This window comes from Chiloscyllium punctatum, chromosome 6 (genome assembly GCF_047496795.1).
Source record: "Chiloscyllium punctatum isolate Juve2018m chromosome 6, sChiPun1.3, whole genome shotgun sequence".
NCBI classification, from domain to species: domain Eukaryota; kingdom Metazoa; phylum Chordata; class Chondrichthyes; order Orectolobiformes; family Hemiscylliidae; genus Chiloscyllium; species Chiloscyllium punctatum.
This window is the reverse complement of record NC_092744.1, coordinates 73,956,339-74,014,955: the sequence shown is the minus strand read 5'-3', so window position 1 is coordinate 74,014,955 and position 58,617 is coordinate 73,956,339. Positions and strand designations below refer to the sequence as shown.

Sequence of the window (58,617 nt, the reverse complement as noted above, 5' to 3'; positions counted from 1 at the left end):
GGACGGAGTGAAATGCTGCTTCACCTGGAAAGACTGTTTAGGCATCTGAATGGTAAGCAGGGAGGGGTGAAGGGGTGGGTGTTGCACATTCTCTGGTTACAGGGGAAGGTGCCATGGGAAGGAGGAGTGTATTGGTGGTTGAGGATTGGACTAATGTGTCCCGGAGGGAATGATCCCTGCAAATGCAGATTGGGGAGATGTTTGGTGGTGATGTTCTGCTGGAATTGTCACAAATGGCAGACGATGATCCTTTGAATGCAGAGGCTGCATGGTGAAAACACGGGGACCCAATCACGCTGTGGTGAGTAATGGGAAGGGGTGAAGGTGGAAGCACGGGTGATAGGTTGGATGCGGTTGAGGTCCTTGTCAACCACTGTGGATGGGAAGTCATGATTATAGAAGAAGCAAGCCGTGTCAACAACGCTGTTTTGGAAGGTGGCATCATTGAAACAGATATAACGTAGGTGAAGGAACTGGGAGAAATGGGATGAAGTCTTTGCAGGACATGGGGTGGGAAGAGCTATAGTGAAGGTACCTATGGGAGTCAGTAGCTTTGTAATGCATGGCAGTGAACAGTTTATTCCCTGAAATGGAGATGGAGAGGTCAAAGAAAAGAAGGGAAATGTCAGAAATGGTATGGTATATATGAATAAACCTACAAAGTAATACATGTTGGGATGTTAAGCAAGTGTAAGGTCTGGGTTACGTGCTTGAGTCAACCTTGCGTGACTGCAGCCTGTCAGGTAACTAAAGTAGAACAAAGATTACCGCGGCACAATGTGAGGGTCTGTAGCAATCAAAGACAATTGTGGCAGAGTCTGATTGGTTAAGGGGATATAATATAGGCTTAGTGCAATTGGTTATGCTAATGTAATGGGGATAGGGCATGGCTTTTAGAACAATCTAACTTTAGAGTACTCTTGTTGTTCGGGGGCTTTCAGGTTTGACTGCTCTGATGGCCCCAGCTTTTGTTTGCAAATAAAGGCTTATCATCCCGAGGAATTCTCTGTGTCCCATGGTCATTCCTAAATTCCTACAAAGGTGCTCTCAACCACAACAATGGATGATATAAAAGTTATAGAGAGATGGAAATTGGAGGCAAAACGAACAAATTTTTCAAGGATTTTCAAGAACTTGGCACATTATTCAATGATTTGCTGTATTGCTACAGCACAACAAAAACTGCACTTGTGTGGTAATTCATGAGTTGAAGTCAGTCCTAGTGTGAACCCGGATAAATTGGCATACAAATATTCCAAATTAAACAGCTAACTACATATAGAACCTACCAGAAAGAAAGCACTCAGAAGAATAGCACAAACAAATGATGGATTTCGTTCAGCTTTTTTGTTACTGAACCACTGGGGTCCTCCTCTCTGCTATAAACCTAGGGTATTCCAAAGACTTTCAGTCCATGTAAATGCTTTTGATCATTTCATTATGCAACAGAATTAGAACAAATGGCCCTGAGGTTAGAAAACAGTGAAGGAACCCAATTGTTTCCCTAATTGATCTTTCTCGGAATTTGACTGCTATATCGCTAATCCAATGGATAGACCATAAGATATATCAACACGTAACACCAAGAAGTAGTGCTCAATACAGACACTGTCTCTGAACAAGTTTCTCAGTACAATATTTAGCTTTCTGTTTCTAACAGCAAATAAGCACAATTCAATCAAAAATGAAAGTGACTGTAAACCAGTTTATTGCTGCATGAAGATGGGTGGACACAGGCATGCATTTCATACAAACTGAAATTTTCTTCACAAATAGTTGGAATCTGCCTCAATTTCAGATTGATCATTGCATCTAATAGATCCACTTTTGGCATATCTCAAGACATATATGAAGAGACCACACTTTACCTGAAACAGTAACATGACCAGCACTACATTAACTGTAAGAAAGAGAAACATCTTTAAGCCCCCATCAAAATCTAAGTTAGGGTCATGACGTGATCAACACTTGCATTTAATGATCATTTGCTGAATTGTAAATTTATTCTTAAGTAATTATAGATTTGACAAAGTACAAAATTTTCAGAAGAGATTAATACACGCCAATAAATGTTCACTGCATTGCTGAAGATGGAAATGAACTCTTCTGAAGTAAATTGGAACTTGAGGTAGGTTTTGGTCCTATATGAGCAATATGAAGGATTTAATATGGGTAACACTCCTAAGATAAGGACTTAAGACTTTAGCATAGAGATAAGGAGAAATTGCTTCACTTTGATAGTTACGAGCTGTACTTTAGTTCTCCAATTTCTTAATTTTCCTGAAATTCTATTCTATTAGAAGAAATTGCAATTTTCATGTTAATGCTACAGCACCTCCAAAAGGTAGATCATCAGAAATTTATGTAACTGATTCAACAAAAGTACAATGTCAAGAGTGATGTGGGGTGAGTGGTGGAGTTAGGGACAAATTTTCTGAGCCACGAATACAGTGCAGAAATCTGGCCACATGCAGCATACATTGGCAGTTCTAACATCCGCTTTGGTTAGAGCTTTGTAGGATTGAATTTCCCATAGATTCACCTACTGGGCAAGATTCTGCTTGGATAACACCATGTAAAATTCTACATATTATGTGGCTAAATAAATCCAAATGCAAGCCTAAAGAAATTACACTACCCTTTTCATGCTTGCTCAACAAAAGATGGTTAAATCTTTCTCCAGATAGATCTAAAAGCAAGACAGTTAAATATAACTAGTTCTCAAGAATAAAAAGCATAGCATTTTCATATAATCATTAAATGGCTACACTACAGAAAAAGACCATTAAACTCATTTGTCCATATTGGCTTTTTTGCCTGCTTTTCCCCAACAGACAAGCATTTGTTTTTCTTCAGATATTTATTCAATTTTGTTTGAAAATCATAGCTGACACCAGCTTATCTTCTGCCACAGATTCCATCAATTCAATGCATATTTCATTTTTCTCTCATTTTTCTCCCATGTCACAATTACCTCTTTTAACAATGATCATAAAGATCGAATAGTTGGAATCTGCTTCAAACTCAGATTGATCATTGCATCTAATAGATCCACTTTTGGCATGTGTCAAGCTATATATGAGGAGACCACACTTTACCTGAAACAGAATCATGACCTGCACTACATTAACTGTAAGTACCATAAAGAGAGAAGGCGGAGAGAAGCAAGGGCTGCCAGGAAGTTTTAAGTGGGTGCGATCTAAACCTGAGACCCTACACCGTAATGCCTCCCTCCCACCCACCTCCTCTAACCTTAACAAGAGTCTGTAAACTCGCTGTGTTTTCAGGTTTTCTCTTTTTTTCTTCTTTTCCTTGTTTAGTCCTGTGTGGACTTTCAGGTTAGCGAGGTATGGCTGAAAACGCATTTGCTTGTTCCTCCTACAGAATGTGGCAGGTGACAGACACGACGCATGTCACTGCTGACCGCATCTGCGTGAAGCGCACCCAACTTCAGCTCCTCAAAAACTGAGTTGGGGAACTGGAGCTGGATGAACTGTGGATCATCCGGGAGGCTGAGGGAGAAATTGAGAGGATGTACAGGGAGGTGGTCACTCCTCAGACATAGGATAAGGACAGCTGGGCTATAGTCAAGGGGAGGAAAGGGAACCAACAGATAGAGCAGGCTTCACCTGTGGCCATTCCCCTCAACAAGAAGCATATAGTTCTGGATACTGCAGGTGGGGATGGCCTACCAGGGGAAAGCCATAGTTGTCAGGTCTGGCACTGAGGCTCAGAAGGGAAGGGGAAGAATAGAAATGCGCTATTGGTAGGAGATTCAATAGTTAGACGGATTGACAGGAGATTTTGTGGTCAGGAACGGGATTCCCAGAAGGTATGTTGCCTTTCTGGTACCAGGGTCGGGCATGTCACTGATCAGGTTTACAGGATTCTGAAAGGGGAGGGTGAGTTGCCAGAAATCGTGGCACATATTAACACCAATGATATAGCCAGGAAAGGGATTGAGGAGCTGAAAAGTGATGACAGAGAACTAGGTTGGAAATTGAACAGCAGGACGAGTAGAGTAGTGATCTGAGGTTTGCTACCAGTGCCACGAGATAGTGAGGTGAGGAACAGTCAGCAAGTGCAGCTTAACACGTGGCTATGAGGCTGGTGCAGGAGGGAGGGCTTCAGATACTTAGACCATTGGGATTCCTTCTGGGGAAGGTGGGAACTGTACATAAAGGATAGATTGCACCTGAATTGGCGGGGTACAAATGTGGGAGATTTACTTGTGTGGTTCGGGAGGATTTAAACTAGTTTGGCAAGGGGGTGAGAACTAGAGCTACATATCTGAGAGGGGGTTAGTTGTAGATGGGGCAGTGACAGGATGTAGTGAATCTATTGGGAAAGTTTTTCATGTGATGAAACAAAGGAATTTGTTAAAGTGGTCTGCTTTTGAAGAAGTAACAAAGAAGATTGATGAGGGTAGAGCAGCAGATGTGATCTATATGGACTTCAGTAAGGTGTTCAACAAGATTCCCCATGGGAGACTGATCAGCAAGGTTAGATCTCATGGAATACAGGGAGAACTAGCCATTTGGATACAGAACTGGCTCAAAGGTAGAAGACAGAGGGTGGTGGTGGAGGGTTGTTTTTCAGACTGGAGACCTGTGACCAGTGGAGTGCCACAAGGATCAGTGCTGGGCACTCTAAGTTTTGTCATTTACATAAATGATTTGGATGCGAGCATAAGAGGTACAGTTAGTAAGTTTGCAGATGACACCAAATTTGGAGGTGTAGTGGACAGCGAAGAGGGTTACCTCAGATTACAACAGGATCTGGACCAGATGGGCCCAATGGGCTGAGAAGTGGCAGATGGAGTTTAATTCAGATAAATGAGAGGTGCTGCATTTTGGGAAAGCAAATCTTAGCAGGACTTATACACTTAATGGTAAGGTCCTAAGGAGTGTTGCTGAACAAAGAGACCTTGGAGTGCAGGTTCATAGCTCCTTGAAAGTGGAATCGCAGGTTGATAGGATAGTGAAGAAGGTGTTTGGTATGCTTTCCTTTATTAGTCAAAGTATTAAGTACAGGAGTTGGGAGGTCATGTTGCGGCTGTACAGGACATTGGTTGGGCCACTTTTGGAATATTGCATGCAATCCTGGTCTCCTTCCTATTGGAAAGATGTCATGAAACTTGAAAGGGTTCAGAAAAGATTTACAAGGATGTTGCCAGGGTTGGAGGATTTGAACTATAGGGAAAGGTTCATTAGGCTAGGGCTGTTTTCCCTGGAGCGTCGAAGGCTGAGGGGTGACCTTATAGAGGTTTACAAAATGATGAGGGGCATGGATAGGATAAATAGACAAAGTCTTTTCCCTGGGGTTGGGGAGTCCAGAACTAGAGGGCATAGGTTTAGGGTGAGAGGGGAAAGATATAAAAGAGACCTAAGGGGCAATGTTTTCACGCAGAGGGTGGTACGTGTATGGAATGAGCTGCTAGAGGATGTGGTGGAGGCTGGTATGATTGCAACATTTAAGAGGCATTTGGATGGGTATATGAATAGGAAGGGTTTGGAGGGATATGGGCCGGGTGCTGGAAGGTGGGACTAGATTGGGTTGGGATGTCTGGTCAGCATGGACGGGTTGGACCGAAGGGTCTGTTTCCATGCTGTACATATGTATGACTCTATAAGGAGTGTCAGAAATAAGAGTGACGAACTTAGAGAATGGATCAGTTCTTGGGACTATGATGTTGTGGCCATAACCAAGACATGGGTTTCACAGAGGCAGGAATAGTTGCTAGATGTTCCAGGTTTAGAACATTTAAAAAGAATAGGGTGGGTGGGAAAAGAGGAGGGGGTGTAGCATTGCTAATCAGAGAGTGCATCACAGCTACAGAAATGAAGACTGTGAGGAAGGTTTGTCTACTATGTCAGTATGGGTGGAAGTTAGGAACAGCAAGGGAGCAGCCACCTCATTGGGGGTTTTCTACAGACCCCCTAATAGCAGTAGAGAGATTGAAGAACTCATAGGCCAGCAGATTTTGGAAAAATGCGCATGTAGCAGGGTTGTTGTTATGGGTGACTTCAACTTTCCCAATATTGACTGGAACCTCCTTAGTGCAGATGGTTTGGATGGAGCAGTTTTTGTCAGGTGTGTTCAGGAGGGTTTCCTTACTCAGTATGTAGACAGACCGACAAGGGGAGAGGCCATTTTGGATTTGGTGCTTGGCGACGAGCCAGGACAGGTGTCAGATGTTGCGGTGGGAGAACATTTTGGCGACAGTGACCACGTTTACCATAGCCTTGAAGAAGGAAAGGCCCAGTTACCAAGGGAAGACATTTAATTGGGGAAAAGGAAATTGTGATGCTATCAGACAGGAGTTGCAAAGTACAGATTGGGGGCAATTGTTCCACAGAAAGGGCACAATGCACAAGAGACTGTTTAAGGAGCAGTTGTTGCGACTAATGCACAAATTTGTTCCTCTGAGACATGTAAGAAGGGGCAAGATTAAGGAACCTTGAATGACGAGAACAGAGGAGCTTCTCGTCAAAAGGAAGAAGGCAGCTTATGTAAGGTGAAGGAAGCAAGGATCAAGCACAGCTTTAGAGGATTACAGGCTAGCTAGAAAGGAGCTCAGAAATGGACTGAAGAGAGCTAGGAGGGACCACGAGAAAGGCTTGGTAGGAAGGATTAGGGAGAACGTGAGGAATAAGAGAATGATCAGGGAGAAGGTGGTGCCGGTCAGTGATAGCGTAGGGAACTTGTGTGTGGAGTCTGAGCAGATAGGGGAAGCTGTAAATACGTTTTTGCTTCAGTTTTCACTAAGGAAAGGGACCTTGTTGTGAATGAGAATTTTGATGAGCTGGGAAACAGGCTTGAATAGATTAAGATTGATGAAATTGATGTGCTGGAAATTTTGAAAAAAACATTAAGATTGATAAGTCCCCTGGGCCAGACCAGATTTATCCTAGGTTGCTCCGGGAAGCAAGAAAGGAGGTTGCTGGCGAAGATCTTTGCTTCCTCACTCTCCATGGGAGTCATACCAGAGGATTGGAAGGAGGCGAATGTTGTTCCTCTTTTCAAGAAGGGTAATAGGGAAATCCCTGGCAATTACAGACAGGTCAGTCTTACACCTGTGGTCAGCAAGATTTTGGAAATAATTCTGAGGGATAGGATTTATGACTATTTGGAAAAGCATAGCATGATTAAAAGTAGTCAGCGTGGGTTTGTGAGGGGCAAGTTAAACCTCACAAATCTTATTGAGTTCTTTGAGGAGGTGACGAAGGTCAAGTAGTGGATGTGGTGTATATGGGCTTCAGTAAGGCATTTGATAAGGTTCCCCATGGTAGGCTTATTCATAAAGTCAGAAGGTATAGGATACAGGGAGATTTGGTTATCTGGATTCAGAATAGGCTGGCTTACAGAGGCAGAGAGTGTTTGTAGATGGAAAGTATCCTGCCTGGAGGTCAGTGGTGAGTGGTGTTCTGCAGGGTTCTGTTCTTGGGCATCTGCTTTTTGCAGTTCTTATAAATGACTTGGATGAGGAAATTGAGGGGTGGGTTAGTAAATTTGCCGACGACACAAAGGTTGGAGATGCTGTTGATAGTATTGGGGTCTATTGCAGACTGCAGCATGACATAGACAGGTTGCAGAGCTGGCCTGAGAAATGGCAGATAGAGTTCAAACTCGATAAATGCAAAGTGATGAATTTTGGAAGGTTGAACTTGAATGCTGAATATAGGATTAAAGACAGGATTCTTGGCAGTGTGGAGGAATAGAGGGATCTTGGTGTTCAAGTGCACAGATCCCTCAAAGTTGCCACCCAAGTGGATAGGATTATTAAGAAAGCATAAGGTGTTTTGGCTTTCATTAACAGGGGGATCAAGTTTAAGAACCGGGAGGTTTTGCTGCAGCTCTACAAGACCCTGGTGAGACCACACTTGGAATATTGTACACACATCTCCAGATCCCTCAGCTTCTACACACACTTTAAGATTGCATTCTTTGCTTTATGTTGCTTTTCCTCATTCCTACTTTTGGATGTATCATTTCAGGCTTTCCTATATTATGCATCTGCCACTTCCTCTATTCAACCATCTTGGCTATGTCTTGCTCAGGTCCATGACTATCCTCTTCATGATTCACAATGCTTCCAAGTTTAATGTCATCTGCAAATTTTGAAATGTTGCTGTCCACATCCAGTCCAGGTTAGCAATATATATCATGCAGAACACTAGACTGTGGGCTGTCAACAACAGCTGAATTGTACTCCAACACAAATCGCAATCTCATGGCCTGGCATATCCCCCACGTAACCATATCTGTCAAGCCAGGGAATCAACACTGGCTTAATGGAGTGTGCAGAATGGCATGCCAGGCATAGCTATAAATGACGTGTCTCCTGGTGAATCTACCAAACAGGCCTATTTGCATGCCAAACAGCATTAGCAGCAAATGATAGTCAGACCTCAACGATCCCACAATAAACAGATGAAATCTAAGCTCTGAAGTCCTGCCATACAGTTGTGTATGGGGATGGACAATTAAACAACTCACTGGAGGGGGACTCTCAATAAATATCCCCATACACAATGATGGAAGAACCCAATGTTTATTGCAAAATATAAGGTTAAAGCTTTCAGAACAATCTTCAGCCAGAATTGCCGAGTGGATGATCCAGCTTAGCCTCCACCAGTGGTCATCAGCATCAGAGATGCTGTGCTTTTCCAGTGCCACACTTTTTGACATTGATCTCCAACGTCTGCAGTATTCACTCTCTCCCAGCAGAGATACCAGACCTCAGCCAATTTGATTCACTCTATATGACATCAAGATAGGGTTGGAGACACAGGATATTGCAAAGGCTATGGGCCCTGTCAACATTCCAGCAATAGTACTGAAGACTAATGTTTCAGAACTTGCCCCTACCCTAGCCAAGTTGTTCCAATACTATTACAACACTGGCATCTATCCGACAATGTGGAAAATTGCCCAGAGATGTCCTGTACATAAAAAGCAGGACAGAACCAACCCGGTTGATTACTGGCCCATCAATGTACTCTCAATCATCAGTAAACTGTTGGAAGGTGTCATCAACAGTGCTGTCACGCAGCACCTATTCCTTCTTTACTAATTCTCATCTCTCTCCATCACCATCATCACAATTCTATCTCATTCAGAGTAAACTTTGAAATCTTATTCCTAGTGAATCATTTAATTACAACAACAAGGCCGAAGGGAAAGGCTGTTCAGTGCATCCTGAACAGATTAGCATTTAATAATACATGGCCAGAAAACTGATGGCATTACTCAGCAGTAATACTTGGTTTAGAGAAAAAAATTAACAAGAAGTATATTACATAATGTTCTTGCTTTTTGATTAGATTACTTACAGTGTGGAAACAGGCCCTTCGGCCCAACAAGTCCACACTGACCCGCTGAAGCACAACCCACCCAGACCCATTCCCCTATATGTAACACTGTGGGCAATTTAGCATGGCCAATTCACCTAACCTGCACATTTTTTGGACTGTGGGAGGAAACCGGAGCAAACCCCTGCAGACACAGGGAGAATGTGCAAACTCCACACAGCCAGTCGCCTGAGGCAGGAATTGAACCCAGGTCTTCTGGCGCTGTGAAGTAGTAGTGCTAACCACTGTGCCACTGTGCCACCCCACCATCCCACTCTTCACATCCAGCTGTTAAGTGTGATGAACAAGTAGCTGATGGTGTCACCACGGCCCACTAGCTCACATTTCCATCCATTCCTTTACTCTGACCTTTCTCTTCTGAGTTCCTGATTTCAGATACTCAGGAACTACCTCCTGAGCAACAACAACTGCCGAAGGAGGAGAGAGAACATCTGCATAACATTTATCAAGAGGTTTAACAGATTGATCTGACTCATACAGCCAACAGCACAGCCACTGGTACTTCACACAGCTTAGAGATGGGAATAGAGTTGAGTTTGGCTTGTCTGGCAGCCTCCTTTCACTGCTAATAGAAGTGAATATGGAAGCATAATACATAAAGTTAGTTTAATGTTAATATTTTTATTGCTGTTTTATTGATACTTAAACTGATTAAAAATAGAAAAGGGAAAAGCAATGAGGCACTGCTGGAAAATCAGATGGAGCAACGTTTCATGAGAGATGGCAGTAATGTTAAAGCCAAGCCAACGTGTATTATGTTAAATCTGTGTGCTGTTTTCTGTAAATTGAAATTTTTGTGAAGTCAGAAAACAAAGTGCAACATTCTCTAAGACACCATGTGGTTTACAATCATCATTCAGTCATCTGAAACCCTTAGTTATTTATGTTACCAATTTAGAATTATCTTCCCCAAAATGTGTTAATAACAAAGAAACAATATTAGAGAAGCAAGGTGGGGCATGAAAGTATCTTAATGTCAGCCTTGGGAGGTCTACAGGGTTAGATTGAATTCCCCATGTACAGTATACCAATTTAAAATTATTCCTTTAGACAGAGTAATATATCCTACCAGTCAAAAACCTGATGGGATTGGATGCAATGTTGTTTTGATACCTCATCCAAATTTACTCTTTATGGAGTCAGCAAATAATATTAAGTGAGAAGGTTTGCATTTCACTTAAACTAAAGGTTTCCCATTTCTTTGTTTTGGTTAAAATTGCACCTTACAGATTCAAGTAAATTTTAACAATGCTTCAAATATGAAGAACTCCGGAAAATTAGCAAACACCACTCTCAGGGTTTGTGACATCATTGGAACCTCACCATATGACACTGAGCTCTGGTGTTCCACTCTTACCAGTCCAGTATTTGATATTTCATACAATTTGTGACGAAACATGAAGACAGATTAAAGTATGCTTTAATGTTTGAAAATGTTTTTCTCTGTTTCCAAGCAGGCAGAGGAGCAGCAGGCAATTCCCTCTGAAGTAAGGAATCCAGAAAATGACAGCCTCAAGGTAAGTAAACATAATAATAGTTTTAAAAACAACACAGTCCAATTGAGAAGGAAAATAACTATAACTGATGTTGTTTGTTTGCAATTGATAGACCATTGTACTGCAAATTACAGAAGTGACTGCTACATCAATGTCTGTGTGATGCATTATGACATCTTTTGCACATCTGTAACCCAAGTTAACTGTTGACTGATGTAGCCCTAATGACCGTTCAGGTCTGTTTTATATCAATGTTGACTAAGTCTGATTTCCTAATCCCAACAATTTGGCCATCTAAATGTACAGTTGGGAGTCTAATATGGAAAATAACATCCATTCGGACTACGACAGAGAATGAGCAGCATTTTTAACTGTGTCAGGTTGATAATAAATGCATGGGTAAGTGTTGTTAATGGGTAAATCTCTACCTTCATTTGGAAAATATTCATTTTGATCTGTTATCAATAGAACAAAATTTTGGGAGGGGAGGATGTTGGGGATACTTTTGTGAGCAGACTCCCTCAACCATGTATGATAGATAATATTGCTTTAATTGTAATTACCCATGGAATTGCTCTCTGCTGAAAATGGTAACCATGGAAACGTATACATAAAAAATTCAGACAATTCAAGTTACTAATTATTATTAAAGGAACTACCCTTTAATAATAATTAAATTTGTGGGCGGCACGGTGGCACAGTGGTTAGCACTGCTGCCTCACAGCGTCTGAGACCCGGGTTCAATTCCCGCCTCAGGCGACTGACTGTGCGGAGTTTGCACGTTCTCCCTGTGTCTGCGTGGGTTTCCTCCGGGTGCTCCGGTTTCCTCCCACAGTCCAAAGATGTGCAGGCCAGGTGAATTGGCCATGCTAAATTGCCCATTGTGTTAGGTAAGGGGTAAATGTAGATGTAGAGGTATGGGTGGGTTACGCTTCGGCGGGGCGGTGTGGACTTGTTGGGCCGAAGGGCCTGTTTCCTCACTGTAAGTAATCTAATCTACCCAAACTGTTGCTTCTCATAGCACAGCAGCAGAGCAGAGCAGAACACATAAACATAGAAAATAGGAAGAAGGGTCAGCCATTTGGCCCCTTTTGTCTGCTGCACCATTCAATAATGATCATGGCTGTTTGACTCAGTACAAAGTTCCCACTTTCTCCCCCTACCTTTTGATCCCTTTAGCCCCAGGAACTATATCTAACTCCTTGAAATTCAAATTCTTCACCTTGACTGCTTTCTGCAGCAGAGAATTCTGCAGACTTACTACTTTCAGTCCTAAATGGCCTTTTCCATATTCTTAGACTCATCCTGGACTCCCTAATCATTAGGAACATCCTTCCTACCAGCAATAAAGCAGAAAGAACAAGTGTTACAAAGATACATTTTCTGCATGTTTATCTTTGGAACGTAGAGATATGGAACCAGCAAGTGGATTTGGTCTCAAAGGTTTTCACCCATTATATTTAAATATATCCCCTGATTGACATCAACATTTGCTTTAAAAACATTGCAAAATGTAGTTTAATCAGAAAAAAATATCAAAATGTATACCCTTCAGTTTAGAAGGTCAGAAGTAATCAAATTATGAAATTAAAATTATAAGATATATTTGAATAGCTTCAGAGAAATTATTTGGTCTAACGGGGAGAGTTTAGCTCAAGAAGACACAATCCTCAAGTTAGAACCGGGACATTCAGAAGCAAATCCAAGAAGTGCTGCTCCTGCACAAAGGATAATTGTAATAATTCAAAGGCCCAGGCTAGTGGTCTGGAGGGTGGTGTTCAAATCCTGTGTGGAATTAAAATTCAATTAGTAAGTCTGGAATAGAAAAGCTAGTCTAAGTAATGTTAACTATGCAACTATCATCAATTATTGGATGAACTCATCTGGTTCACTAATATCCTCAGGGAAAGATTTCTACCACCTTTACCTGGTGAAGCCTCCTTGTGACTCCAGACCCACAGCAATGGCATTAATTTAAGCTGCCCTCTGAAGAAAGTCACTCAGTTCAAGGGGCAGTTAGCAATGAACAGCAATTACTGATTTGCCAATAATACCCTCAACCTATGAGGGAATAAAGAAACAAAGGGCAGTAGAAATGATGGGCTTGTTTTCCAATGTCTGTAAGTATTGGAACAAATGAAACCATGTTCAAGACTGAGATCTCACAAAGCCACTGTGCTTCCATTGCATTCATTGCTCTCATTCAAGGACATTCATTTCATCTCATGTTGCATCGAACTTTTGAGGTTTCTAATGGCTCAATTTTTTAAATTTACTAAATTAATCCTGATATAATATTTTCAATTTTTAAAACTATCTTCTGCCTCAGCTAATGATAAATTCTTTCTGATATAGTTGATTTGTTATAAGACCATACGAAACAGAAACAGGAGCAGATATGGCCCCTCAAGACTGTTCTACCTTTCAATAGGATCATGGCTGATCTGACATTCCTCACATCCACTTTTCTGTGTTTCTCTGTGACTCTTGATTTCCCCTACAGATCAAGAATCTATCTCGGCCTTAAGTATACATAATAACTCTACCTCCTCATCTCACTTTGGCAGAGTCCCAAAGACTCAACCCTTAGAAAAGAAATCCTTCCTGATCTCAGTCTTAAATTGCCACCTCTATATTCTGAGAGTATGCCCTCTGGTCTGAGAGTCTTGCAATGAGGGGAAACATCCTCTCAGCATTTACCCTGTCAAGTCCCTTAGGAATTTTATATATTTCATTGAGATCACATCTCTCATTTTTCTAAACTCCACTGAGTAGAGTCCCGACTTGTTTAGCCTTCAATCATAACATAATCCCTATATACCAGGGATAATTCTAGTAAATCCCCTCTGAACTGCCTGCAATGAAATGATATCTTTCCTCAATAAGGGGACAAAAACAGGTATGGTCTCACTAGGGCCTTGCACTGTTGTAGTAAGATTACCATATGCTTATATTCCAATCCCTTTGAAATAAGGGCCAACATTAGATTAGATTAGATTACTTAGATTAGATTACTTACAGTGTGGAAACAGGCCCTTCGGCCCAACAAGTCCACACCGCCCCGCCGAAGCGTACCCCACCCATACCCCTACATCTACATTTACCCCTTACCTAACACTATGGGCAATTTAGCATGGCCAATTCACCTGGCCTGCACATCTTTGGACTGTGGGAGGAAACCGGAGCACCCGGAGGAAACCCACGCAGACACGGGGAGAATGTGCAAACTCCACACAGTCAGTCGCCTGAGGCGGGAATTGAACCCGGGTCTCAGGCGCTGTGAGGCAGCAGTGCTAATCAGCTTTCCTGATTACTTGCTGTATTTGTGTGTTAGATTTCTGTGTTCCATGTACAAGTATCTCCAAGTCCCACTGTATTGCAGCTTTCTGAAGTTTATCCCCATTGAGATAATGTTCTGTTGTTCAGTTAAAACTAATAAAAACTTCAAATTTTCCCACATTATAATTCATCTGCCAACATTATACTCACTGACTCATCCTATCAATATCTCTCTGTAAAGAGTTTGTATCCCTCTTGCCACCTACCTTTCCACTTATTTTGGTGCCAGCTGCAAATATAGCTTCAGTGCATTCATTTCTTTCATCAGAGTCTTTTATATATCTTGGAAACAGTTGTGGTCCCAGCAATAAACCCTGTGGATCCCCACCTGATAAAAACCCTCACCCCTACACCCTTGCTGCTTCCTGCCCATGAGCCAATTCTCTATGTAAGCCAACATCCTGCCTCCAACACCATGAGTTCTTATTGACTTCACCTTTCATGGCTCTCCTCTATCCACTCTGGTTCAGATTTCCTGAAAACCTCTAATAAATCAGACATGATGTTCCTTTCATGAAGTCATGTTGTCTCTGCTTGATTAGATTATAATTTTTCAAATGTTCTGCAATTACTTTCCCATAATTGATTCCAATTTTTTTCCATCAATAGATGTTAGGCTAATCATCCTATAGTTACCCACTTCTAGCCACTATGCCTGTCTGAAATAGAGGTGTCACATGAGTGGTTTTCCAAACCTCTGGTTCATCTCCAGAATCAAGGATTTTTGGAAAATTATGATAATGCATACACTATCCCTGTAGCTACTCTTTCAGGATTCTAGGATGCAAGCCATCAGGAGAAAGTGAGGACTGCAGATGCTGGAGATCAGAGCTTAAAAATGTGTTGCTGGAAAAGCGCAGCAGGTCAGGCTGTATCAAAGGAGCAGGAGAATCAATGTTTCGGGCATAAGCCCTTCTTCAGGAATTCCTGAAGAAGGGCTTATGCCCGAAATGTTGATTCTCCTGCTCCTTTGATTCTGCCTGACCTGCTGCGCTTTTCCAGCAACACATTTTTAAGCTGCAAGCCATCAGGGACAGGGGATTTACTTGCCTTTAGCCCCCATTAGTTTGACTCATACCTCTTCTCTCGTGATGATGATGACACTTAATTCCTTGCTGGATTCTTCAGTATTAATGGGACATTCAAAGTTTCTTCCATCATAAAGACTGAAGAAAAATATCTGTTTAACTCCTCTGCCATTTCCTTGTGCCCCATAACTTTATCCTCAGATTCATTTTGTAAAGGCCCAATGTTTACTTTGACCTCAGTCTTCATTTTTATAATTGTTTAAATAAGCTCTTATTGTTTGTTTTCACATTTATTGCTGGTTTCTCCTCTTCCTCTTTTTTAGTCCTTGATTATTGAATTCTGAATTGATCCCAGTTTTCAGGGCTACCACTGACTTTGGCCTCTTTATATGCTATACGTTTCAATTTAACATTCTGTTTAACTTCCTTAGTTGGCCATGCTAGGTTTATCCCTCTCATAATCTTTCCTCATGACTGAGATGTATTTGAGCTGGCAGTAATGATTATCTCCTGAAATATCTGCCACTGTTTGCTTACTGCCACTCCTGCTCAATTTTCCAGCCAGTTCATTTCAGCCAACTCTATCTTCATTTCATTGTAATTGCCTTTATTTAATTAAAAGATTGAACCTGAAACCTGAGCCCCAGATGTTGGGCTCAGTTTTGACCCTGTCCTGGTCCCTGACTACACTTGTAATAGATATTTGAGGAAAATGTGAGGAACTGTGCATAATTAAAGAAGAAATAAAGAAGAGTTGACCTGGTGTAAGAGGTTTTGTCATTTTAACAACTTGATCAGGTGGACTATTAAAATGCTTACAATCTCAGACCCGTCCCTCCCATGCATTTCAGTTAAATAGAGGAGGTTGGGGTGATTGATCAACTCACTCCCAGGAAGAAAATAGGCCATTTAAATATTAAAATCAAGCTCTGACCCTCATATTTCACCCTTGTTCCACGTTTAAACCTTGATGGCTGTGTTTCCTAAGCTTCGAGAAAACTAGAAAGCTGAATAGACACAATGACTGCTTTAGAAGAAAGGTTAACACCTTTATAGCACTATTTTTGAACATGGAATAGCGCCTCCTTCCTGAAGATTCCTACACTTCCGGAACAAGCCATTTGGCCCAACAGGTGCACACCGACCCAGTCCCTTCTCCCTACACTATCCCTGTAACCCTGCATTTCCCATGGCCAATGCACCTAACCTGGACAGCCCTAAACCATATCAGCAATTTAGCATGGACAATCCACCTAATCTGCACATCTTGGGAGGAACTGGAGCACCTGGAACCACATGCACACACAGTGAGAACATGCAAACTTCACACAGACAGTTGCCTGAGGGTGGAATCGAACCCAGGTCCCTGGTGCTGACAGGCTGCAGTGTTAACCACTGAGCCACCACGCCACCCCTTCTAGCCAAATGAACTTTCTTTTCAGCTTGTATCGGACCTCACTAATTATCTCACTCCTCCATATTTGACCTGTCAGGAATCAGAGATTGGAATGCTCCCATGCAAATGGGAATAACTCTAACCCCACAGGCAAGCTCCTCAGAAATCCCACAAATGCATCAACAAGCTGCCACGCTGTTCCTGTGGCTAGGGATGGCCTTGTGGTGCTACTACCAATAGACTATTAATCTGGAGATCCAGGTCTTTTTCTGGGACACAGGTTCAAATCCAGCCATAGCAAATGGTGGAATTTGAATTCAATATCAAATCTGGAACTAAAGAATTTAATAATAAGCATGAAATCATTGTCGGAAAAGCACATCTGGTTCACTAGAAGGATTCTGGGTAATCCAAGATCGAGGATGGGAAAGATTTCTGGTTGTAACAGCTGCTCCTTTATGGAGGTGATTTTCTCAAATTCCAGGAGCAGCAATTCATATGCTGTTGCATTGTTTTGGAATTTGGAGAAAAAAAAGTCAAAACAACAGCACTTTTAAAAGGGAGAGGAACAGACAAAGGAAGCACAAAGTGAGGTCAGTGCAGGAGAGAGAGAGAGAAAGAAAGAAACTGACACCACAGTGAACCTGTCCAGTTACTGCCTTTACTGTTTGAATTCATGTATTGCTGGACATCAGAGTGCATCAGGGAAAATTAAAAAAGTGAAATTCACAACTAATCTTGGAGGGACCTGTTTGGGAAAGGTCACAGCACAGAAGCAGAGAAGTGGATTTTAAACATGGTCTTAAGATAAGTCTGCAATAGCGAGTAGAGTGGGTTCTTTCTTGATTATATGTTTTATTGATTTATGTCTCTTGATTAAATTTAAAATATAATCCATAAGTATTAATTTAACCTGGACCAGTGTTTTGTAGAGGAATAATACAGTGCTATTTTCTGGGTCTGTAGATTGAAAGAAACAAAAATGGCCTTTAGTAGAGTGATATGCTCTTCTTGTCGGATGTGGGAGTTTAGGGAGAGTTTACGGGTTACTGAGGATTATATCTGCAATAAATGCCATTGGTTGTGAATCCTATCAGCTCGAATGGATCGGTTGGAGAGGCAATTAGAGGCAATGAGGAATTAACAAGAGCAAGGGGATGTGATGGATGGCAGTTATAGGAAGGGGGAAAGTCTCAGGTACAGTCACATAGATGGGTTAACTACAGGAAACATAAGCGAGATAGGCAGGTAGTGCAGGTGTCTTCTGTGGCTATCCACATTTCAAACAAATATGCTGTTTTGGAAAATTATAGGGGGTGATGGACACTCAAGGGTTCATAGCATAAACAGCCAAGTTTCTGGTATTGAGACTAGCTCTAATGTAATGAGAGGTACGTCGGGTTCCACGCAATCGATTATGTTAGGGAACTCTCTAGGCCGAGGTACAGTCAGATGTTTCTGTGGCCATCAGCGAAAAATCAGAATAGTGTGTTGCATCCCATTTGCCACGATCAAGGATGTCTCAGAGAGGATGCAAAATATTCTCAAGGGAGAGAGGGGAAAGCAAGAGGTCATTGTCCACATTGGAACCATTGATATAGGAAGGGAAAAGGTTGAAATTCTGAAGGGACATTACAGAGAGTTAGGCAGGAATTTAAAAAGGAGGTTCCTCGAGAGTCGTAATATCTGGATTATCCCCAGTGCTACGAGCTACTGAGAGCAGGAATAGGAGGATAGAGCATGGCTGAGGAGCTGGTGTACGGGAAAGGGATTCACATTTTTGGATCATTGGAGGCTGTTATGGGTTAGAAGTGACCTGTACAAGAAGGACAAACTGCACCTAAATTAGGAGACTAATATACTGGCAGGGAAATTTGCGAGAGCTGCTTGGGAGGATTTAAACTAGTAAGGTGGGGGGTGGGACCCAGGGCGATAGTGAGGAAAGATTTCAATCTGAGACTAGTACAGTTGAGAACAAAGGCGAGTCAAACAGTAAGGGCAGGCAGGGACAAAGCAAAGAACGAGGTTGGACTGATAAATTAAAGTGCATTTAGTTCACTTCAAGAGGCCTAACAGGGAAGGCAGATGAACTCAGGGCATGGTTAGCAACATGGGACTGGGATATCATTGCAATTACAGAAACATGGCTCAGGGATGGACAGGACTAGCAGCTTAATGTTCCAGGATACAAATGCTACAGGAAGGATAGAAAGGGAGGGCGGGGGGGAGTGGAGTTTTTGATAAGGGATAACATTACAGCTGTGCTGAGGGAGGATTATTCCCAGAAATACACCTAGGGAAGTTATTTGGATGACACTGAGAAATAAGAAAGGTATGATTACCTGATTGGGATTGTATTATAGACCCCCTAATAGTCAGAGGGAAATTGAGAAACAAGTTTGTAAGGAGATCTCAGTTATCTGTAAGAATAATAGGGTGATTATGGTAGGGAATTTTAACTTTCCAAACATAGACTGGGACTGTCATGGTGTTAAGGGTTTAGATGGAGAGGAAATTGTTATGTGTATTCAAGAAAATTTTCTGATTCAGTATGTGGATGTACCTGCTAGAGAAGATGCAAAACTTGACCTACTCTTGGGAAAAAAGGCAGAACAGATGACTGAGGTGTCAGTGGGGGAGTACCTTGGGGCCAGTGACCATAATTCTGTTAGTTTTAAAATAGTGATAGAAAAGGACAGACCAGATGAAAGGGTTGAAGTTCTAAATTGGAGAAAGGCCAATTTTGACGGTATTAGGCAAGAACTTTTGAAAGCTGATTGGACGCAGATGTTTGCAGGTAAAGGGATGGCTGGAAAATGGGAAGCCTTCAGAAATGAGATAACAAGAATCCAGAGAAAGTATATTCCTGTTAGGATGAAGGGAAAGGCTGCTAGGTATAGGGAATGCTGGATGACTAAAGAAATTGAGGGTTAAGAAAAAGAAGGAAGCATATGTCAGGTACAGACAGGATAGATCGAGTGAATGCTTAGAAGAGTATAAAGACAGTAGGAGTATACTTAAGAGAGAAATCAGGAGGGCAAGAAGGGGTCATGAGATAGCTTAGGCAAATAGAGTTAAGGAGCATCCAAAGGGATTTTACAAATACATTGACAAAAGGGTAACTAGGGAGAAAACAAAGGCGAGTCAAACAGTAAGGGCAGGCAGCCTTTGTGTGGAGCCGCAGGAGATGGGGCAGATACTAAACGAGTATTTTGCATCAATATTTACTGTGGAAAGGGACATGGAAGATATAGAATGTAGGGAAATAGATGGTGCCATCTTGAAATATGTCCATATTACAGAGGAGGAAGTGCTGGATGTCTTGAAATGCATAAAAGTGGATAAATTCCCAGGACCTGATCAGGTGTACCCGAGAACTGAGACTGCACGGTGGGCGGCACAGTGGCACAGTGGTTAGCACTGCTGCCTCACAGCGCTAGAGACCCAGGTTCAATTCCTGCCTCAGGTGACTGACTGTGTGGAGTTTGCACATTCTCCCCGTGTCTGCGTGGGTTTCCTCCGGGTGCTCCAGTTTCCTCCCACAGTCCAAAGATGTGCAGGTTAGGTGAATTGGCCATGCTAAATTGCCTATAGTATTAGGTAAGGGGTAAATGTAGGGGTATGGGTGGGTTGCGCTTCGGTGGGTCGGTGTGGACTTGTTGGGCCGAAGGGCCTGTTTCCACACTGTAATGTAATGTAATGTAATGTAATCTAATTACAACTCTGTGGGAAGCTAGAGAAGTGATTGCTGGGCCTCTAACTGAAATATTTGTATCATCGATAGTCACAGGTGAGGTGCCGGAAGACTGGAGGGTGGCTAACGTGGTGCCACTGTTTAAGAAGGACGGTAAGGACAAGCCAGAGAACTGTAGACCATTGAGCCTGACGTCAGTGGTGGGCAAGTTGTTGGAGGGAATCCTGAGGGACAGGGTGTACATGTATTTGGAAAAGCAAGGACTGATTAGGGATAGTTAACATGGCTTTGTGCGTGGGAAATCATGTCTTACAAACTTGATTGAGTTTTTTGAAGAAGTAACAAAGAGGATTGATGAGGGCAGAGCGGTAAATGTGGACTTCAGTAAGGTGTTCGACAAGGTTCCCCATGGGAGACTGGTGAGCAAGGTTAGATCTCATGAAATACAGGGAGAACTTGCCATTTGGATACAGAACTGGCTCAAAGGTTGAAGACTAAAAGGTGATGGTGGAGGGTTGTTTTTCAGACTGGAGGTCTATGACCAGTGGAGTGCCACAAGGATCGGTGCTGGGTCCACTGCTTTTCATCATTTATATCAATGATTTGGATGTGAGCATAAGAGGTATAGTTAGTAAGTTTGCAGATAGCACCAAAATTAGAGGTGTCGTGGACAGTGAAAAAGGTCATCTTAGATTACAATGGGATCTTGATCAGATGGGCCACTGGGCTGAGAAGTGGCAGATGGAGTTTAATTCAGATAAATGCGAGGTACTGCATTTTGTGAAAGCAAATCTTAGCAGGTCTTATACACTTGATGGTAAGGTCCTAGGGAGTGTTGCTGAACAAAGAGACCTTGGAGTGCAGGTTCATAGGCTCCTTGAAAGTGGAGTTGCAGATAGATAGGATAGTGAAGAAGGCATTTGGTATGCTTTCCTTTATTGGTCAGAGTATTGAGTACAGGCGTTGGGAGGTCATGTTGCAGCTGTACAGGACATTGGTTAGGCCACTGTTGGAATATTGCGTGCAATTCTGGTCTCCTTCCTATCGGAAAGCTGTTGTGAAACTTGAAAGGGTCCAGAAAAGATTTACAAGGATGTTACCAGGGTTGGAGGATTTGAGCTATAGGGAAAGGTTCATTAGGCTAGGGCTGTTTTCCCTGGAGAGTCGGAGGCTGAGGGGTGACCTTATAGAGGTTTATTAAATTATGAGGGGCATGGATAGGGTAAATAGACAAAGTCTTTTCCCTGGGGTTGGGGAGTCCAGACCTAGAGGGCATAGGTTTAGAGTGAGAGGGGAAAGATATAAAAGAGACCTAAGAGGCAACATTTTCACACAGAGGGTGGTACATGTATGGAATGAGTTGCCAGAGGAAGTGGTGGTGGCTAGTATAATTGCAACATTTAAAAGGCATCTGGATGGTATATGAATAGGAAGGGTTTGGAAGGATATGGGCCAGGTGCTGGCAGGTGGGACTAGATTGGGTTAGGATAACTGGTGGCATGGACAGGTTGGACTGAAGGGTCTGTTTCCATGCTGTACATATCTATGACTCTATGACTAGTGCCCTTTAGAGAAGGAAACTGCCATCCTTACCTGGTCTAGCCTACATGTCACTCTAGACCCACAGCCAAGTGGTTGACTTTTAACTGCATTATGAGTTATTTGAAATTGATCATAAATGCTGGCCTCACCAGCGATACCCCAATCCCATGAATAAATTATAAAAAACATGTAGAGAGAGTAGTGTAGATAAATCCAATAGCACAGTTTCAACACCTTTGGTAGTTCTTTGACACCCAGCTCCGCATCTTACCCTACACCCATGGAGTGGTCATCCCTAAGCATTGAGAGAGAGAGATGCTTACAATCCTTTGTGCTCTTTGGTTCCTTATATGTACTTATTTAAGGAAGCCTTTATTTCTGTTCTTGCAGTATGGACAAAAGGAAGATACAGCTGAAACCGAGGATGAAAGTATTGACCAGAACACTCAATCAATATCAAAACCTGAAACTCTGATCCTGGAACCATCAAGAGATCCTGTCGAGTCACACAATGACCTAATCATCTCTGAAATGCTCGCATCCTTATCAATATTAGAAGAGAAAGAGGCCACCGTAATGAAAAAGCACCGTGCCATGCGTCACGGCAACAAAATAATTCACGGATTAAGTGAAATCTTTGAGGTAATGTACAGATGATAATTCAAAGCTAGCAATGACCACACATTGTCATTTAATTTGAACACAATATTTTCTCAGCATTGCTTAGTTATTGGTCAGAGTATGAGAGAGTGATCACATTACAGTCACCACTTGAAAGCTAATATGGAATATTTAATGATGACAGCTTTAGAGGAACCACTCCTTGACTTTGGCAAGAAATTTTATAATTTGAAAACTGCAATTGGAATTGCATCTTTCACCTCTTGCTGGCTGGAGCTGTTGATAATGGAATTGTGCTTACCCAAGGCATTTATAGTAGCTTTTGTTTCTGTTCCTGAAGCTAGATAGTAACGAACGGGGAATGATTGAATTCCTGGATGTGACCGCGGAAGAAGCGCCGCCACCACCACCGCCACCTCCTATACAGGCCAGGCTCACAGCACAGGAGAGGAAGAGAGGCAATATCGTCCAGGAGATCTTAAATTCAGAACGGGACTATGTTAAAAACCTACGTGATATTTATGAGGTATGCTGTGGATGACAAGTCAAAAGAAATAACGCTAATCAGTGCAGTTCAGTTGTATAGAATGTCAGATCACAGAATTGTTCATGTAGGACATCATTGTGTCTGAGCCGACTCTCTGCATGAGTATTTTACTTAGCGCCAATTGCCCAGTTCTTCCCATAAACATGCAAATTCTTCCTTTTCAAATAACAGTCTAAATTCCTTTGGAATGCACTGACTGAGCCCACCATTACCCCACTCTCAGGCAGTGTATTGCAGACCATGGCCATGACTGACCGATGAAGCTTTTCCTCATCTTGCTTCTGCTTCTTTCACCAATCAGTTTAAATCAGTGCCCTCTTGTTTTCAATCCTTTCTCAAGTCAGAAAGGCTTCTAGTCAGTCCATCATATTTTTCTCAGTCTTCCCTTCTTCAAGATAAACAGTCCTAACTATCTTCAAATTTGAAAGCAAGGGAAGCAGTTTCAGAAGCCTGTGCATTTGCGAGCAACATAAACATATACAGGAACATATTAGAATATATTAGAAGCATTTGACCATTTGGCTTCTTGAGCCTGTTCTGCTATCTCACCAGACCAAAGCTGATCTGATTGCATGGTACCAACTTGAAAATGACCCAATTAATCATGTTATTTCCTCTACCTATATTAAAGTCTACCCCCTCCAGGATGAGCTCTTATTTTGTATAGCAATCTTTGATGTCATACTTTGCCAAATGCTCTTTTATAAATCTTAGTCTGGCATATCCACATGTTCCCCTCTTTCCATGATGTCTGATATTTCAAAGAACTCCAATAAATGAATCAAACCATGATTTGCCTTTCACGAGCTATGACGACTCTGCCGGAATACATTGAGATTGTCTAAGTACCCTCCCATAACTCCCTTACTAAGAGATTCCAGCATTTTTCCAATGCCCAATGTGAAGTTAACCAGTCTGCAGTTTCTATCTTGTGGTCTCTCCCTCATTTCTTATAATTAAAGATGTTCTGTTTTCAAATCTGATGGACCCTTTTCAGAATTTGGGATCTTTCAGAGAATTAATATCAATCCATTTACCATCTGTGCAGCCTAAACTAAGGTCCATTAGGACCTGGGGCTTGTAAACTTTTAGTTATCATAATTTTCTCAGTACCCTTTGCCTGGTAATTGTCATTGTTTTATGTTCCTTCCTCCCTTTCACTGCTAATTTACAATTGTTTCTGTGATGCTACTTATATCCTCCACAATGAAGTCAGATCTAACATGTCTATTCAATCAATGTGCCATTCCTTTATTTTCTACTATTAGCTCCCCATTTTGACATTCTAGATCACTTTCTCTTTACTTACTCCATTCCGGTTGAAACTCTTACTGTGTTTTTATATTTCTAATTAGCTTTCTCACAAACTCTAATTTATCCATCCTTATTATTAGTCATTATTTGCTGTTCTTTATATTCTGTACAATCTTGTGAATGCTAATTCATGTTTACAAAATAATGTGTTTTTTTGTCTTCTTTAGCCACAAGTGGTGGATTCTTCCCTTAGACACTTTTTTTGGCCACTGGAAATGCATATTTTCTGAGTATAATGAAGTAATTCACTCGGTCTGCCACTGTATCTCTACTGATTTATGCCATTATCTAATTTCCCAGGTCAGTTTAGCCGCCCATATTTCCATGCCCTTGAAATTGTCTGTGCTTAAGTTCACACCAGTAGTCCTGGATCAATTCATAACTCCCCACAACTGAAAGCAAATTTCAATCTGACACAGGGTTCCTTCACTCCAAGATTATTCTGTTTCATTGTACATTATCAGATCCAGTTCTGTCTACTTTGATTTAGAACATATTTCTCTAAGAAACTGACCAGAAAGCACAATAAATTTATTATTCAGGCTACTTTTACCTATTTTCCCTATCTCTAGATAGATTAATATCATTTACTATAATCACGTGCGTTTATCACAGCCTTCATGATTTGTTCCTGTATACCCCATGCTAAAAGGTGCTTACTCTTAGGAAACTTATAAACCACTTCTGCCGATGAATTATTATCTTTACTCTTCCTTATTTCTATTCAATGTAGTTCTAAATTTTTACCTCCAGAATTAAGAATCTCTCCCTATTGTATAAATCACATTCTTAATTAACAAAGTGACAGCCTCACATTTTGAGGTTTCCTGCCCTCCCTAAAAGTTATGTACCTTAGATATTCAATTCCCTTTCTTCATCATTTTCAATTCTTAGCACTGTTATGCTATCAGATCTTTAATTTTTATTTCTTATTTGTTCTGTCAATTCATCAGTTTGCTTTCAGCTACAGAGCTTTTCGTTCTACCATTTTCACTACTGTTGTAATCTTCAGCTTTATCTGCTAGTGCTCTCTTAGCTTGGTATGCCTGATCTCTTGCTAACACAATATGGTTGGTCATCCTGTCCCTTGTTGCTACCTTATCTTATTTTCTTGACATAATTTATTATGTCTTCAGAAATTTGACCCCTTAGCCCATTGTTTAGTTTGAACCTCTCTCTACAGCCCTTGTTATATGATTCACGAGAAAACTGGCTACAGTAAGGTTCAGGGAAAACCATCTTAATGGTACAGTTCTCACTTTACCCAGTTCTGCGGCCAATTCAATGAATCAAAACACTTTTCTGCCAAAACAATCTTTGAACCATGTGTTTAATTTTCTGCTCTCTATTTGCCCACTTCCAATTTGCTCATGGTTCAGAGATTATAACCATTGGGTTTCTGCATTTTAACTTAGTGCCTCACTGCTCAAACACCCTCAACAGAACCTCTTTCCAAATCTACCCTTGTGGATCCTCCTGTTCCAACCGCAGTTACCCTCTCCCCCAAAGCAGACTGTCGTGAACTCTGGTACGTTGCAGGCAACATAGCAACCTGAGCACTTACTCTCAGTCTCAGAGAACTGTGGCAATCACCCTAATTATTTTTTCTTCTACTACCACTATGTTCCTATTTATTCAAATGGGGACGGCATCACCTAGTGGTATTATCACAAGACTGTTAATCTGGAGACCTGCCAAGGCAGCTGATGGAATTTAAATCCAATAAAAATCAGGAATTAAGAATCCACAGATGACCATTGTTGGGCAAAAAAAAACATCTGGTTTAGCTAGGGAAACTGCCAGCCTTACCTGGTCTGTCCTACATAAGACTCTAGACCCACAGCAATGTGGTTGACCCTTAAATTACTTAAAGAGCAGTTAAGGATGAGCAATAAATACTGATCTAAGCAGCAATCCCCTCAACACATGATTGAAAAAAAACCTTGCCACTTGAATAGTTCTGAGGTACTATGATCAGTTTGTTCAGCCATTCTACAGCATCTTCATTCATTGATAAATGCAGGAAGAGCCTTGTACCTGTTAGGCAACTCCAAAGGCTGAGGCTCCTCCACTTCTCCCCTCTGGGTCTCCTTTTATGATTCAATCACCAGACATACCCACCCAGCCCCAACTAAATCAAACATAGTGCTCTGGATCTGGAGGGCCATGTAGGAAAGACCAGATAAGCATTACAGATCTTCTCCCCTGGAGAGAATGATTGAAACGAATGGGATTTAATACCAATTGTTTCATGGTCACCGTTACTGAGACTAATATTTAATACCAGATTTATGTATTAAATTGAAATTCCACCAGCTGCCATGATGAGATTTGAACACATGTTGCCCTGAGGTATTAGTCTGGGTCTCCGAGTTACTCATCGGATGACAGTTTCACTGCACCACCAAACCACCAAAAGACAGCAAGAAGGTAGCTTCACTTACCTTACAAAACAAGTAATTCAATAAAGATGGAAAAATTAACATGTAGGTGAAATTTAGTTACAAAGTTAAGTACATTAATATTACAAAAGTGGGAGAAATAAGATAGCAAGAATATTTTGTCTTGCAAACAATGGTAGAAAACTGTCAAATTTCTTGACGTCTCAAGTTTGTTGGCTCTTAATTAAAGTGCAATTCCAATTTAACATTCCACGTAGGGTTTTTTTTTAAACTGGTTAGGTGATCACAACAACCAATTTGGGTCAACAAATATTGGTAGCTCATTTTAACAATACACACGCAGGTCAGGCGTTCAGAGGGAGAAGGCAAATAACTCAGGGATGGGAGAGATTATCATGAATGAGAGGCGTAGATGGGAGGAGATCAGGAACTCTGGGAAGTGGAGCAAAACGTGAAGTGGGGCTCGGCGAACAATTGAATCCCTATCTAGAGCAAGGGGTTAATGAAATAGACCTAGTAAAAATGTGGAACTGACACATACTGGTCTGAAAATCTGAAAATAAAGCTCCAGTATGACCAGTACTTTCATTTCCCAGTTTTACTGTATTTATTTTACTTCTATTTTTTTCCTCGTGGAGCCAGTTGGTAAGACTCTCTTTGCCCTTCTCTCTCCCTCTGTTACATGCAGATCCTGTTCACATTCCTGCTTACCATTTTTTTTGTTTCTGCCTCTCCACTAGGGTTACTATAAACAGTGTCAGAAAGCAAAGGATTTGTTCCCTCACGCCCGACTGAAAACGCTCTTTTCCAACATTGTGGATATCTACAAAACGCACAAGAAATTGCTTCAGGAACTGGAATGGCGTTACAAGCCAAACAAACCACATTTGAGTGAGTTTGGCTCTTGTTTCCTTGACCAAGTGAGTGGTGGTGAGCTATACAAATCTAATTTTGACCAAAGTAAATTGCTCAGAGTGAGCCTGAATTTGACCAGTGCAACTTTCAACAGTGGTCAAGAGCAGCCTTAACTCATTGGGGAAACATCAAAATGTGAAGCGAAACAAAATGATTTGGGCAATAGCAAAGCCAGCAATTACTGAAAACCTGAAATATACATAAAAAGTGCTAGAAATATTCAGCAGCATCTTTCAGCGGAGAGATTAGAGGTCAGATCTCCCTCTGATCATCTGACCTGAAACAAATACAGGGAAAGTGAGGTTGAGAGGAGATTGAGAAAGAGGAGATCAGCGAGGAGTGATTTTAAATGACAAAAGCTGACAAATGGTGTCAGGGAAAAATCTTTTGTCTGTTCTAAATCAAACAGTAAGTTCAACAATTTCACATTATAACCATTGCTCCCAATTTTCTTTGGACTGAATAATGTACCTGCAGCTATATACATTTGCTTTCAAACTACATTTGTTCCTTTACTTTTCCCATTACCAACCCCTTTTGCTTGTAGCCTTAGCCCCCTTGCTATCTAATCACGTCCCTTTTCAACACTATCGCTTTTTGCTCTTTCTTCACATCCCCACTTTTCCTGGTAATGCACCCGTGCTTAAAACTCAATAAACACATCTCTACTTTTGCCAGTTTTGAAGAAAGGTCATTGACCTGAAACTGATAGGCTTTATCTTATCTACATAAGTGCTGACTAACCTCCCCATAATTACTTGACTGAAGCCATAAGATATAGGAGCAAATGTAGGCCATTTACCCCATTGAGTCTGCTCTGCCATTCAAAGGGATCATGGCTGATCTGATAATCCTCAACTACAGTTTCCTACTTCTTGTTGACATAACACTTGATTCACTTCCTAATTAAAAATCTGTCGATCACAGCCTTGAATATACTTCATGACCCAGTATCTACAGTTTTCAGAGGTAAAGAACTTGACAGATTTGCAATGCTTGAGAAGAAATTCCTCTCCATCTCTTTCTTAAATGGATGACCCATGATTGAGATTCTGTTCCTCCCACAGACCAAGTGAAATTTACCATGAATTTTTATTCACCCAGTCTTCTGAACAAGTGCACAACTCTGAAAGCTGTGTGCATACTTATAGATAGAGTCATAGAGATGTACAGCATGGAAACAGACCCTTCAGTCCAAACTGTCCATGCCGACACGCCTTACTGAAGTCCATATAGATCACATCTACTGCTCTATCGTCATCAATTTTCTTTGTTACTTCTTCAAAAAAACTCAATCAAGCTTGTGAGACATGATATCCCACGCACAAAAACATGTTGACTATCCCGAATCAGTCCTTGCCTTACCAAATACATGTACATCCTGTCCATCAGGAATCCCTCCAACAACATGTCCACCACCGAGGTCAGGCTCACCAGTCTATAGTTCCCTAGTTTGCCCTTACCACCCTTCTTAAACAGTGGCACCACATTAGCCAACCTCCAGTCTTCCGGCACCTCACCTGTGACTATCGATGATACAAATATCTCAGCAAGAGGCCCTGCAATCACTTCTCTAGCTTCCCACAGAGTTCTCAGATACACCTGATCAAGTCCTAGGGATTTATCCACTTTTAACCATTTCAAGACATCCAGCACTTCCTCCTCTGTAATCTGGACATTTTTCAAGATGTCACCATCTATTTCCCTACAGTCTATATCTTCCATATCCTTTTCTACAGTAAATACTGATGCAAAATATTCATTTAGTATCTCCCACATTTTATGTGGCTCCACACAAAGGCCACCTTGCTGATCTTTGAGAGGTCCTATTCTCTCCCTAGTTACCCTTTTGTCCTTAATTTATTTGTAAAAAACCCTTTGGATTCTCCTTAATTCTATTTGCCAAAGCTATCTCATGTCCCCATTTTGCCCTCCTGATTTCCCTCTTAAGTATACTCTCCAAACCCTCAATTTCTTTAGTCATCCAACATCCCCTATACCTACCAGCCTTCCCTTTCACCCTGACAGGAATATACTTTCTCTGGATTCTTGTTATCTCATTTCTGAAGGCTTCCCATTTTCCAGCCATCCCTTTACCTGCGAACATCTGCCTCCAATCAGTTTTCGAAAGTTTTTTTTTTAGATTAGATTACTTACAGTGTGGAAACAGGCCCTTCGGCCCAACAAGTCCACACCGCCCCGCCGAAGCGCAACCCACCCATACCTCTACATCTACCCCTTACCTACACTACGGGCAATTTAGGATAGCCAATTCACCTGACCTGCACATCTTTGGACTGTGGGAGGAAACCGAAGCACCCGGAGGAAACCCACGCAGACACGGGGAGAATGTGCAAACTCCACACAGTCAGTCGCCTGAGGCGGGAATTGAACCCGGGTCTCTGGTGCTGTGAGGCAGCAGTGCTAACCACTGTGCCACCGTGCCGCCCAATGCCTAATACCATCAAAATTGGTCTTTCTCCAATTTAGAACTTCAACTGCTAGACCTGGTCTATTCTTTTCCATCACTATTTTAAAATGAATAGAATTATGGTTGCTTGCCCCAAAGTGCTCCCCCACTGACACCTCAGTCACCTGCCCTGCCTTAGTTCCCAAGAGTAGGTCTGTTTTGCAACTTCTCTAGTAGGTACATCCACATACTGAATCAGAAAATTGTCTTGTACACACTTAAGAAATACCTCTCCATCTAAACCTTTAACACTATGGCAGTTCCAGTCTGTGTTTCCTCCAATTTGCCAAGAGAATGAAGTTACCAAATCAGTTTATTTTAATGAATATGCAAACGATAAATCAGTCAGAACATACCACCATTAATGCTGAGTGTGGCATGTTCAAGAAATAGTATAAAACTGGCATAAGGCATTCATGTTTCATTGGGCACCTGTGGAGTATGTAAATGAGGAACTGAAGTACAATTGATCACGTCACACATGGTAGGATGGAGTGATAAAAAGTATATTCCCAATGACCAGACGATCTTTCAAACTGGACATTTAGAATATCACAGGCTCATGCACACGGATGTGTTGGGAGCTTACCCAAAACAATCTGACTTTAAGAAAATTGCCAAGAGTAATACAAAGCATCACAACACTCTCAAAAGGAATTTGGAGGTAACAAAGATGATAAATTATAGAATTATAGTATCCCTACAATGTGGAAGCAGGCCATTTAGCCCATCAAGTCCTCACTGACCCTTCGAAGAGCATCTCACCCAGAGTCACCACCCCACCCTATCCCTGTAACCTTGCATTTCCCATAGTTGGTCCACCTAACCTGCACATCCCTGGAGACTATGGGCAATTTAGCACAGCCAATTCACCTAACCTGCACATCACTTGCAAATGACAAAGACATTCGTGATTACAAGCTACTGTGATATAAGATGTAAGATTTATTTAAGTATTTAAATTTTGATTGGAGCGACGTAAGTTTTTCTGAGGTTTCAATGATTAATGTAAATATTTATGCAGCCATAGCGATTTATTTTACAATAACATGATAGTGAGGTAGCTTTCAGGACTATTATGTTTTTTGTGCATTAGGAGATATTGCAAATGAACGAGGCAAATTGTTATGCATCAGAGTTTCTGCTAGCAGCTTTTAAGCTTAGAGGAAACACCTATAGCCTGAAAAATAAAGCTTTTTTTTAAAGTTTCAGTTTAGGGCGGTTCTGCAGAGGTCTTCAATGCTGATGGATGTGTAGAACGGTGCTCTTGAGAAAGAGAGAAGATAGAAAATACATTACTTTAGAGGAAGGGGTTTAGCAAAAGTCCTAGAACAGAATTGTTTGGATAAAACACAGAAGAGGCTATTTGAAAAAGAATATATTTAAACTCAGGGATATGGAAGCCGCAGGAAGAGGCTATCAGATTTTCCAGTTTAGAAATTAAATTCACAGTTAAATTAAACCTATCGAGGTGTTAGAGAAAGAGATTATTGTTTTCTCTGATGTGAGCAGTGTGCTTTTGGGATCTGTAAAGGAGAGATTTTGCGATCACTGGAATTACCTTGTGTGTCAAAATCTTTCAGTTTGTGCTATAACTAAACGGACTGGTCAATCTTAATTTATCACTTTTTTGCTTAATAAATTTCAGGTTTTTTAAAAATAAATCTATAACAGCGTATGCTTGTGCTCCAGAGAGACCACCTTGTTAGAACTAAACCAAAACAAAACATTCTCTATCGAGCCAGATTGCAGGCTGGGATCTGACAGAGTAATAACAGGGCAGAAAATGTGTTGGAAAAGTGCAGCAGGTCAGGCAGCATCCAAGGAGCAGGAGAATCGATGTTTCAGGCATGAGCCCTTCTTCAGGAATGAGGAAAGTGTGAAGAAGGGCTCATGCCCGGAACGTCGATTCTCCTGCTCCTTGGATGCTGCCTGACCTGCTGCGCTTTTCCAGCAACACATTTTCAGCTCTGATCTCTAGCATCTGCAGTCCTCACTTTCTCCTAATAACAGGGCAGGACCTATATACTTGATGGTAAGATCCTGGGGAGTGTTGCTGAACAAAGAGACCTTGGATTGCAGGTACATAGTCCCTTGAAGTTGGAGTCCCAGGTAGAAGAATAGTGAAGAAGGCATTTGATATGCTTGCCTTGATTGGTAAGTGCACTGAGCATAGGATGAGATGTCACGTTGCAGCTGTAACAGGACATTGGTGAGGTCACATTTGGAATAATACGTACAATAATGGTCGACATGCTATACAAAAGACGTTGTGAAATATTAAACGATTCAGAAAAGAATTACAAGGATGAAGTTGATACTGGAAGGTCTGAGCTATGGAGAAAGGCTGCGTAGACTGGGGCTATTTTCCCTGGAGCATCGGAGGCTGAGGGGTGACTTTATAGAGGGGCACGAATAGGGTGAATAGTCAAAGTCATTTCCTCAGGGTGGGTGAGTCCAAAACTAGAGGGCATAGGTTTAAGGTGAGAAGGGAAAGGTTTAAAAGGGACCTAAGGGGCAACGTTTTCATGCAGATGATGGTGCATGTATGGAATGAGCTGCCAGTGGAAATGGTGAAGGCTGGTACAATTACAAAATTTAAGGAACATCTGGATGGGTATATGAATAGGAAAGGTATGGGCCAAATGCTGGAAAATGGGACCAGAATAATTCAGGATATCTGGTCAGCGTGTATGAGTTGGACCGAAGGGTCTGTTTCTGCACTATGCAGCTCTATGAGCTTCAGTCAACAACATATAGTGAAAATAGCTTGAAAAGGTAATGGTAATGTGAATTATTCAAGCTACCTGCTCCTACTTAGCACCACGGTAATAATGATTCCGCAATGAGTGGAAATTTTATTCAATATGCTGAGCCGTGTCATCAAGTTTCAATTTGTAAAAGCAGGTGTAGACTTCAAATTGTGAATATTAGATCAATACCAAAATGTACAATCTATATAGCAGTGCTCTTCTACAACTGCAAGTTCAGTCTCTTAGGGGCAATAAACATAAGCAGACTAATGTCATCCTGTTCTTTCTGGACAGAATGATATTTGTGAGCTGTGACTGTTAGGTATAGGATTTCACAAAGTCACAGTGACAAAGCCCTTTCCTTTGAACATTTGACAAGAACCAAAGTGTGCCAGTTTGAAGTAAAATTTAAAATGGTGCTGGGTCTCTCTCACCATCGATTGCTGGAATGAAATTTAAGGTTCTGACTTCGATGATAGATTAATGTATCTCTTATCAAGACTTGTGGTCAGGCTGTAAACCAGCACACAGATTTCTTTACACTGGGGCATCATATACTGTAATTAATACAAATGATGTATTCAATAAGCAATTGCAACCTTTACTATTCTCCTCAAAATATTTTAATAAAGTTTCTTCTTTTGTATTAACGCAAAATAAAATAAACTGATGTTTCTCATTTAAATACCAATGCATAGTCGGTTAGGGATGTTGGCATGTACAGAAGTTGATTCCTTATCAAGAGGCTCTGATGGTTTTCTATGTATTTTTCAGCACCAGCTTTAGTTGACTGTTGGTATTGCACAATTTCTACAGATTGAAGTTTTTTTTTCCACAGAATTCTCTAATTAGTTTTGCACAGGGACTGACTTAGCAAGACTCATCCTAGGAGCTCACCTTCCTGCCTTTCAATTGGCATAAACAAGAAGTTTTGATGGGCACAAACTCCTTATTAATACACGCATTGTGACTGCATTAACTAGAATGACCCGATAAATCTTAAGATCTATAACATTTACTATTTGCGCAGCACAGCTTTAGCAGTTTATCTTCCCAAATCCATTTCTTAAGGGGTGAATTGACAGCATATTTTTCTGGAGGTAATGCTCTACATCATCAATCAAAACCAAGCTGCAAAGTCACGATATGGTTACCATATAATGTTTAAATTCACTTGCTTTGAGTGTGGAAAAAGGTAATTGAGACATTAAATTCATCCTTCTGATTGTCATGCAATGATATGGTGGCACAATATTAATCATTCCCTTATCATCATCTTAAATTCTGCACAGCTATTGCAGATCCATGTTCACACTCAATGACAAAAAAGACTCTGTGCAATTCCATGGTTCATTCCAAAAATATTATTATTCATTGACAAAGAATGCCATTCCATAAAATTGATAAAGTATATTAATACAAGAAAATAAAAAAAAGTAATAAGAAACAAAATAAGGTGGATACATTCAGTGAGTCTGGTAGTCCTTGTCGATGGCAAGGCAGAATTAATGCTTCAGGTCATGGCTTTCCAGCAAAAGCATGTTGTTTTGTAACAACGTACAATGTTGGACTTCTATCATATTCTGACTAATTTCTGAAAATAACAAGAATTTCTACCTTCCTAATGCTTTTTTACAGTATTTTTAACCGAATATTTGAGTTATTCACTTCACTTGTTAACAGGCATAGAAATAAAAACTCAGAATGACAGAGAGAGAGAGAGGAGCAAAAATTTGAGTCACTGTGCAAGCTGTGACTGCCTTGAATGTGGCTTCTCATTTGGGACAGTTACATTGGAAAATAATGTCTACAAAATCCAACTTATGTGAAAAAAAAGGTTGGCTTAGGATAAGTAAATCCCAAACCCAGTCCTTTACCTTTCTCAAAAAAAAAGAGATCTCCAAACTGCAATGATGCAATAGTGTGTACTAAGTCATGCATTCTCTACAACACTGGTAATTAGCATTACGGATGCAGACATATCCAAAGATGTTATTAGATCTTTAATGAGAATGGATTCAATGAATTGCAGAGTAGATAAAGTGGGGTCAAATTTCAGAGAAGTGGGGCACATTGAATCCATCAATGATCCTTTATGAGTCATAAGTATAATCAGCCGCCATATTACATCCTTTTGTAGTGCAGTAGGAAAGGTAATACAAGTACTGACTTTGTTAACTATTCCATCCATCTTTTTCATGGGAGTGTGTTATGCAGCAATTGGTTGCCATGTTCTTTAGTTTATAACAGTGGCCGCACTTCAAAAGGTACTTCAAATTGGCCATAAGATATTTTGAGACATTCAAAGATATGAAAAATACTGTATTAGTACAATTGATTCATTATTTTCTTTCACATGTCTGATAAACAAATAATAGTGGCTTTGTTGGTGGTCATTGGCAGTTTCTGATCTGAATGAGCTCAGGCATCCTTGAAGTTACATAGATTGGACAGCACGGCAACAGGCCACTCAGCCCAAGTAATCGAGATGGACAGCACAGCAATGCAATAATCTATGTGGTGACCCACCATATGTTTTTGTTTACAGCTAGCTATGGCTGGTGGTATAGTAATGATTTGGAGGAGCCTGTGTTGGACTGGAGTGGACAAAGTTAAAAATCACAAAATACCAGGTTATAGTCCAACAGGTTTACTGGAAGCACTAGCCTTCAAAGTATAGCTTCTTCATCAGGTGCTTGTGAAGTAGGACCATAAGACACAGAATTTATAGCAAAAGTTATATTGAACAAACCTAGGTTAAGCCTTTGATCTTTTAGAATGGGTTTGCTGGTTTTGGTTCTTTAATATGTAAATCCCAGAATTTCTTTTAAGGCACATTCTCAAGATAATTTAAGGTTTTATAACAAAAGGTGACATCCTATATAATATCATTTAATAATGAAGTCAGAAGTCACAAGACACTAGGTTATATGTGACTTCACCTGATGATGGAGCAGCGCTCTGAAAGTTTGTGATTTCTAATAAATCTGGTGGGACTATAACCTGGTGTTGCGTAACTTCTGACTTTGTTCACCTAAGTTCAACACCGGCACCTCCACATTATGGCTTTAAAATGAATGCAGGTAGTGTCACTTAGTACTTGCAAATCTCCTTGGCATGGCGTGTTTAATTTTGCAGTATCTCAAGCAAAAATTTCTGTAACCATGGACATCCTTAATGTTAACTTGGCTTCTTAATCGAGCTGGAGATCCAGATCTTGTAACTTTGGTTTGTAACTTGTCATTTTGGATGCAGTGAAAGTCTCCTTTTGTTTTGGCCTTAACATTTCAGCTACAGGTTTGTTACTGATGATTTTGCCCTGAGGGAGTCTGAGCAGCAGGGAGTTAAATCTTTTTAAAAAACAAAAAAGACAATCGTCTACAGATTACAGACTGAACCTCATGTAAACTGACTCAAGGTAAAAGTGAGATTGTGTTCAATAATGACTGAGATCAGCAAGTGGCAAAAATAGCCTCTTTATTGAGCATCAGCAGTGGCACAGTTCAAAGCAGCCATGGAATCCAAATTCCAGTTTTACAGTAGTCTCTTTATACAGATCTTCTATACATTAAAACTTTAGCACCATGATGTTACATAGTTGTAACTGTTGTACACAAAAGTTTGTGTGACATCTGTCCTCAGAAAGTGGGAGATGGTTTCAGTATTTGTTACTCCTGATGGGAATAGAATGCCTGTCCAGTCTGAGTTTGCATAGTTAAGAGGAGTTCGTCCTTTTGTCTTTTAAGTTAGTACTGTTAGTAAACATACTAGACCTATATGATCTAAATGAATGTGAAATTATACGTGTACTAGATTAAAGTGTAGAGGATATTAAACTGATCTCCTGCAGCTGGGTCATGAGATTTCATTTACTATTGCTAGTTTTGACAGTCTTACACATTAATTCATGCAGTTTCATGGAAGTGCTGTTTTGATAGTAAGTTTCTTAACTGGGATAATGGCCCTGTTTAATATGTATTTAATAGGTCCATACTAATGGCGGAAACTGTTTGATGTTTTGCAACCGATTCAGGTCCTGAGAGATGTTTGCTAAGGGCTAATTAAGTTTGTAATCTTCCCATAGTTTTGGGAGGGTTATGGAGACACAATGGCAATGTTGAGTCGGTTACAGTCTTAACACTTATTCAGGGGCAGCCTTTGATACAGAAGGGGGTCTAAGCACTGCTTGCAACATGGGGTCAATAAGAATTGAAAGATGTAAAAAACAGTAGTGGTTTGGAAGGGGTGTTTAATTTAGTTTATGTTGGAAGATTAAAATGTACTACAAAAACCCGATTTTACAAATGAAAGGAAACATGGTATAGTAAACATGGTGCACTTGTGAGTGAGTTAGTAAAGAGTTATGAATGAATGGAATTGCAATATAGTAAATACAGAGTGCTGGTGAGTGGGTTGGTAAAGAGAATCATATGGAGAAAATGAATCATAAAGCAATACCTCACTTAAAGAAGATTGGAGAATTGAAGGTATAAATCATTGCTGGGGGAGAAATGGGTTTTCATTCCTGGAGCATTGATATGAGTGAGGGGGATGAAGAAGCTGAACTATTATGGGAATAGTGTACTGGTGAACTGTATTATTGCAGTTCCCTGAAAATCATATGCTGACAACTCTGTAATTGATACCATCTGAGTGGCCTGCTGATCTCCACTGATTCTTTTCATCATTTTTCTTTCTCTTTGCAGAATGCAGGCTTCTTGAAGTATGCTGAATATTGTAACAACCACGTCAATGCTCTTGCTGAATGGGCTAAACTCATCGTAGTTGAAAAATATGCTTACTTTTTTGAGGTTTGTCGAAGGAGTCAGCAAATGATGAGCCTCCCTTTTGATGGATTTCTCATAATGCCAGTGCAAAAGATCTGTAAATATCCACTACTGCTATCAGAACTGCTTAAAGCCACTCCACCTGAGCACAGGTAAGCCTTAAAGTGTTGTGTATTGATTTCAGTTGGAATGTGATTAAAGAAGGCACAATATCTTTGCATCAGTCACTGCACATACAGACTTGAAATACTGCAGCCCATTATCTTAAGGTAGAGCATATGATATCACATTTAATTTCACAAACTAATCACTTCAACATTGCAACAGATTACAAAGTGATTGTGGAATGCTCTTTCATATAGCAAATTTCCAGTCTCAGTCATGCTTTTTGATGCAGTGAACCAGGTTCCTCCCTGGAGGTCAAGGACATGGAGTTACTTCCAGCCAGCCTTGTACAACATAATCTGGATCAGGAATGGCATTTACACTGTCTTGGCTACTCTTAGCTGGAAAAATGTTGTATTGAAGGAGACAATTAATATAGATTCTTCACATTACTGATTACGATTGCTAACTACGAGATTTATTAAGAACTGGAAATACATTGTCTTTTAGTTGATTTATTCAGCTACCAGCTGGACAATGTAGACCAGTATAAGAAAAGATTTGATATTAGCTTGGTTAACTGCTCTGAGCCAGAGTGTGAGCAAGAGTTCTTCAATTAACTTCAACGCTATCAACTAAAGTGAGGAAAATTTTGTTCCCTGAATTTCTACTTCTGATCACTATCCAGTTACTTTGCTAACAGAGGGGTGTACCTATATCAACAGAATTGCAGTGGTTCAAGAAAGCATGTCCTTATTACCTTCTCACAGGCAACTAGGGATGGGCAATAAATGCAGATTCAGATAGTGAAGCCCATATCCTCTGAATGAATAAAAACAAAATGCACATGCATTGCTATCATTTAAACTCTGTCATTGCGACTCCATGAGCTGATGCTCATTGTTAAAAATCACACAACACCAGGTTATATTCCAGGGTACTCCACAACCACCTGATGAAGAAGCAGTGCTCCGAAAGCTGGTGCTTCCAATTAAACCTGTTGGACTATAACCTGGTGTTGTGTGATTTTTAACTTTGTACACCCCAGTCCAACACCAGCATCTCCAAATCATGACCCTCATTGTGCCTGTGTTAAAGATCACAATTAATACTGGTAACGTTACTGAAGCATTGACTGACAATGCCAATTATAGCACTGTACTACAAGAGTCAATGCCAAAAAACCAAAAAAGGGAAGTCAATAAATTAAAGTGTACACTATTCGTGATTGTTCCATACATACAGGGCTACCTTGGATCTCTTAACATTAGCCTAAGAACCAGTGTTTGTGCTGTTGAGTAAATAGGCACCGGCACTCCAGCAAATCAATTGACTGCTTTATAAAATAAATGAAAAAGCATATCTCCTCAGAACTCAGAAGGAGGTATTAAAAATTGAAACCTATCATCTGATTTTTGATATTGCCATGTTTTTTTCTAAACTTAAGGGGATTTTTTGTGGCTACTTTAAATGTCAGGAAAGAAGCACGAGGCAGAGATTGATATTCTATAAACTTGCAATCCCCTTTATCACTGCTAATTGAACCAGCTGGTGAATGGAGTTTGAATAAGGAAATGTATATCTTTCTATTATCTGGTGAAGGAAAGTAGAAAACATGTTATTGAACTTTCAACTCCATCCCCATGGGCTGTATTATCATAGAGCAGATTAATAACCATTTGTAGGAGCAGACCAATTTTTCCTTCATGACTTTCAGGGGTGTGAAACATTGCTAGAAGATTTTAAAAAATCAGGAGGGTCCTGCAAGGGATAAGCAGACAGGAGATGAAGTCAAATATTTTCCACATGTTTTTCATTATAGTGAAGAAAATTTGGAACTGCTATTTCATTTGCTACAATGGGATAGGTGAAAGCACTGAATCACACAACAGGTCCACTTGGGAAATTAAACCGCAGTACACTGTGGCCATGGAGTTCTCTTCAGGTAGATCAATGCTGTTATAATATGTACACCATTACTAACACCATTACTAACAGTCTATTGTTCATTCATCAAGGGATTATAAAAATGTGGAAGCTGCCATAGTTGCCATGAAGAAAGTTCTTAATGCGATTAATAATCAGAAAGCTGATGATAATGAAGACACACTCACAAAATTACAGAATATCATTTCAGGTTGGCAGGTAAAAACTGGAACAATTAAAGAACATATTGTTTTCTCTCTCTACTGTCCTTCCCCATTCCTCACAACTTCAGATAAAATCTTTAACATTATCATTATTGCCTTTCAGAGAATTTGCTGGATAATGATGACAAGTGTGTATAAATCAATACTGTTATGAATATAGTCATAGAGTCATAGAGATGTACAACATGGAAACAGACCCTTCAGTCCAACTCATCCATGTCGACCAGATATCCCAACCCAATCTAGTCCCACCTCCCAGCACCCGGCCCATATCCCTCCAAACCCTTCCTATTCATATACCCATCCAAATGCCTCTTAAATGTTGTAATTGTACCAGCCTCCACCACTTCCTCTGGCAGCTCATTCCATACACGTACCACCTCTGTGTGAAAAAGTTGCCCCTTAGGTCTCTTTTATATCTTTCCCCTCTCACCCAGAACCTTTAGTTCTGGACTCCCCCACCCCAGGGAAAAGACTTTGCCAATTTACCCTATCAATGCCGCTCATAATTTTGTAAACCTCTATGTCAGAATCATTGGCGACCTTTAAGCGGCATTTGGATAGGTACATGGATGGGTGCTTAATCTAGATTAGAAGTTCGGCACAACATCGTGGGCCGAAGGGCCTGTTCTGTGCTGTATTGTTCTATGTTCTATGAGGTCACCCCTCAGCCTCCGACGTCCCAGGGAGAACAGCCCCAGCCTGTTCAGCCTCTAACTATAGCTTAAGTCCTCCAAGAATGTTGATTCTTGTAAATCTTTTCTGAACCCTTTCAAGTTTCACAATATCTTTCCGATAGGAAGGAGACCAGACTTGCACACAATATTCCAATAGCGGCCTAACCAATGTCCTGTACAGCTGCAACATGACCGCTCAACTCCTGTACTCGATACTCTGACCAATAAAGGAAAGCATATCAAATGCCTTCTTCACTATCCTATCTATCTGCAACTCCACTTTCAAGGAGCTATGAACCTGCGCTTCAAGGTCTCTTCGTTCAGCAACACTCCCTAGGACCTTACCATTAAGCGTGTAAGTTCTGGTAAGATTTGTTTTCCCAAAATGCACCTTGCATTTATCTGAATTAAACTCCATCTGCCACTTCTCAGCCCATTGGCCCATCTGGTCAAGATTCTATGTTAAAACATAATTTAATTTCATAATTTCTTTTCATTAAATAGTAAACACAGCATTTCATCTCTTGCTGCTTTTTCCTCTTCATTTGTTATGCCCTTTAAATAGAATCGTATGTTGTATAATGGCAGTGATTCAAGACCAGGCAGGTCTATACCCTTCAGGAAGAGTTATAACATTACAATATGTGATATTCCAGTTTATCGATACCTGCTTCACCTTCATTGCTTTCTAATGTAATGCATTCAGTTTGTCAGCAATATGTGAGTAATGTATAGTAACATCAGTAAATGCAGAACCTTGACTGTGTGTGTAACTCTGTGACATTATTTCTATGTAAATAGTTAGAGGTTGTAAATAAACTTCAAAATATCTGTCTAAACAAGAACCTGACTTCACTATGGTATGTGTTACATGAGCTAACACATAGCAAACAACAAAATACATCACCATGGTTCCCAAAGATGGCTCAAATATATTGAGATGCAAGTCAACTTGAGCCCAAATATTTTCCAAGTCTCTGATCTATTGCTGAATTCATTATTGCCAACAAATTCAATCTAATGTTGTGAAATTTGAAAGGGTTCAGAAAAGATTTGCAAGGATGTTGCCAGGGTTGGAGGGTTTGAGCTACAGGGAGAGGCTGAATAGTGTGGGGCTGTTTTCCTTGGAGCGTCGGAGGCTGAGGGGTTACCTTATAGAGGTTTACAAAATTATGAGGGGCATTGATAGAGTGAATAGGCAAAGTCTTTTCCCTGGGGTCGGGCAATCCAGAACTAGAGGGCATAGGTTTAGGGTGAGAGGGGAAAGATATAAAAGACACCTACTGGGCAACTTTTTCACACAGAGGGTGGTATGTGTATGGAATGAGCTCCAGAGGAAGTGGTGGAGGCTGGTACAATTGCAACATTTAAAACGACATCTGGATGGGTATATGAATAGGAAGGGTTTAGAGGGATATGGGCCAGATATTGGCAAATGGTACTAGATTAATTTAGGATTTCTGATAAGCATGGATGAGTTGGACCGAAGGGTCTGCTTCCATGCTGTAAAGCTATATGACTCTAAGAAGGCCAGATCTCATCCTCAACTATTTTCATCATTATACTTGCAGATTTCTGAATTGCTTTTAGGCAGATGATTTGGCTTGTTGATGCACCTTTATATTTGTCCGTTCCTGCTGACACACGCAGCACAGTATATTCTCCCTCATTTCCTCCCGCATTCAGTGGAATTATTGTTGCAAAGAAAACTTATATAAGATCCACATTTCTCAAACCCAGACTTAAAGCGAGAGAAATTATTGTTGTACTAAAAATGGGTGATAACTCAATGGACAAATTCCCTCAAGGAGCTCTCTTTCCACAAATGAAAACAATGGTGAAGGAAACTCCATTCATTTGGTTAACTGGAGCTTTAGCTGAATTTCCATCAGTTAGATCCGGTGCTTGTGACTGGACGAGTTGTTGATCATTAGAGGATCTCACTCGTCTGAAATTAATGAAAACAATGGTCTCAATTTTGTAGGGGTACTAATGCTGAAACCATCAAGTGTTTGCAGTCATCTACCAAAAACAAATAACAACTTTGGGAGTCTATACGTGCACAAAATAATGCAGTATTTGCTTTCAGTGATTCTCTCCTCTACAGGATGCAAGGTTGAGGTCCCATCACAGTGCAATCAATGAAAATTGCTGTTACAGAAAAAGAAACACATTTTTCTAAGCCCTTTCTCAGCAATACTAAACTTCTGTACTACCCAAAGACAATAGTAACCAACTAAATTGATAAGAATTTCCAGTCTTACACAGCTAGTCTCACTGTAACAATCCTTAAAATGTTGGTGAATAAGGCATTACTGGATTTTAAAAAAAATCAGCATACTAATAAGAGTAGAATTATTGAACTAGATACCATCACTAGCCCTAAAATAATGAATTTCATGGTTGCAGAATGTCAAAAATACTCTACTGTTAAAAAGACAAAGTTTTCTTTTGTAAACTTCATGCATTTTTAGCTTCTATCTTAATCCATCATAATAAATTTTCAGGTGTTGTATTAACTTAATTTAAAAGTGAAGAACATTAAGTACATCTAATGTGCTGGTTTGCTACATCGATGTGATTAGCTGCTGACCTGCTCACTGCCATCATTGTGGCTGCATGCTAAGATTGTCGGTTGATTTGGCACTTGAGTTAGATCAATGTTGGAAAAGGGAGGGGGGGGAAAAAAAAATAAACACACCTCAAATCAGACCAAAATTATCTTAGGTCACTGAGCCATTAAAACAGCAAGGGACTGATGCAACAAAACATTGAACACATAACTCCCCTGCTGCAGGATCTCATGCTACTTGTTATAACTTACATCTAGCTTTTGTTCCACTTTCTTTAACAAAATTCATTGGACATTAAACAAAAATAAAATGGGGCTGTTACTCATGGAATTTTTCTAAATCTTAGGGTGAAGATCTCATAGTCCTCAGCACTCAACTGATCCAACGTGGTGACCTAATTGTCGTCATGCGCCCGCGTGCCAGGGCGAAGCAATATTTAGCATTCCTCTTTGACCATCAGATGATTTTATGCAAGAAGGTAAAATCACAGCTAAGGGTTTTTCAATATCTTTTAATAACTGACAAAATATTCTCATGATCAGAGTTATTAAATAAAATTTATTTACTTTTGTTTTCGTGTGAAAATCAGTTACATCAAAAAATGATGAGGGTGTTAATTAAAGAAAAGAATCTAATCAAGCTGAGCTAACATTTATCTTGCTTTAACTCTCTCACATTCAACTCTACCTTTCAACTTAGTGTCAAAATTGACAGGGTCATACATCGTCTTTCTCATTCTCTGCCCACCAGCTCCTTTCTTCAATACTTCACTTCTGTGTACTCATTCAGAAAAGCCCAAATCTTATCCCTGGCTTACATTCTGATCATCTATCATCCCCCTCCTCAGTGATACCTTCAGGTTGGTAGTGTCATTACATGAGCAAGCTTGAATCCAAGACTAATATTCTGAGGATGTGAGTTCAAACCCACCATAAAGCTGACTCCGATTAACAAATCTGGGTTTAAAACATAGTTTCAGTAGTGGTGACACTGAAATTACCATTGATTGTTGTAAAACTTGATCTAATTAACTGATGCCCTTTAGGGAAGGCCATACCAGGTCTGGCCTACATGTAACTCCAGATCACAGCAATGAGGCTGACTCTTAATCGCTCCCTAAAATAGATAAGCAAGGCAATTAGGCACTTTGCAACAAATTCTGGCATTCCCACAGGACCATAAAAGAAAAAAAAATTCTGACACTCCCTACCCAATTCAATCAGCCCCCATTCAAGAACCTGACTCTTCGAAGTTCCAAATTTAACATAATTTTCCCAACATTTCTCCAAAAGTGGGGCTTGGGATTTCTAAATCTGGCTGCGACCTCACTCACAACACAGAGCTACTTGTCACAATTGATGTTATGTGACAAGTAAATCTTCAGGTTGTATTCTCATGTTGAAGGTATGGAAAGGAAATTGAAACTGTTTTTAAGTCACCAACATGTTCCTGAGCGATGTAGATTAAACTCAAATGTGCCAACCCCTTAATTAGTTTGTACTCACCTCAGCCAGCCAATTAGTGACTTGGGGGACAGGGACCAAGATAGGCCTGATTATTGATCCTGGCAGAAGAGAAGTTGCCTTTGTTGTATTCCAGTGCTCCATCCTTGGTCTTGTCCTATTCTTCATTTCTATAGTTTCCAGGGGTTTAGTTTCCCATTGTATACTTCCAGCACCCATCTGTTGCCTCTCTCCTTCATCAGGTCAATTGCTGTTGCTCCAACAATCTAGTAAGCTCCATGGGAAGTGAAATTTCTTCCAGGTTAATGTCAGAAAAACTGAAGCCACCTCTTTTTATGTTTCAAGACAACCTCCTTGGTGACCACTTCAAAGGGACAATGTTTTGGGATAAGGTTCAATGCGAACATTGTTGTTCCTTCCTTGAACCTTTTCCATTGCAAAAAGTAAACAGCATTTTCCAGCAATATCCTTCCAACAGTTCTTTCTTCACTTGGAAACCTAAATACATGCCAAAGTTACTTCAAGGCTTGGTTTAATCTTTGATTTTTTAAAATAATCTTTCACCCAGCCATTTTTCTCTGCCCCAAGGCCAAACTTAAAACAATTGCACACATTTTGAAGAGTCATAAGTCACCTTCTCAGAAAAAAGTATTTGTCTTCATTAAATCTTCCTTCTGTGAGCTCCACCAAAATGACTCCAAGGTCCAGATTTTCAGTCTTGGAGATTGCTTGCCTTATCCAAAAGGACTCCATGTGACCAGAATTGGAAATTCCTATTTCTGAGATATCCTATTTTTGGCATTTTGAGAGTGCAAATGATGCAGGGGAAAGGATGGGATCAACACATGGTGGGGGTGTGGGGGGTGGTGGGGGTGTGGGGGGTGGTGTGGGGGGTGGTGGTGTGGGGGGTGGTGGTGTGGGGGGTGGTGGGTGGGAGGTGGTGGGTGGGAGGTGGTGGGGGGTGGTGGGTGGGAGGTGGTGGGGGGTGGTGGGGGGGAAGAAACCATCATCATCAGGGCTTTTTGAATCTGGTACTGAGGTCTAGGAGACTGCATTTTTAATGACAGAGTCCATTTCCCACGATGCAATATAAATCTTTAACAGTCGTTGTGGATATACATAAAAGATGTAGAAGACCTGTGAAACTGAAAAACTTTCAGATTACTTAAATTGCCTACATTTGAAATTTTGAAAAGTAAACCCAAATGCAGGGTGTTTGTGTTGAAGGAGCACCAATAGGCCTTTCAGCATCTCAAGCCTGCTCTGCCAATCAACAAGCACATGGCTGATTGGATTGTAACCTCAAATCAACATTCCTGCCTAACCTGATAAATCTTTAGCCCCTTGCTTAACAACAACAACAACATATCTGCAACAAATGCAGAATGCTGGAGAAACTCAGGCAGCATCTGTTGAGACAGAACAGAGTTATAATGTTTTGACTCTAGGATGTTGCTTCTCCTGAATTTTGGAGGGTTATCATTCTCAGTTCATAATTTTATTGGCGGCTCAAGGAGGTTATTGAGGATTTGGTTATCTTAGACACATGGCTATTATACAAATGTTTATTTTTTTTATAGGGGTTTAAGCACTTGAAGGAATTTAAATAAATTGACTCTTAGAGTTTTTTTATAGATATAAATATATATAGTGATTTACATATATTTTTCTGAGCATGATTCAAAATAAAAAGCTTTTAAAATTGATTAACAGAAAGTAATTTTTAAAAAACCTAAAGGAATGCTAGGCTTTATCTTAATGATCTTAATCTTCAGTTGCCTACAGCCTTGCTCAGATTACATTTAGTGAATACTAGATGAGTTGGCATGGAGAGTACAAGTGGCCATTGGGCATGGATAGTGAGATATAGATTGGGTTGGAGTTTTTGTAAATATATGTTGGAACATATGAGAGGCCATGGGGAAGGGTCACACTGTCATAGGAGTGGATGGAAGTGGTATGCGTTGTGGGGGCTGTTGGACCTAGCTGCTTTTAGAACAATCAGAAATAAATTCCAGAGTGCCGAGGTAGGCCAGACATGCTGCTACTGCACTCAGTAATCCCTGTTGCTATCTCCAAGGTGTTTCTGGGGGATTTCGTCTAACAGCAGCATGCAGCTGCTCAACTGGAACCAAAATCCCATTATTTGTTCCTCTCTCTGGAAATGGGTTTGCTGAGTTGGCGGAAATCTCCCATCTTAGGGAACACTCCTTGGAAGTGGAAACCTAGGCCTAAGCTACTTCATGTTTTTTTCACATTCGCCAGGAATTCTCCCAGCTATACGGCACACACACACAGCCTCTACTCCTTTGGCATCAAGTTATTCACTTTTTTCATTCTATATGCAATGCTTAATCTTTCACTTTTTTGCTTTTGATCTTTGGAACTCTTTCCAATTCTTCAGCTGTATCATCACTTTTCCAGTTTGGTAAAATCTCCTTTTTGTACAGTCTTGACTTTGGGTACTTGGCTTGAATTTTCATTATCCCTTGTTCTACCATTTCTTTGCATGGTTATCATCATTGTTGAAATATACCTTATTGGAGGTAATGAGTTTGACAGAGTTAGGTGGACTATTTATAGATATTGTCCTTCAAAGATTGTCCATGCCAATAGGATGACCATTTTATCATCTTTGTGCCATAGTCTCACCGTTTATATACATCAAACAAAGCTAAATCAGAGAATTTTGAAAATGCTGAAAAACTGGTGTCTATCAAAGAGTTATGGCATTTCAAAATCCAAATATCCAAACGTTTTAAAGTTGATAAACAGAAAATTTTAAAAACTCAAAAATAGAATGTCAGCCCTTATCTCAAAGGATTTCTTTACAAAGAGAAACAATTTAATCTTTGGTGGGGGTGGTGGGGGGGAGCTCAGTGGTTAGCACTGCTGCCTTACAGCACCAGGGACCAAGGTTCGATACCAGCCTTGGGCGACTGTCTGTGTGGAGTTTGCACATCCTCCCTGTATCTGCGTAGGTTTCCTCCCAGAGTCCAAAGATGTGCAGGATAGGTGAATTGGCCTTGCTAAATTGCCCATGGTGTTAGGTGCATTAGTCAGACGGAAGTGGATCTGGGTCTGTGTGGACTTGTTGGGCCGAAGAGTTTGTTCCCACACTGCAGGGAATCTAATCTATACTTAAAGTTGCCTAGGGTCTTGAACAGGTCACATCTGAAGGACCGTGTTCACTTTTGAGATCTACAACTCAGCATAATATATTGACTTGAAGGGATTCACTACCAATTCAGCAGAATCATATCAGATTTAGAGGGTTAAACTATGAAAATAGTTTGCATAAACACAGCAATTCCCTAAGTATAGAAGATTGCTGGTCTTACATAATGCTGAGGTTTGTTCCATTTAGAATAATAAGTTTTAACCATTTTTTGTTTAAATAGGAGAAGTAGTGGACGTTTTGTCTGTTATAAATATAAGCCTCTGTCATTATGTGAAAATGCACGTGATATATCTTATTCCCCAGGTAGACAAGTAGTCATTTTTAAATTTAATCATTCATGGGCTGTGTGCACTCCGATAAAGTTAATGTTTATTGTCCATCCCCAACTGACCTTGTGAAAATACTGGTAAGACATCTTCTTGAAGTGATTTAAGTACACTCATTGTGCTATTTGGGAGGAATTCCAGGATTTTGACCCAATATGAGTGAAGGAGTAGGATATATTTCCAAGTCAAAACAATCAGTGACTTGAGTGAAAACTTGGAAATGGTGGAGTTCTTATGCATCTGCTGTTCTTGAGGTTCAAGGTCATCATGAACACACTTTGGGGGATGCAGTTGAAGAAGTATTGATGAATTTTTGCAGTGTATCATGTAACTGCACAGATTATAGCAATGCTGTGTCAGCAGTGGAAGAAGTGAATATTTTAGGTGATAGTTAGAATGCCATAAGTGGTCTGTATTGTCCTGGCTTATATTAACTTTCTAGAGTGTAGTTTAAACTGTGACTATCAAGGTTATAGTGAAGAGTAAGTGGTGTGGAACTGTTGTGGAACTTCAAACTGAGCATTGGTGAGCAGATTATTAGCAGTTAAGTGCTAGTGGATAGCACGATTGAAATCTCCCTTTTATTAGGTTTCTCATGATGCAAGAGTTGGCTGACTAAACAGTAACCGACAGTGGTATTGTAGAAAGGTTGGTAGCATTTCTGTTTCTGAACCAGATGTTCAGAGTTAGTCCCAAGAAATGTTCATTCATTAACAAGCTAAATAGGTTGAGCATCAAATTATAAATTCTCCAATGTATATCAATGGTAGATGGTAAGCATGAGAGAGATTTTTGGTCAGCCATATAAATAAAAAAATTTGGCCCTTTTACCATCATTATCTGTAGCTCCAGGCTACAACATGCAGGTTGCGGCTATAGAGGACATTGGTTAGGCCACTTTTGGAAAATTGCATGCAATTCTGGTCTCCTTCCTATCGGAAAGCTGTTGTGAAACTTGAAAGGGTTCAGAAAAGATTTACAAGGATGTTGCCAGGGTTGGAGGGTTTGAGCGATAGGGAGAGGCTGAACAGGCTGGGGCTGTTTTCCCTGGAGTGTCGGAGGCTGAGGGGTGACCTTATAGAGGTTTACAAAATTATGAGGGGCATGGATAGTGTAAATAGACAAAGTCTTTTCCCTGGGGTGAAGGAGTCCAGAACTAGAGGGCATAGGTTTAGGGTGAGAGGGGAAAGATATAAAAGAGACCTAAGGGGCAACTTTTTCACACAGAGGGCGGTATGAGTATGGAATGAGCTGCCAGAGGAAGTGGTGGAGGCTGGTACAATTGCAACGTTTAAAAGGCATTTGGATGGGTATATGAATAAGAAAGATTTGGAGGGATATGGGCCGGGTGCTAGCAGGTGGGACTACATTGGGTTTGGATATCTGGTCAGCATGGACGGGTTGTACCAAAAGGGCCTGTTTCCATGCTGTACATCTCTATGATTCTATGACCTGTCTTTGGGCAGGGTGAGGGGCTTAGTGTAATTTACGAGTTGGATTACTAGTGTGAACAAGGTTGGGGTCTAGAGCATGGGGTTCAAACCACATTCTGTTTAGAACACTCCCTGAACTCTTTATTATTGCAATTTTGCAGCATTTTCTTTGTTTACAACCTTTTAAAGTTAGTGTTATGGCAATACGAGTGAAATTCTTCCAATAAAGGTCTAAAATATGGTTAACTATCAAAACTGCATTTTCTTTTTCCTCAATTTAACATGTGTCAGACAGCAAAACTGTAGTATCTCTGTAATTCTTAATAGAATTTTTCCCACCTTGTTGCAAGCAAAATGGGAACTTTTCACCTTCTGGATACAGTCTAACTTTTGTCGCCAAGATAAAAAGCCATAAAATTCTATTTCTCTTTAAAATTCTTTTAGAATCTTACATCAAATATTTTAAATTTGCTCTTTTGTAAACTCCCTGATTTTTCCATTACTTCTGTCTCCTTATTAATGAAGTTTATGTTGCTGGCTCTGTTTGCTGTATCTGTGCCTCATCCTGTTAATTGTGGCAATGCTTGTTTTCAAGGATAAGTATTCCCTTTTGTCCTTTTTAGCCTAGCCTTTGGTATGATTAAAATTCCTTCCTCTTTTTCTACATGGATCTTTAACTTTACTTCTGGAGATCCCAATCATTCTGACTAAGCCTTCCACTGTGTCTCTTCCTAGCATGGCCTGTATTAGCTCTTTTCCGAGCCAGCATTACTTCCCCATGTTTTTTTACCAGCTTTGAAATGAAAGGCTTATTCCAGCAAATCTTCAACGGTGCGTTAGCCCTGTTGCTGTCCCATGTAGACTGTTGGAGATATTTTCCAAATCAAACTGTTCAGTGATGTTATTATACACTTCAGAAACTTGAACCTTTGTCTCCTGCCTCAGAGATATAGACTCCACTATTGTGCCACAAGATCCTTTCATGAATGCTGCTCACTCCCTGACTTTTAAGCATTTCAGCTGTTAGCTGGCTGACTATAGTAATGTGTTTAATCTCATTTGTCTTCAAAATACTTTTTCTCCTGCATTGAATGGATTGTCTCCATCATTGTTAACTTGAGGTATTGCAGCAAAAGTGTGCACCACTAATCACCATTTCACATTGGCCTCTGGGTGGATGAGATAGAGTTCTGCCACAAATCCTCCTTTCCTTTCTATGTCTAAGGGCCTTCCTAATCATCAGTAATAGAAGACAGGACCACTGGTAAGTCTTAAGAAGTGGCCCTTGTCTTACATAATAAGACATATTTTATTCCATGTCATAGATTCATAGTGTCATACAGCACAGAAACAACCTATGGTCCACCTAGTCCACAATGGTCACATTCCCTGACTAAACTAATCCAACCTGTCTATGTTTGTCCCATAAAATGTCCAAACCTTTACTATTACAATGTGTACTTCCACAAATGTCTTATAAATATTGTAACTGTACCTGCATCCATCACTTCCTCTGGCAGTTTATTCCACACACTAATGACTTTGTGTAAAAAAGTTGTCCTTTTAAAGTCTTTCTCCTCTCACGTTAAAAATGCGTTCCATAACTTTGAACTCCCCTCCTTAGGGAAAAAAAGCTTTGTTTTTCACCTGACCTATGCCCCTCATAATTTTACAAACTTCTATAATGTCACCTTTGACCCCATCTACTCCAGTGAAAAGACTCCCAGCCTATCCAACCTCTCCTTATAGTTCAAACCCTCCATTCCTGACAACATCCTGATGTATTTTTTTCTGAACCCTCTCCAACTTAATAATATCCTTCCTATAATAGGGCAACCAGAATTGCACATAGTACTCCAGAAGAGTCCTGTATAACCTCAACATGACGTCCCAACTCCTATACTCGAAAGGTCTGAGCAATGAAGGTAAGCATGCTAAATGCCTTCTTAACCACCTGTGATGCAAATTTCAAAGAATTATGTACCAGAACCCCTCGTTCTCTCTGTTCTATAACACTACCCAGGGCCATACCCGTAACTGTATAAGTCCCACTGTCGTTTCGTTTACCAAAGCACAATAAATTTGCATTTATTCAAAATAAACTCCATCTGCCAATCCTCAGCCCATTGATTTGGTGGATCAAGAACTCTTTCTAATCTTAGATTATCTTTGTCACTGTCCGCTACACTGTCCACTATAATTTTGGTGTCAAATGCAAACTTATTATCCATGACTCCTTTATTGTCATTCAAATCATTTATATAAATGATAAACAAGAGTGTACCCAGTACCAATACCTGTGGTACACTACTAGACATAGACCTCCAGTCTAAAAAACAACCCTCCACCACTACCTTCTGTTTCCTACCGTCAAGCCAATTTTGTATCCAATTAGCCAGCTCATCCTGAATCCCATGTGATCTAGCATTACTAATTAATCTACCATGCAGAACCTTATCAAAGGCTTTACTAAATCCAAGTAAACAACATCTCCTGCACTACCTTCAATCTTATTGGTTACATCATTAAAAACTCAATCAGGTTTGTGTGGCACAGTTTCCTTCACACAAAGTTATGCTGACTACCCCTAACCAATCCTTGCCTCTCCAAATGCATGTAAATCCTACCTTTCAGAATCACCTCCAACAACTTACCCACCACTGATGTCAGACTCACAGGTCTATAGTCTCCAGGCTTCTCCTTACAGTCTTTCTTAAATAAAGGCTCAACATTAGCCACCCTCCATTCCTCTTGGACCTCACCCATGGTTATGGATGATATAAATATTTCTGCTAGGGACTTGGCAATTTCCTCTCCAACTTCCCACAATGTCTTGGAATACACTTAGAGTCATGGAGATGTACAGCACGGAAACAAACCCTTCGGTCCACTTGATAAAATCCTGCAGATTTATCCAACATTATATTTTCTAAGACCTCCATCCCTTACTTTTCTGTAATGTGAACTGTTTTCAAAACATTGCTATTTATTTCCCTGAGAGCTTTCTATTTCCACAGTAAAAACTGATGCAAAATGTTTATTAATATCTCTTTTATCTCCTGAGGTTCAATACAAAGTCACACATTCATCTTTAAGGGGCCCGGCTCATCGTCCAGTTCCTCTTTTCCTCTTAATGTCCTTGTAGAATCTCTATGGATTATCCTTAACCTTTTTATACCCATGATTTGGAGATGCTGGTGTTGGACTGGGGTGTACAAAGTTAAAAATCACACAATACCAGGTTATAGTCCAACAGATTTGATTGGAAGCACTAGCTTTCGGAGCGCAGCTCCTTCATCAAGGGGGGTTTGATTTTTAAACTTTCTCCCCCTCACGCTATCTTATATTGCTTCTTTGCCTTCCTGATTTCCCTCTTAAAAATGCCCCTACACTCTTTATGCTGTTCAAGAGATTAATTTAATTCCAGTTGTCTATATCTATGATTCTTTTTTATTCTTGATTAGATCTTCAATATCTTTATCCATTGTTTCCTAATCTTACAAGCCTTAATCTTTCACGTTAACAGGAACATAATGCCACAGAACTCGTTATCACACTTTTGAAAGCCTCTCACTTATCAGACATCCCTTTTCCTGTGACTAGCCTATTCCAATCAACTTTTTGAAAGTTCTTATGTCAAACCACTAATATTTGCCTTACTCCAATTAAGATCTTTAACTTTTATCAAAGGCTTATCCTTTTCATAACTATTTTAAAACTAATAGAATTATAACCACTAGTCCCAAAGTGTTCCTCTACTGACACTTCAATCACTTGTCCTGCCTTATTTTTAAAAGGTCAAGTTTTTCCCCTTCTTTAGTTGGAATATTTACATATTGGTTAAAAACATTCTTGAACATATTTAACAAATTCCAGACCATTATGACAATTCCAGCCAATGTTTGGAAAATTAAAATCCCATTCTATTACAACTCTATAATTCTTGGTTAAAAATCACAATACCGTGTTATAGTCCAACAGGTTTATTTGGAAGCACTAGCTCCTTCATCAGGTGGTTGTGGCGTATAAGATCGTAGGACGCAGAATTTATCGCAAACGTTTACAGTGTGATGTAACCGAAATTATATATTGAAAAAGATCTGGATTGTTTGTTAAGATTAGATTCCCTACATGGCACGGGGTGGCACAGTGAGTCAGTAGCTGACACTGCTGCTTCACAGAGCCAGGGTCCCAGGTTCGATTCCAGCCTCGGGTGACCATCTTTGTGGAGTCTGCATATTCTCCCTGTGTCTGCGTGGGTTTCCTCCGAGTGCTCCGGATTCCTCCCACAGTCCAAAGATGTGCAGGTCAGGTGAATTGGCCATGCTAAATTGCCCATAGTATTAGGTCCATTAGTCAGAGGGAATTGGGACTGGGTGGGTTACTCTTTGGAGGGTCGGTGTGGACTGAAGGGCCTATTTCCATACTGTAGGGAATCTAATCTACAGTGTGGAAACAGGGCCATTGGCCCAACATGTGCACACTGACCCTCCAAAGAGTAACCCAACCAGACCCATTTCCCTCTGATGGATGCACCTAACAGTATGGGCAATTTAGCCTGGCCAATTCACCTGACCTGCACATCTTTGGACTGTGGGAGGAAACCAGAGCAAACCCACACAGACACAGGAACAATGTGCAAGCTCCACACAGACAGTTGCCCGAGGCTGGAATCGAACCTGAGTCCCTGGCGCTGTGAGGCAGCAGCGCTAACCACTGAGCTGCTGTGCTGCCCAAACTGCCATAGTACCATAGTGTTAAGTCTCTCATTTTTTAGAATGGGCATGTTTGTTTCAGTTCTTTCATTTATAAGTTCCAAAGTTACATTCTCAAGTGAGCTTTAACAATAGGTGCCATGTTGGCCTGGATAATGCATTGTGAGGCTGTCTGTACCTCAATGTTCAGACAGATTCTAATCCAAAAAAGGGATATACAGAATCTCACATGGATTCATGCAGCTTTTGAGCAAAATAAAATGTAATTCTGCAAGTACAAATTCACCCTACAAACTTATATATATGTGTGTGTGTGTGTATACGCACGTGTGCAGCAGGGATGGGAGTGGTATGAATGTCTGTGAGAGAGCATGTGTATGTGTGTGCATATGCTTGTGAGTGTAAAGGGGGTATAAGTCTGTGAGAGGGTGTGTGTGTGAGAGTATGTGTGAGCATATGAGAGCGGGTCTGCATGAGTGTATGGGTCTATGTGTGCCTGCGACAGGGAACCTTACACCTTTATTTACATTATCTGGGCGAACATGGCACCTGTTGTTAAAGTTCACTTGAGAATGTAACTTTAAGAAAGTTGTGGAATCTATGAGAGAACTGAAACCACATGCCCAATATAAAATATGAGAGACTTAAACAGTCCAGGTCTTTTTCAATATATAATTTTACATCACAATAAACTTTTGCTGTAAATTCTGTGTCCTACGATCTTATACTCCGCAATCACCTGATGAAGAAGCAGCACTCCGAAAGCTATTGCTTCCAATTAAACCTGTTGGACTATAACCTGGTATTATGTGATTTTTTAACTTTGTACACCCCAGTCCAACACTGGCTCTTCCAAATCATGGCTATTATTCTTGCACATAGTTTGGATCTCTCTACATATTTGCTCCTCAATTTGTCTCTGACTATTGAGGGGACCTATAGTGCGATCCCACCAAGGTGATCATCCCTTTCTTATTTATAATTTCAACCAATTGTTGTAACTGGATGATCCCTCAGAAATATTCTAATTACAACAGTAATGTTTTCCTAAATCAAAAATGCCACTAGCTCTCCTTTCTTGCCTCCTATACCATCTGTACCCCAGAATACTGAGCTCCCAGTCCTGTCCTTCCCTCTGCCAAGTTTTGGTAATACAAATGAACATTCCATTTAGACATAACCATCTCCTTTGGGATCTTTTATTAAATTGCTTGGGTGAAGCTTGTTGCAACTGCAGAATCAGAACCATCCCTTTACATAACTATCGTCACCTTTTAAACATTTTAATGATTTTTTAAAAAAAGTATTTTAATTTAATAAGACACTGACCATTGTACTTTAACAAAAATGTAGATTGAAGTTTTTTAGTTGAATAGGTGCATTGTAGATTAGATGCCCTTAGACATTAAATAGCACCAGGCTACCATTCATAAATCTATCAAAGATTTTCTTAAGCAAAGAAAATAAACAACTACATTCCAAAATGTTGCCCACCTGAACTGGTTGATGGAAAGTCTTACATGCAGTGATATGAAAATAACTTTGACTGGAAACTTGAACCAAATTTAAATTCAGAAACTAGTGCAGTTCTGAATGCAATACGTGACTAAATTGCTGATTGCGACAGTATCCAATTTAACTGAAAACATGGCAGCGAAATGAATTGAAGTTGAGAAAATATGCTTTAATGAATTGTAATCTGGCACTGTTCACAGGACCTGTTACACCGTAATGCTCTATACTTCAAAGCAAGGATCGACATTGACAAAAGCATAGTGAAGGATGTGAATGATGGAAGGGATGAAGAGTTTGACTGTCGGGTCAGAAATGCTATCAAACTTAAAAGCAAGTTTGAAGATAAACCTAGCAAACTATTTTTTACAAAGAATCTCGCAGACAAGCAATTATGGCTTCATGCCTTTGAGCAAGAAAGAAAAGTATCTGAAGGCGAGCTAGAAGCAGGTAAGATGGTACATATGGAATTACTGATGTAGAATGGGGGTGGAGGGAGAAGATGGGTGTTTCTCATTTGAATCTCATCCCTTAAACTTCTCTTTAGAACATTGAAAGGATCTTATATGCTATAATACAAAATAGCATGGGAGATACTGTCCTGTGGCCCTATATTCAAGCTTCAAGATAGTCAGTATACTGGAATTATGAACCAAAAGTTATATTACAATTTAAGTGCTCCCTCACTCATAATTGGGTGAACATTTCAAGTACTAATGCAAGAAATACACCATGAGACCTAGTTCCATTCACTGTTGGCAAATCAGAACTCCAGTGCATTCCGACTTCCCCATCAGTTCATAGCTTTGCATGTAAATAATAGAGCAATAATATCAGCTAATACATTTCTTTTACTGCACCCAGGGCAGTGTTCACTAGGCCGCACTGTGCTGGAACGTGGCAGAGTAATGTCCCTCTCACCTAAGTTGTCTTGAATGACCTACAAATAATTGGAAGTTTTCTTATCATTAAAATCATTCATTCATAGGTGCTTGCATTCCTTTTGTGTATGTAAAAACGTTGACTACTGACTTAAGATGCATTTAAGAGAGAGATAAATAGGTTCTTAGCTGGCAAGAGGATCAAGCATTACAGGCAGAAAGCAGGAAAATAGGGTTGAGCAGCATATCCTACCCACCCTCCGAAGACCCTTTCCCCCGACTCCAATTCACCACATCCACCTGGGCACCACATGCTGGTCTGTTACCCGCCCTCAATCTTTCATGGGTAACATCACCCACGATACCAGAACCACACCCACTCCAGTGACAGTCTCTGCCCTACTCCCAGCTCCAGCCTCATCCCAGGCCCCAGCTCCTAGCTCTGCTGTATTTTTCCATTTCCCTAGACCTCTCTCAATGGAGATCAGTCCTGCTGATCAAACAAATTCAACATGTATTGTGACATTGAACGTTTCTTCCACCACCTTCACCTCTGTGCTAACTTTTTCCCATCAGGACTCTTGCCCACCTCCAAGGACTCCTCCTCCCACCTCCAACACACCCCATCCACCTGGACACCCTGTGCTTGTCTGTTACCCAACCTTGATCCAAAGACAGAACCCCCTGGTCCCCACCTTCCACCCCACCAATCTCCAGCTACATCGTATTATCCTCTGCCAATTCCACCACCTACAAACAGACTCCGCCTCCAGGGATATATTTTCCTCCCCACCCCAATCTGTGTTCCGCAGAGACCATTCCCTCCTTGACTCCCCCAGCATTCCCGGCACTTTCCTCTGCCACCACAAAATCTTGCACCCACACCTCCCCTCTCACCTCCATCCAAGGCCCCAAAAGGGTCATTCCACATCCGACAGAGATATACTTCCAAACACCTCATCTACTGTGTCCGTTGATCTCGATGTGGTCTCCTCTATACTGGGGAGACAGAAAACCAATTTGCAGAACGTTTCAGAGAACATCTCTGGGGTGCACGCACACACAACCCCACTGCCCTTGTGCTGAACACTAACTCTCCCTTCACTCTGACAAGGACATACATGTCCTGGGCCACCTCCACTGCCAAACTCTAGCCACCCGATGCCCGGAGGAAGAACGCTTTATCGTCTGCTTTGGGACCCTCCGACCACACAGGATCAATGTCAATTTCACTAGTTTCCACATTTCCCCTCCCCCCACTTTATCCCAGATCCAACCTTCCAACTTGGCACTGCCCTCTTGAACTGTCCCTACCTGTCCATCTTCCTTCCCACATATCCGCTCTACCCTCTTCTCTGACCTATCACCTTCACATACCCAGCTACCTTCTCCCCTGGTCCCACATCACCTTCATTTATCTCTCAGCCCCCTTGGGCCACAAGCCTCATTCTTGATGAAGGGCTTATAGTTGAAACATCAATTCTTCTGCTCCTCGGATGCTGCCTGACTGGCTGTGCTTTTCCAGCACCACACTCTTTGACTCAGTACTCACTTTTTCCCAGCATATCAGTCATAATCGAATGATGAAGCAGGCTTGATGGGCCAAATGGCTTAATTCTGATCCTATGTCTTATGGACTGATATGGACTAATATCAGCTACAGCTAAACTATGACCACTGTGCCCCACACCACTAATGGAGATAAAAATCATAAGCACAGTCAATGCCATCTCCAACCACTCTACAGCTTCATCACTTACTAAGTGTTGGAGTGTCAGAGAATTCTTATTTAAAATTTGACATTTCAAGGCAGCTCTCTTGGTTTACGAGCTGATTATCTCCCACTTTATTGGATCGCAAACTTAGCTGTGCAGAGAGTTCTTCATAGTTGAGTGTCTATGATCGAGAGAAGGTGTAACTGAA

General features: G+C 40.6%; 1 protein-coding gene across 1 annotated transcript; it reads left to right on the top strand.

Moving 5' to 3' along the window:
- Positions 1-10,633: 10,633 nt before the first annotated feature.
- On the top strand, positions 10,634-56,120 carry LOC140478434 (uncharacterized). Its single transcript, XM_072571699.1, has 7 exons — positions 10,634-10,738; positions 10,829-10,891; positions 22,260-22,511; positions 22,831-23,016; positions 27,494-27,673; positions 37,598-37,830; positions 56,017-56,120. The coding sequence occupies exons 1-7, from the start codon at positions 10,634-10,636 to the stop codon at positions 56,075-56,077; spliced, it is 1,080 nt and encodes a 359-aa protein (XP_072427800.1). The 3' UTR covers positions 56,078-56,120.
- Positions 56,121-58,617: the final 2,497 nt, after the last annotated feature.

What these genes read in the sequence shown, in the direction of transcription:
- LOC140478434 (XM_072571699.1), top strand. Translation starts at nt 10,634, where the DNA reads ATGAAGAACTCCGGAAAATTAGCAAACACCACTCTCAGGGTTTGTGAC. An exon ending in GTTCCACTCTTACCAGTCCA is followed by an intron (nt 10,739 to 10,828) that starts GTATTTGATATT and finishes TCTGTTTCCAAG; the next exon opens with CAGGCAGAGGAGCAGCAGGC. An exon ending in ACCTACGTGATATTTATGAG is followed by an intron (nt 23,017 to 27,493) that starts GTATGCTGTGGA and finishes CCTCTCCACTAG; the next exon opens with GGTTACTATAAACAGTGTCA.